Here is a 72,089-nt window from a genome sequence, read left to right as displayed (position 1 = left end):
CTCCTTACTTCCCTGCTGTAAATATTTTTGTACCTATAGGTCCTTTCTGTTTTTTTTTTTTTTTTTTTTTTTTTTTTATTTTAAACCCTTAACTTCTGTGTATTGTCTCATAGGTGGAAGATTGGTAAGGGTAGGCAATGGGGGTCAAGTGACTTGCCCAGGGTCACACAGCTGGGAAATGTCTGAGGCCGGATTTGAACCTAGGACCTCCCGTCTCTAGGCCTGGCTCTCAATCCACTGAGGTACCCAGCTGCCCCCATCCTTTCCCTTTTTGAGTTTATCTCTTTGGGATACAAACCTAGTAATAGTATTGCTTGGTCAACAGATATGTACTGTTTTATAACTCTTTGGGCATAGGTCCAAATTGCTCTTCTGAATAACTCAATCAGTTCACAACTCCCCAACAGTGAATTCCTGTCCCAGATTTCCCATATGCCCTCCAAGTTTTGCCATTTTCCTTTTCTGTCATATTAACCAATCTGATAGATGTGGGGTGGTTCCTCAGAGTGATTTTAATTTAAATTTCTTAAAATAATAGTGACAGAGCATTATTTCCATGATTATAGAGAACTTTAATAACTTTGAGAACTACCTGTTTATATCCGTTGACCATTCATCATTTAGGGAATGACTTGTATTCTTACATATTAAATTCATTTTTGGGGTGAATTTTTAATTTAATTTTTTTTAGAAAAAAATTTTTCCATGGTTCCATGATCCATGTTCTTACTCTTTCTGCCCCTAACTAATGCCGCCCCTACCTTTAGCCGATGCACATTCCACTGGTTTCTTCATGTGTCATCGATCAAGATCTATTTCCATATTATCCATAGTTGCACTAGGTGGTTGTTTCGAGTCTATATATCAAATCATGTCCTCATCAACCCATGTGTTCAAGCAGTTGTTTTTCTTTTGTGTTTCCACTCCTGTAGTTCTTCCTCTGAATGTGGATAACTTTCTTTTCCATAAATCCCTCAAAATTGTCCTGGATCATTTCATTGTTTTTAGTACAGAAGTCCATTACATTCGATTTTACCACAGTGTATCAGTCTCTGTGGACAATGTTCTTCTGGCTCTGGTCCTTTCACTCTGCATCAATTCCAGGAGGTCATTCCAATTAACATGGAATTCCTCCAGTTTATTATTCCTTTCAGCACAATAGTATTCCATCACCAACAGATAGCACAATTTTTTCAGCCATTCCCCAATTGACAGGCATACCTTCATTTTCCAGTTTTTTGCCACCATAAAGAGCACGGCTATAAATATTTTTGTACATGTCTTTTCCCCTATGATCTCTTTGGGAAACAAACCCAGCAATGGTATGGCTGGATCAAAAGGGAGGCAATCTTTTAGTGCTCTTTGGGCTTAGTTGCTAATTGCCATCCAGAATGGTTGAATCAACTCACAACGCCACCAGCAATGCATTAATGTCCTAATTTTGCCACATCCCCTCCAACATTCATTATTCTCTCCTGCTGCCATTTTATCCAATCTGCTATGTGTGAGGTGATACTTAAGGGTTGTTTTGATTTGCATTTCTCTAATTATTAGAGATTTAGAACACTTTCTCACATGCCTATTGATAGTTTTGATTTCTTCATCTGAAAATTCCCTATACATGTCCCTTGCTAATTTATTGTTTGGGGAATGGCTTGATTTTTTGTACAATTGATTTAGTTCCTTGTATATTTGAGTAATTAGACCTTTATCTGAGTTTTTTGTTATAAAGACTTTTTCCCAGTTTGATGTTTCCCTTCTGATTTTGGTTGCATTGTTTTTTGTTTGTACAATAATTTTTTAATTTAATGTAATCGAAATTATTTATTTTTCATTTTGTAATTTTTTCTAACTCTTGCTTGGCTTTAAATTCTTTCCTTTCCCAGAGATCTGACAAGTATACTATTTTGTGTTCACCTAATTTTCTTATAGTTTCCTTCTTTATATTCAAGTCATTCATACATTCTGAATTTATCTTGGTGTAGGGTGTGAGATTGTTGATCTAAACCTAATCTCTCCCCATATTGTTTTCCAATTTTTCCAGCAGTTTTTGTCAAATAGTGGATTTTTGCCCCAAAAGTTGGGCTCTTTGGGTTTATCATAGACTGTCTTGCTGATGTCACTTACCCCAAGTCTATTCCACTGATCCTCCCTTCTGTCTCAGCCAGTACCATATTGTTTTGATGGCCACTGCTTTATAGTATAGTTTAATATCTGGTACTGCTAGGCCACCTTCCTTCATGTTTTTTTCACTATTTTCCATGATATTCTTGAATCTTTTGTTCTTCCAAATCAACTTTGGTATAGTTTTTTCTAATTCAGTAAAGAAGTTTCTTCATAGTTTGATAGGCATGGCAATAAATAAGTAAATTAATTTGGGTAGAATGATGATTTTTATTATGTTAGCTCATCCATGAGCAATCAATATTTTTCCAATTGCTTAGATCTAGATTTAATTGTTTGGAAAGTGTTTTGTAGTTGTGTTTGTATCATTCCTGTGTTTGTTTTGGTAGATAGATTCCTAAGTATTTTATATTGTCTAGGAAATTTGCACCATTATGACGACTGCGTATTACTTTTCATTCTATTCATCTCTATTTAGTTTCTGACTTCCATCTTCCCTAGTGTGCCCTTTTCTATCAGCTCCAAATCCCTTTCTTAATTCTCTTTCCCTCCGACTTTCTTGTAGGGTAAGAAAGCATTCTATTTCCAATTAATTGTGTATCTTCTTCCCTTACTGAGCCAATTTGGATGTGATTGGGTTCACACACTCTCCTCCCCAGTTCCTTCATCTTCCTCTCCATTGTGAACACTTTTTCCATGCCTCTTTTATGTGTAATAATTTACCCTACTCTATTTTTTCCTTTCTCCCTCCTCCTAATACATGCCTCTTTTCACCCTTTAATTGTATTTTTTAGATGTAATCCCATCATATTCAACTCACACCATCATCCTTTATCTATAGATATTCCTTCTAGATTCCCTAATAATGGGCTTCTGGGTTAAGATGGAGGCAGAGTAAACAGCAGCTACTTAACCTCTCCTAAGCTACACATATAGGACCTCCTCAAGAGGACATAAAAACAAATCCAGACGAATGAAGGGACCCCACAACAGGGCACAACATTGAAGGTATGTGGAATTGGGGCATTTCCCTGCTATAAGGGGGTGAAACAGCTCTCACTAAAATGTGAGCTGAGCAAACCTCTGCCCCCCACACCACCTACAGGGCCAAAGCCAGCACACAAGAGCCAGAGCAAGTTTGGGGCAACCATTAAGTCCTTGGCAGCTACATGGGATCACCAGGGCCTGTTCCTGAGAGCAGCAAGACTTAAGACCCCAAGAGGCTAAAGAACGTGCGGACTTTGAACACAGTCCCTGAGCACAGGCATGGTTGCAGCTGCAGGTGTGGATTCTGAGCTCAGGCGCTGACTGTGGGTGGGGACCCAGTGCAGAGGGGTGTATGACTATGGAAGCAGTGCCCTGAGACTGTTAAAGGAGCTTCAGGCAGAGGAACAAGCAACGGGACCACCAGGAGGTTTGATCCTGAGAACAACTAGACCTGAGACCTCAGGAGCCCAAAGAGCTCAGACAGACCCTGGGCGTGAGGATAAAGCTGAGAGGGCACTGGGCTAACAATGGCAGAGCCAGAAGAACATTGTACACAGAGACTGATGCACTGTGATAAAATAGAATGTAATGGACTTCTGTACTAGCAGCAATGCAATGATCCATAACAATTCTGAGGGACTTAAGGAAAAGAACCCTACCCACATTCAGAGGAAGAACTACAGGAGAGCAAAAACAGAAGAAAAGCAACTGCTCGAACACATGGGTTGAGGCAGACATGATTGGGGATGTAGACCCAAAACTACCACACCAATGCAACTATCAAAAATTTGGAAATAAGTCTTGATTGATAACACATGTTAAAACCAGGGGAAATGCACATTGGCTATGGAGGGGAGGAAGTTCGGGGGTGAAGGGGAAAGTAACAACATGAATCATGTAACCATGATAACTTTTCTAAAAAATAAAAATTATTGAAAATATATATAAAGGGGGCAGCTGGGTAGCTCAGTGGATTGAGAGTCAGGCCTAGAGACAGGAGATCCTAGGCTCAAATCTGGCCTCAGACACTTCCCAGCTGTGTGACCCTGGGCAAGTTACTTGACTCCCATTGCCCACCCTTACCAATCTTCCACCTATGAGACAATACACAGAAGTTAAGGGTTTAAAAAAAAATATATATATATATACATATATACATATGTATATATGTATATATAAATAATAAATTCCCTAATAATGACAAAGTAGTTTGACATTACAAGAATCATCCCCACCCCCCATGTAGGAACGTATATTGTATGACCTTATTGAACATCTGTTGATTTTTCTTTTGCTTACCTTTATATAATTCTTTTGAGTCTAGTGCTTGAGAGTGACATTTTCCATTCAGCTTCGGTCTTTTCATCAGAAATATTTGAAAGTCTTCTATTTCATTGAATAATCTTTTTGTTTTTGCTGGGAAGGATTATGCTCAGTTTTTCTGGGTAAATGATTCTTGCTTGAAGTCCTATCTCCTTTGCCTTCTGGAATATCATATTCCTGAACCTCTTATCCTTTAATGTCAAAGCTGCTAAATCCTGTGTTATCCTGACTGTGGCTGCATGATATTTGAATTGTTTCTCTTTAGCTGCTTATAATTCTTTCTCTTTGACTTGGGTATTTTGGAATTGGGTATAATATTCCTGGGAGTTATCCTCATGAGATCTCATTCAGGAGATTATTGGTAGATTCTTTCAATTTTGATTTTGTGCTCTGGTTTTAGAGTATCCGGGAAGTTTTCCTTAAAAATTTCTTGAAAGATGTTGTCTAAGTTATATTTTTAAATGATGGATCTCAGGTAGCTCAATAATTCTTGTTTTCTCTCCTGGATTTATTTTCTAGTTAAATTGTTTTTCCCATGAGATAATTTCAAATTTTCTGTTTTTTCTTTACTCTGATTATTTCTTTATGACTTGCGCAATTCTAATTTTTAAGGCATGATATTCTTTTTCTTTGTTTTTTGTCTTTTTTATTTTTTAAATGTTACTTAATAGATGAAGAAAAAATTTCCATGGTTACATAATTTATGTTCTTTCTCTCCCCTCCTCTCACTCCCCTCCCATAGCCAATGAGTAGTTCTACTGAATATTACATGTGTCACCAATCAAGGCCTATTTCAATATTATTGATATTTGCACTAGGGTGATTGCTTAGAGTCTACATCCCCAATCATATCCCCATTGACCCATGTGATCAAGCAGTTGTTTTTCTTCTGTATTTCTATTTCTATAGCTCTTTCTCTGGATGTGGATAGTTTTCTTTCTCATAAGTCCCTCAGAAATTTCTTCAGTCATTGCATTACTGCTAGTAGAGAAGTCCATTACGTTCAATTATGCCACAATGTATCAGTCTCTGTATGTAAGGTTTTCCTGGTTCTGCTCCTTTCACTCTGCATCAATTCCTGGAGGTCATTCCAGTTCACCTTGAATTCCTCAAGTTCATTATTTTTTTGAGCACAATAGTATTCCATCACCAACTGATACCACAATTTGTTTAGCCATTCTCCAGTTGAAGGGCATTCCCTCATTTTCCAAATTTTTGCCACCACAAAGAGTGTGGCTATAAATATTTTTGTACAAGTCTTTTTTCCTTATTATCTCTTTGGGGTATAAACCCAGCAGTGGTGTGGCTGGATCAAAGGGAAGGCAGTCTTTTAAAGCCCTTTGGGCATAGTTCCAAATTAAGGCATGATATTCTTGAGTGAGCTTTTGTAAACCTTTTTCTATTTGGTCAATTCTAATTTGGAAAGAATTCTTTTCCTCAGTGAATTTGTATACTTCTTTTTCTAAATGGCTAATTCTGTCTTTCAATAAATTTTTCTCTTCAGAGCATTTTTGTATATATTTTTCCATTTGGCCACTTTTGTTGTTTTAGGAAGCTCTTCTCTTTGGCTTTTTGTGTCTCTTTTACCAGTTAACCTATTCTGTTTTTTAAGATATTAATTTTTTCAATATTTTTTGTGCCTCCTTTATCAAATTGTAGACTTTTCTTTCATGATTTTCCTGTATCACTATCATTTCTTTTCCCAGTTTTTTCTAAGTCTCTTATTTGATCTTTATAATGCTTTTTGAGTTCTTCCACGAATTCTTTTTGGATTTGACAGTAATTAATATTTTTCTATGAGGTTTTTAATGCAATGATATTGACTTTATTGTCTTCTGAGTTTGAGTCTACCCTGTCACCAAAATAACTTTGTTGAGTTTCTTTTCTGTTGTTTGTTCACTTTCCTGTCTTTTTCCCCCCTTTTAATTAAAAAGATTAAACTATTTAAGTTGGACTTGAGGTCCTTTGTGTAGCTTTCTTTATAGCTGGCTCTGGGGATCTATCTGCTTTCAGTGCTTCCAAGGGGGTATGATGTAAGGAGAGGTATGTTTAATACTCTGTCCCTGTGCTCTGGTCTGTGAGTAACCCCAAGCACTCTTTTGCCCCTTTGGAACTGTGACCAGGATTACCTGCTTACTTGTGGCTGCAAGTGCTGGTGTATGCTGGTGATCCTCCTCACTCTGTTACTATGCCCCAGATATGTGACCTGGTTCTGTATATGGACAATGAGATAAGAGTCTAGTACTCAGAGCCAGAAAAGGGATCCCTGTAAATCTCCTTCTAAGCAGTTGTTTGACCCCACTCACTGCCTGTGGCTGAAACCTCTGGAAAATTTGATGCTCTTTCAGTGCTGAACTCCACTTCAGTGTATTAGATCCCTTTTAAGTTGTTGTGGGCTAAAAAATTATTTCACCTTGTCTTTTTGTGGGTTTTGATGCTCCAAAATTTGTTTTGAGTCATTTTCTTATTGCTTTTATGAGGGTAATTTGGTAGAAATCAGGTGGGTTTTGCTATGCCATCCATCTTCGCTCCACCCCCCCAAAAGCTTCAACACTTTTAAGAACCTAATATGTGTGTTCTATTAGGAACTTACAGAAATACCCTTTATCAGATAAATTACCTATAGCACATTATTCAGAAGTTTCCCAAACCATCCTGCTAGACCAGGAATACATTTTTATCCCATTACCCTGGATTTTTCCCTTTTAATGCATCTCAAAACATACTTTAATTGTCTCACTCCTCTCTCTGGCAAATCTTATCTATTTCTTTAGACTTACTTTCCTTCTATCTTTTTCCCCAGCAGCATTACTGTATATGCTCTTTCCCACGTTAGAATATTTTTTCTTTTTTTCTTCCCTCTCCCTTACCTCTTACAAATAATTGCACTTCACTGGCAATGTCTAACCCTCTAATCTATATTTTATTTTGCTTCCAGACTAATCTTTCTGATGCAGAAATAAAGTATATGTACCTCCCTCCTTAAAATCTCCAGTATTTTCTATTTCCCACAAAGTGAATTTCACAGTTTTTTCCTTTGGAATTTGAGGCCTTTTTTAATTTACTGGCTCACAATCACATCTAAACTTTTCATCTCCTCAGTACCTTGAGAATTTTCTGTACACAGTAGGTGATAGCAAATATTCATTCAGCTGAACTAAATAAAATAATAATTAAATATATCTAGTGCCAGATGCTAGCTTCAGCAGAGAGCTGGTGGGTCACAGAACTGGGGTGAGGAAAATGTTTCTGGATTTACAGGAAGGTTGAAACTGTCAGAGAGACATGCAGAACAATCTCTTTGAACAGTGATGAAGTTTAATGATTTGGGGTCCACAATTTATAGTAGTGATTCCTAAAGTGGGTGCTACCGCCCCCTGGTGGGTGCTGCAGTGATCCAGGGAGGCGGTGATGGCCACACATTTTTTGTATTACCTTCTATTCTGAGTTCAATAAATAGTTTCATAATTTCCAGGGATGCTAAGTCATATTTTTTTCTGGAAAGGGGGCGGTAGGCCAAAAAAGTTTGGGAACCATTGATTTATAGGATATATAATGTAGGTAAAGGGATTAGGTAAACTTCCTACAGAGACAATGATAAACAATGATTCACAAGATAAAGATAATGGATATAATTTACATCAGTGATTCTGAACAGGAGTTTCCTATAGGTAATATACCAATATGCCAGTGGGTGAGTCCCTAGCTGAGTTTCTCATGGAATTCTTATACTAGTAATTTCCTGGTAGGACATCTGGTATCTTGGAGTAGAGATTGGATTAGAGGTTCTCATGATGGGGGTGGGGAAGCTATGTGTCTTACTGCTTGTAAGTTAATGGCTGCCCAGAGGCCTTGCATTATGGGGTACACTGGGCTTATTTCCACAGCTTTGATGAATGGAAAGCCCCTGACTTCCTAACTACCCAGAAGTTTTATGTTCTGGGGTGCATTGGACATGGCAGCCCTTGATCTTCTTATGCTATTCCCGCAATCTAGTTTAAACTTAGACATTAGTCTCGTAAGGTACATTTGTTGTTAAGAAAACTTGCATTCACTCTTTTGTTGCTCTTTTTCCATTGCAATAGCTGAAATTCATTGAGATTAGATATTGTTTTATTTTTATTTATTATTATTTTCATTTTGCATTTATCACTTTTTTTTTGCCTATAGTAAGTCAATCAGCATTTATTAACCACTTATTTGGTAGCATTGATGGTGACCATGTACTGGTAAAACTAACTTGGTGGGGTGAAACTTGGTTCAAGGTAACCAACAGGCCTTAAACCTGTTGGTGAGTTAATGGGGTGACTACCCCATGCATGTAAGGACTTTCTCCATGGAAATGGATAGATGAGAACAAATTGTTCCAATGGCCATGAAGATGGCTGAAGCAAGACTGCAGAGTGCTTAGATCTTGGTAAGATATCAAAGATGCCAAAGGCATCCACCCCATTCTGGGTCATCACCATTACCCTGACTTTTGTGTTGCCACTGGACTTGAATGACTCTTGAAGAAAGAGTGATGTTGATGACTTTGTACAACTCTGACTCACTTAAATCCAATTAATGTACAAGTCAAGGCATTATCCTGTGATGTCACTAGACTTTTTTGGTAAAAGGACTTAACAACAAACTTTTTGTCTCCTACCACCAGAACACGTGCTAAGCACTGGAGATACAAATACAAGCACAAAGAAAGCTTGTCCCTGCCCTTAAGAATCTTACATTCTAACAGGAGAAGGCTCTATGTAAAAAGAAACTGAAAAGGGCATGAAGTACTTAACTTACTGGCATAGTATGTCAGAAAGAGTCTGTAGTACAACCTGGAGAAGAATGAATATATTCTTGGTCCGAGTGCCTTCATTAAATGGAAGTTCTAGGATTACCTATCATAAAGGGAAAATGTGATTCAAGTGATAGAGTGGGAGGAGCTACTTAATAAATACTTATTGAATTCCAAGTACACTTAAAAGCAATTAGCTTTTAGTTGAAGGGGATTGATATATGGTCTCCTTATGATCTTTTTTCATTACCTGTCTCTTTTCTCAGTGATTTTTCTCTCTATAACTTTATTTCTAAATGGAATACAAACCAATTCAAAATGGACCCTTCAGAAGATTTGAGTGTCATCCATAACTGTTGTTCTAAAAGAACAAAGCATCCTTCAGTATATTGAATATTTGTCTAAGAAAAGTCCAAGTGTTATGAAGGTGATTGATAACAGTTGCCTTATTTTTGTTGTGTAATGATATAAATTCTTTTCAGAAGCTCTGACATAAAGGTCTCATTTCTAGGAGGAAAAAAAAAACTTTTTAGGATTTATATTGACTAAAATATCTTCAACTATATTATTCACCCAATAATGTCAGGAACAAAAGCAAAATTGCTTAGAATCCTAATTTACTTTTAGTTATCATGAACTTTAGTCTAATCCTCTCTTTCTATAAATAGGTCAAGAAGAATTAAGTAATTACTCAGTGCTGCAAAAGGTGGTGCCAAAGATGGATCTTGTTTCCCTTTGTTGATCTCAGTCATACATGTTCTTAAGAGTTCTAGGCCCTGGGCTTTTCCCATTATTTCACTCTTCATATATATATTGTAGTATACAGTGTATATATATATATCTGTCTTTGTCTCTGTCTCTGTCTCTGTCTCTGTCTAGATTCATAGTTCTATATAAATGTATATCTATATATTCATAGATAGATGTATATGTATACATAGGTATATGTATATATATATATATATATATATATATATACACATATGTATTATATATTTATATATTTTCAGCATATAATTTATTTTTAAAAATTCAGTTTTTCTTTTAGTTTGCAAAAAAATTAGTGCAAAAATTGCACTAATAAGACTGATGAAATAGTAAACTGATTTTTGGATAGTACTAGCACAGGTTTAGAAATATTTAGATAGTTTAGGATTTTTTGTGACAGAAACATAGCCGGGTCTACACAATAGGTGATTAATAGGCAATGGTCCTGACTAAGAGAAAGGGATAATTGAACTTTGTATTCTTTTCATTTTTTTCCCTTTTATATGTGACTCAGTAGAATAGTTTAAGAAGTCTGTATACATACACACACACCTACACTCTGCTTATGATTTTTACTCACAAGATTTCAGCTATAATTTTGTCAAGTAACTGAAAATACAGACACAACAATCAATTATCCAGTAAGAGAAGACAGATTGAACAGAGATACAGAAATAATTTCATTTTGCAGTCAAGTATTACCAAGGCCTCAGAAATGTAAATTGTTCTTTTGTAGATGAGCCTGAAAAGATAAATGACCCTAAAATACAGTTATTATGTCATTTCTCATAGTCTTCTTAAAACATAATAATGTAAGTTATTTACTGTACTATGTTTTCCACATTATGACCATCTGGAAAACATCTAAATCTCAATAAACTGATTCATGGGCAGTCTTGAGGGCAAAGGCAAAGCTTGGTAATGCCATAATAACATTAATTATGATACTGTCCAATTTCTAAGAAATAGACCTATTTAATATTCATTCTATTTATTTCCTTGGGTGTAAGATCAGACCTTGGAGACCTGAAAACTCAAGAAATGTGGGATTTGGGAGACTCTCCTTTAATCCCTCTCTCACCATAATTCTTAACCTAATTTGCATATTCCCCCTGATTTAGAAGAAATTTCTCAATCAAATCTGAAGCCTACATATTAAGGCTTCTTTCCTGCTTTCGTACTGCCATGACACCAGGTAATTATAGTGTGTTTAAATATCACTAGAGAGACTTATGTAAAAGTAGAAGCCTACATTCTACTATCTTAAATGTCCTGGGGAAGAACTCTTAAGATTTCCTTTTGTCTGCCAGAGATCATTCCGTGCATGAAGATCTCTTTTAAAACACAAATACTGAAGAGGGAGATAACACCATAGCTGAAACATCTTCCCAAGTATTAGTTTACCAGTCACTCTTTACTTAGACAGGAGCAGGGCTTCTTCCCTTTAAGTCAACAGATCCCCAAAGAATCCAGGGAAAAATTTCAAGGAGACTGTGAATTTGAGTGGGCAAAAATACAGATATTTTCATTAACCTTTGTCTTCCTTTGCAATCCTGTATGTTTTATTTTATGTACCTAAGAATGTTATTATCCATAGACTTTACCAGACAGACCAAAAGGCTAAGAATTCCTGAACTAGTAGGACTTGAACATCTGAAGCATACTAAGTGCTGCAAGGGAGGAGGAATATAGAAACCATCTGACAAACTTTGCCTTCTCCACCCATTTTAGGTGACTTTGCTTGTATGCATATTTCTGAGACACAGGGAGGTAACAGGTATTAATATTCTAAATTTTTAACAAGCTGCAGAAGGTGAGATGAAAAAGAGGTAAAGAAGATACAAAAATACAAAATACCCTGTCCTTCTCTTCACAGAATTCAACATCTAGTTGAAAAACTTACTGTTTAGGTGAATATCAGTTTTAAAGATCATTCAATGTGCAGGAGAAATCCTGGAAGTGGTTATAGATCAGGATGCACAGAATAGCAATTAGGAATTCTCACATGAGTTGTCAGTAGTTCTAGTAGTGGCTGTATCCATCCCCTGAATACCCATCATAGTCATCTTTGCTATTGCCACAGCCATTACAGACCTGCCTCAAAAGCAAACAAACCAAAACCCCAGTTTGCATCACCTATATTGTCACTTTCAAATGGTTCAGCATCATAAATGGCCTTATCACAAGAAATGAAATTAAAGAAAATGTTTTACCAATTTAGATTTAGAGAAAAATCTAAAATTTTTCTCATGTGAACTCCTTGAAAAAAGGGGCTGTTCTATGTTTATTTCTAATGTTTAGTACAGTGGTTGGCACATAGTAGGCATATAAATTCCTTTTCACTTATTCATTCTATGCTGATGCTTTATAGGTGTTTTAAGGATTATTTGTTTTGTTTTGCATGACCCATATACAAATTACAAGGTAGAATAATAGTGAATAATATGTACATTTGAGAAACAAAGTCAAATGATGGATTATGTCCAAATGAGGAAATGTGTTACCAAGGGTGGGGGACACTCCATGGTAATGATAACATATGAGATGGGTTTTAATAACTGGGTAGGAATCAGCTAAAAGGAGAAGAGGACATTCAAGATTTAAGTCATAGTATAAGAAATGACATGGAGGTACTGGTTAAAAGACAGAAGGGAGGATCAATGGAATAGATTTGGGGTAAATGCCCTTAGCAAGATAGTATACAATAAACCTAAAGATCCAGGCTTTTGGGACAAGAACCCACTGTTTGACAAAAACTGCTGGGAAAATTGGAAAATAATATTGGATAGATTAGGTCTAGATCAACTTTTCATACCCTATACTAAGATAAATTTAGAATGGGTAAACGACTTAAATATAAAGAAGGAAATATACATAAATTAGGTGAACATATAATAGTATACCTGACAGATCTATGGGAAAGGAAATAATTTAAGACCAAGCAAGAAATAGAGAATATTAGAAAATGGAAAATGAATAATTTTGATTACATTAAATTAAAAAGGTTTTGTACAAACAAAACCAATGCAACCAAAGTTAGAAGGGAAGCAACAAATTTTGAAAAAAAAATTATAAAAAAACCTCTTCCTGGCAGCTGGGTAGCTTAGTGGATTGAGAGCCAGGCCTAGAGACAGGAGGTTCTAGGTTCAAATATGGCCTCAGCCACTTCCCAGCTGTGTGACCCTGGGCAAGTCGCTTAATCCCCATTGCCTAGCCCTTACCACTCTTCTGCCTTGGAACCAATGCACAGTATTGACTCCAAGACAGAAGGTAAGGGTTTTAAAAACCAAACCAAAACCAAAACCAAAACCACAAAAGCTCTGAAAAAGGTCTAATTTCTCAAATTTATAAGGAACTAAATAAATTGTACAAAAAAAAATCAAGCCATTTCCCAATTGATAAATGGGCAAGGAACATGAATAGGCAGTTTTCAGATAAAGAAATAAAAACTATCAATAAGCACATGAAAAAGTATTCTAAATCTCCTATAATTAGAGAAATGCAGATCAAAACAACTCTGAGGTACCACCTCACACCTAGCAGATTGGCTAATATGACAGCAAAGGAAAGTAATACATGTTGGAGAGGATGTGGCAAAATTGGGACATAATTCATTGTTGGTGGAGTTGTGAATTGATCTAATCATTCTTGAAGGCAATTTGGAACTATACCCAATGGGCTTTAAATGACTGCCTGCCGTTTGATCCAGCTATACAATTGCTGGGTTTGTACCTCAAAGAGATAATAAAGAAAAATATATTCGCAGAAATATTTATAGCTGTGCTCTTTGTTGTAGCAAAAAATTGGAAAATGAGGGGATGCCCTTCATTTGGGGAATGGCTAAACAAATTGTGGTATCTGTTGGTGATGGAATACTATTGTGTTAAAAGGAATAACGAACTGGAGGAATTCCATGTGAACTGGAATGACCTCCAGGAATTGGCGCAGAGTAAAAGGAGCAGAACCAGGGGAACCTTATATACAGAGACTGATATACTGTGGTACAATCGAACGTAATGGACTTCTCTACTTGCAGCAATGCAGTGTTCTAGGACAATTCTAAGGGACTTATGAGAAAGAGCACTATCCACATCCAGAGGAAGAACTGTGGGAGAAGAAAGACATTTCCTTGATCAAATGTTTTGATGTGGATATGACTGGGAATGTAGACTCTAAATGATCACTCTATTGCAAATATTAATAATATGGAAATAGGTCTTGATCAATGGTTCTTGTAAAACCCAGTGGTACTGTTCATTGGCTATGGGAGGGTAGAGGGAGGATGGGAGGGAAAGAACATAAATCATGTAATCATGAAAAAATATTCTAAATTAATTAATTAAATAAAAAATGAAATAAAAAAGAAATGACATGGAAAAAAGATATTTTTTTCTTCCACTCTGATTCCTGCACCATGCAGTTTTACCCAGTGAAGCAAATATTTAGAAGTTTTGGGCCAAAACTCATAGCTAGACCATAATTATTTGTAGAGAAGTGTTTTGTAATAATCCCACAAAACTATGATGATTCCCAAATGTGGAGAGCTTTGAATGTCAGGCAAAGAACCTTAAGTTTAGGAAGCAATGGGGAACCAATGGAGTTACTTCTTTTTCAAATGCTTGCATTTAGAAAATTAATTGGTCAGGAGTTCAAATATTGGATTGCAGAGAGGTTACAGAGTAGAGGTGGGAAGTATAGTAAAAACTATTTTATAGAGGGAAATGGTAATAACAATGAAGGTCTGTTGCAGGATGGTGGCACTGGTAAGAAAGAAAAGGGAACAAATGTAAAAAAAAAAACATTTCAGAAGTAGAATGTCAACCATTTAACACCTTCAAATTCATGTCACATTCCCCTGAATTTCTTCCTGCTTCCCTAATTTCCTTTTATACCAGTCTTTACTGGACACATTTTTTTCCTTTTTATATACTTTTCTCATATTGGTTTAGCATATTTTCATTACATTATTCTATTTCATGAATATATAACAATTTAATCATTTGTAAATTATTATAAATTATTTTTTCTTCTGGTTATTTGAAATCACATAAAGTGTTGCTATAAAAGTCCTTAAGCAAATGCCTCTTTTGCCTGTGTTTTAGAAAACATTTTCAGGTTATATTTCTAATACTTGAATTATTTGATCGAATTACATGATCATTCTTATTACTTTTACTTCTTATATTCACAGTGATTTCCAAAAATAATCTAATATTTTTCATGTTCACTAGTAATGAGTAAAGTTACTTGTTTCTCTAAAACCCCAGCATTATTCAGCTTTTTTTTCCCCCCATAATGTGTTTGTGTGTGGATATGTGTGTTTTTTGGTGTGAATTTCATGGTTCTTACTTGATACCTTAGTGCCCCAGTTTCTGACTGAACCTTGTTTTTGAACAGTACCTTGTTTCAATTTACATCTTTTTAATTACAAATAAGATTTAACTTAGACGATTACTAACAATTTATGTTTACTGTTTTCAAAATTGCCTTTTCATATCTTTTGATAATTTACCCTTTGTAGAAGACAATTTGCTTTTAAAAGTTTTTTTCTTTCATAATTTTTGGCATTTTTTAGATGCCAAATCAGCCATCTTTGCTATAAATATTTTCTTTCTAACATCCTTTTTTAATTGCAAGTTTTGCTTTTAAAGAATTAAAATTAACATAATCAAGTATATTTATTTTTTGTTAATAATTCAGTAAGTTAATAAATGCCTCTTAAATGCCAACTATATGTCAGGTAAGTGTTGGAGAAACAAAGAAGAGCAAAACTCGCTACCATTAAGAAACTCCCAGTCAAATGTTGGAGTGAATATGCAAATAATTATGTTCAAATAACATGTAGAGAAAGTATATTTGAGGGTCAACAGAAAAAAGGAGCCAAATGAGATAATTATTTCTATATGTTTAATATAAAGATGATAGAAATAAATACATTATTCCATTTTCTCCCATCATTTTTGTTAAAAAAATATTTGAATCTATCATCCAAATGGAATACAATGAGTTATATGCTACTTTATAATGAGAAAGTCACAACTTCTCAAATTCAGTTTCCAATAAATGAAATTTCACGATCCCATAAAGTGAAAATCATGATTGTGCCTGCCTCATAGGATTGTTATGAGAACATAGAAGACAATATGTGTAACATGTATTGAAATTTTGAATGCTATATCATATTTATTTCATTTACTTATGAAAAATCAATAAAGTCCTTGATATCCTGACTTTTAGCACATATATATTGTTATGATTTTTGTATAGTTCTGTGAATAAATTCCTTTGTATTGGGTTTAGTATTATAGAAAAAAGGTAAAAACATGAGGATTCTATCATTTTTAGAATATCAGTTGGGCCCACCTAAGACTATTAAATATCCCTTTAAAGTTAGATCTTCCTTTATTTCATTTATTACAATTTTGGAGTTGTCCTTAAAAAGGTGTATTTCTTGATATATTCATTTCCAAGTATTTGTCAATTTGTAAAAGTTATTAAAATGGAATTTTATACTGCTTTCTTGATATTCATCGTTTAAGAATACTAATGATTATGTGGTCTAGTTATATATCCAGTGACCTTGCTGATCTCATTTACTTGTCTATATAATTTTGTTGGTTGATACAGTTTAATTTTCTAGATAAAATATCATAATTAATGATATTTTAACTTTGCTATTTCACAATTAATCCCTTTATTATTTTTATTGTCATTACATTTACTAGGATTTCTAGTAGTATCAGGCCAAATAAAAGAGGGAGCATTCTCTATTGCAAAGTGAATATAATGCTAGATTTGGAATCAAAAAGTCCCGATTATTTACTACTTGTATGATAATGGGTAAGTTTCTTAACTTCGAGATACTTTTTAGACTATGTCAACACAGACAATTTGCACCAATAACATCCCTGTGTATGTTTGCTATATCCACTGATATTATGTATTTCTGGGGGACTATATTTCCAATAAAAAAGGACAATTATTTTTGTAATGGCAGGGGTCCCAGGCAAACAGTGTTCATTTTTAGAGAAGTCTAATTTCTCAGGATGAAGGGCAATGAGGAGGCACAATGGATAGTGCCCAGGCCTGAGTTCAGGAAGACATGATTCAAATCCAGTCTCAAACCCTTATTGGTTGTGTGACTCTGGGAAAGTCACTTAATGTTATTTGCCTCAGTTTCCTCATATGTAAAATGAAATTGAAAAAGAAATAGCAAACTACTATCCTCTATTTGACAAGAAAATCCCAAATGGAGTCATGGAGTTGGATACAACTGAATAACAATCTCTAAAGATGAAGGTAAGCTCTTTTTCTCCCACTCTCTGGTTCTTTATCCTTCCACCTTACAGCCTAAGGAAGATAATCACTAAAACTTAAATAGAACTCATTATTAGGGATTCCAGAGAGAGAGAGAGAGAGACAGAGACAAAGAGAGAGTCAGAATCAGAGACAGAAACAGACAAAGAGACAGAGATCAACAGAATTATTTTGGAGAGGTACACAATATATGATTTTAAGCAGGTATTATGAAGATATTTCTTTCTTCTGCTACAAAAGAAGTGCTTAAAAGACACAATCCTAATTAGCATGCATTTACAAGGCCTTAAGACTTTAAGTAACATTAAAACATCACTTGGGACCATTGGACACGTATTTTATGTTGCTCTCAACCGCCTTTATTTTTGCAAGTCAGGTAAAGGATTGAATTAATCTTACTTTGTCTGGTTATTTCTTATATTTGCAGTAGCTGAACAGAGACTTTTTGTTATCGGTTAAATGAACCTCTTAATGGCTTTAGGTTTCTCAAGGCCTCAAAGTAGATCACAAAGGTAGAATGGACCTCAGGTTCATTGATTAGTCATCTATACTCCAGGGAATAAACAATTCAGAATAGGAAATTAGGACTTTGAAAAACCTTCTCAGGCTCACTTAATTTAACATTTGTGTGGGAGCAGTGAGGTGGCTCAATAGATAGAGCTGGAGATAGGATGTTCTGGTTGCAGATCTGGCCTCACATACTTCCTAGTGTGTGGCTCCAGGCAAGTCAGTTAAACTAGTTGCCTATCCCTCACCACTCTTCTGCTTTGGAGCTAATATACAGTATTGATTCTAAGATGGAAGTTAAGGGTTTAAATAAATTAGAATCTTGTGTTCCCTATCAAATGTGGGAAGATAAAATTACTGCTAGGGTGGGGAAGAAGAAATGCATTTAATTGGTAATAGGGAATCAGTGAATGAAGTTTCTTGGACAAAAAATAAAATCATAATACGAAATATGTATATTGTTTGGGAGATCTGGTTGGCCATACATCCATATTAAAGGGAGAAATTCAGTCCAGCCAGGGAGAGTGCAATGGGAGTAGGGTCAATGACATCGTTCCCTTAGCTTTTTTGATTGCACAGATAGATTTATATGGCAAAGCCCCAATGATTTGAGCTGAAGGGGAGGGAAAGAGATGATTTTTCATGGACACAACTCAGTTCGTAGAGCCAAGAGTGGACATGAGCCTCGGTTTAGGCATGAATCTGGGAATAGTATTCGTATCAGCTCGAAAGCAAGGGGAGGGGGACCCTAATCTCCCTTCCACTCCCCAATGCTCCTGACGATGTTAATTCAAACATAGTTATTACTTTGAAAATCCCAGCTTTAACCCTTACTTTATGCTTGGTGTCTTGTACAGAGGGAAACAAACACTTTGGGGTATTACACTAGAATTTCTGATTTCATGTCCTGAATAAGTGCAGGTCTCATTAGCAATCCTATACTGGAAAGTGACTAGAGCAAGTGTTTTGCTTTTTAAAAATCATGCTCTTTTTATGAAAAAGGATATTAAGCACTATCTCTTACAGAAATGCCTTTCTGTGATAATTCTGGCTGCTTTGCCCTTGCCTCCTAATTCTTTTGTGTTTAGAGGTGATATACTATAATGGATAGTGAGTTGGTCTTGGAGGCAGAAAAATCTAAGATACAATCTGAGCCCTTACTGGGTCAGCATTCTAGGTACTTTCCTAAGAATTTCCTATAAATTACAGAGAAGAGGCCAGTCTGTATGGGTAGAGAATATTTTGTCATCTGAATGTTCCCTCTATCAAGGAAAACACAGGTTAAGGGCAAGGAGTATTTCAGTTTTGTCTTGGTATCTCTGCTACTTAGGATAGTTTCTGGTACGTAGTCGATAATTGATAAATTCTTGTTGAAAGGAAGAGTCTAGTTACAACTACAGCTGAGCAATCCTAAACATTTCTAGTACATCCATTGCTATAGCATTTGAAAAGCAAGGCATTCTGGTAACAAAGCATATAAGAGATTAGAAGAATAATCAGTATCCTTTTAAATGGTTTCTTTTCTTCTGCCATAGGAGCACTGTCAATATTGTCCCTGTTGCATAGTTAATATAGTGATCATTGATTAATATACCCATTTATTTGTATGATTCATTTGGGAGGTTGACAATATCTTGTGACTCTACTTTGGCAATTAGATTATTTCCTCTGGAGTATGAAGTTCCTGATAATTAAGTGAAGGATAATAACATACCTTTTGTTGACATGGCCAAAATACCTACTAAAGAAATATATTCACATGTGAATCCACATAAAGATTTGAATTTAGTTATATTTTGATTTTTGACCACAGACATGAGAAAGAAAATAGTCAAATAACTTAAATTGCAATGCTTCATAGACTCCAGAACCACTGCTGTAATCTTATTCACAGGCTAGAATGAGCTTTTCTACAGTCATTTAATTAAATCTATTCAGTTGAAATATTCTAAATGTAACATCTGAAATCAGGCAGGCTAATTGACTGATAAGCTTTCTGACTTTTCCTCATTAACAACTCTGGTTTTTGAATTATGCTCTAGGAATGCTCAGGGTTTAGTGTAGGTAGTTTCAAAAAACACTTTTTCCCCTCAATTTTATTCCTTATGAAGAAAAATGTATTTGGAAAATATTTCCAAGAAACTTGCAATAAAATATTAGTGGTATCTGATGCAGAAGAAAACACATTATCTGTTTCTTAGGAATAAAGAGGCAAATCAGTAGCCTTACTAATAGCTGTTAAAAATCTAGGGGAATAAATGTCCATACATATTAATTTGTTCTGTCCTTCAGTTTCTTAGTCTTTGGGGTACCATCATCACTCAAAGTCTGGTAGATTCGATTGCAGTTGGTGTTTGTATCGAGTGTGGGAGGAAGCCTATAGACCAGGCAATCTATTAATGTCAAGGAACAAAAGAAAAATACGTACCACATAGAAAGGATTTTGTGAAAGGCAATCCAGATCATAAGCAATCTGGGTGAAGTTTTAAAAATTTTCAAAGGCTCATGTGACTTGCCGTGGGCAAACCTCAACATCAATCACTAAATAGGAAGAGAAGCTTCAGTTCTAGTAATGTCAAAAATAATGTCTCCCTTCTTAGAAGAGGCTGAAGAGCTGGATACATAGCAACAGAATAACATTGACCCAGGACATTAATGCTGCAAAAAGAATCATGGTAGTATGTCCATTTGAGAACACAGTCATTTTTATGATCCATCAGAGTCATGACTAGCATGCAGTCACAGGAGCTTGGCTCCTTAGCATTGACAATGATGAAAGATTTGCTTCCTGGTGGAGGGTTTCCTTTTCTGGTTTTTCTTCATTTTGAACACCATTCCTGTACCTTACCTCCAGGTGCTCTGCAGCATGAGCACCACTGAGGCTGCTTTTTCCTGGGTCCTTTCACTGTGTTATTTTCTACCTAGAGTTCATATTCTTTCCTAATCAATAGTGTGGGCTCAGCCTTTAATCTCTGGGTCATGGGCAAACCCTTCTTTAAGGGCCCACACCCTAGCAGTTGGACAGGCTGTTTTGCCTTCACAAACTCTATCAAACCCAACTTGCTAGGATTCCTAGGAATCCTATAAAACTAATGGCAAAGGAATAAGATCAGAACTCATCTATATAAACCTTGCTAATTGGTGAGACCTTGGCCTAGATTTTTAATACTCTTTGATATCTTTTTTTTAAAGAACACTTTAATAATTTTTATTTTTTAGAAAAGTTATCATGGTTACATGATTCATGTTCTTACTTTCCCCTTCAGCCCACAATTTCCACCACCCCCCACCAGCAGATGTGTATTTCCCCTGGTTTTAACATGTGTCATCTATCAAGACTTATTTCCAAATTGTTGATAGTTGCATTGGTGTGGTAGTTTCGAGTCTATATCCCCAATCATGTCTGCCTCAACCCATGTGTTCAAGCAGTTGCTTTTCTTCTGTGTTTGCTCTCCTGTAGTTCTTCCTCTGAATGTGGTAGCATTCCTTTTCCATAAGTCCCTCAGAATTGTTATGGATCATTGCATTGCTGCTAGTACAGAAGTCCATTACATTTGATTTTACCACAGTGTATTAGTCTCTGTGTACAATGTTCTTTTGGCTCAGCTCCTTTCACTCTGCATCAATTCCTGGAGGTCTTTCCAGTTCACATGGATTTCCTCCAGTTTATTATTCCTTTTAGCACAATACTATTCCATCACCAGCATATACCACAGTTTGTTCAGCCGTTTCCCAATTGAAGGGCATACCCTCGTTTTCCAGTTTTTTGACACCACATAAATCACGGCTATAAATATTTTCATACAAGTCTGTTTATCTATGATCTCTTTGGGGTACAGACCCAACAATGGTATGGCTGGCAGTCTTTTATAGCTCTTTGAGAGTAGTTCCAAATTGCCATCCAGAATGGTTGGATCAGTTCACAAATCCACCAGGAATTCATTAATGTCCCAATTTGGCCACATCCCCTCCAACATTCATTACTCTCCCCTACTATCATTTTAGCCAATCTGCTAGGTGTGAGGTGATACCTCAGAGTTGTTTTGATTTGCATTTCTCTAATTATTAGAGATTTAGAGCACTTTCTCATGTGCTTATTGATAGTTTTGATTTCTTTATCTGAAAAATGCCTATTCATGTCCCTTGCCCATTTATCAATTGGGGAATGGCTTGATTTTTTTATACATTTGATTTAACTCCTTGTATATTTGAGTAATTAGACCCCTGTCAGAGTTATAAAGATTTTTCCCCAATTTGTTGTTTCCCTTCTAATTTTGGTTGCATTGTTTTGGTTTATACAAAAGCTTTTTAATTTAGTATAATCAATCATCCCATTCACATTCAGAGTTATAATTATTAGTGGTATATTCACCAACATTTTGGTATCCTCTCTTAGTTCTACCCCATCTTCTTAGGCTATTTCCTTTTAAACCAGTGATTTGTTTTAAACCAGTAACCCTTGTCCCCTCCCTTGATTTACTGCCCTTTCTACCCCCTCCCTTGTTATTCCCCTCTTTTTATTTTTAAGGCGTAATGAATTCCCTCTTCCTTCTCCTCCCCTCCTTTTTTTGTCCTCCCCACTCCTCTGCTCCCCTTGGTTTATCCCTTCTGACTTTCTCAGTAGGGTTAGATAGAGTTCTATATCTCAATGGATATAGCTACTCTTCCCTCTCAGGGTTAATACCACTGAGAGTAAGGTTTAAATATTACCTCTTAATGCTCTCTTCCTCTCCTTCTTATAATAGTATTCATCCCCTCCCCTTCCCATGCCCTCTTTGTGTGTAAGAGAATATCCTATTTTTCTTATTCATTCAAGTTTCTCTTGGTATCCTCTACTATTCACCACCCTCTTTCCCACCCACCCCTTATCATCTTAGACCACTTAGTACTCCAACCTCTCCCTGTGAATAATTCTTCTAATTACTATAATAGTGGATACTATAATAGTGAATAGAGTTCACTACAGATAATTACACATAACATACTCCATATAGGAATACAAATAATTAGATCTTATTGAAACCCTTAAAGAGGCAAATTTAAAAATAAGAGTTTTCTTTCTTTCCCCTCTGTTTCATATTTACCTTTTCATGTTTCTCTAGGTTTTTGTGGTTGGATATCAAACTTTCCATTTAGTCCTGGTCTTTTCTGTGCAAATACTTGGAAATCTTCTATCTTGTTGAATGCCCATACTTTCCCCTGGAACTATAGAGTCAGTTTGGATGGGTAGGTGATCCTTGGTTGTAGACCCCAGTTCTCTTGGCTGTCTGAATATCATATTCCAACTCTTGCGGTCTTTTAGTGTGGAGGCTGCCAGGTCCTGTGTGATCCTGATTGGTGCTCTCTGATATCTGAATTGTCTCTTTCTGCCTTCTTGTAAATTTTTTCTTTTACTTGGAAGCTCTTGAATTTGGCTATTATATTCCTGGGAGTTGTCTTTTTAGGTTTTAATGTAGAGGGTGATCTATGGATCCTTTCAACGTCTATATTACTCTCTTGTTATAGAACTTCAGGGCAATTTTGCTGAATAATTTCCTTTAGTATGGAGTCCAAATTTCTATTAATTTCTGCTTTTTCAAGAAGACCAATGATTCTCAAATTATCTGTTCTAGACCTGTTTTCTTGATCTGTCAATTTCTCAGTGAGATATTTCATGTTTCATTCTATTTTATCAGTCTTTTGACTTTGCTTTATTTGTTCTTGTTGTCTTGAGATCATTGGCTTCTACTTGCCCAATTCTTGTCTTTAGAGACTGGTTTTCTGCTATATTCTTTTGATTTTCCTTTTTGATTTGGTCTATCCTGTTTTCCAGCTGTTTGATTTTGGTCTCCAATTTTCTCATCAATTCTTTTGATTTGGGGGCATCTTTTTCTAATTGCCCAATTCTAGCCTTTAAAGACTGGTTTTCGGCTATAATCTTTTGATTTTCCTTTTGAGTGTGGTCTTTTTGGTTATTCAAGGCTTCCATCTTGTCATTTCTTGTCTTCAATTTGCTTATCAATTCATTTGATTTCTGAGCCTCACTTTCTAATTGTGAAATTCTGCCTTTTACACTGTTTTCTTGCCAGATCCCTTCCATCTTTCTCATCATCTCAGATTTGAACTCTTCAAGAGCTTGTGACCACTTTTCTTTATTTTGGGAAGGTATGGATATGATTACTTGTTTATTCTCCTTTGCCGTTTGCTCTGTTGTCTGGATCTTTTCTGTTTAAAAGTTGTTGAGTGTTAATGATTTCTTCTTGATCTTTTTCTTCTGAGGTTATTGTCTCTAGCTTTCCATTGTTATCCCAGAGCCCTCTCAGGTTTATCCTCATGCCCAGCATCTGTCTGAGCTCTTTGGGCTCCTGAGGTCTCAGGTCTAGTTGTTCTCAGGGTTAAGCCTCCTGGTGGTCCCCTTGCTTGTTCCTCTGCCTGAAGCTCCTTTAACAATCTCAGGGAGCTGCTTCCACAGTCGTGCACCCCTCTACACTGGGTCCCCACCCACAGTCCACCCCTGAGCTCAGAATCCACGTCTGCAGCTGCGACTGAGCCTGCGCTCAGTGTCTGTGTTCAAAGTCCATGTGTTCTTTAGCCTCTTGGGGTCTTAAGTCTTGCTGCTCTCCGGAGCAGGCCCTGGTGACTCCAGGTAGCTGTCAAGGACTTAATGGATGCCCCAAATTTGCTCTAAGTCTTGTGAGCTGGCTTTGGCCCTGGAGGTGGTGGTGGTGGTTGGGCAGGGTTTCTCAGCTCACGTTTAGTGAGAGCTGTTTCACCCTCTTATACCATGGAAATGCCCTGATCCTATATACCTTCAATGTTGCACCCTGTTGTGTTTTGTTTTTATGTCTGGATTTGTTTTAATGTCCCCTTGAGGAGTCCTATATGTTTTGGTTAGGAGAGGTTAAGCAGCTGCTTTTTACTCTGCTGCCATCTTAATCTGGAACTCCTATCTCAATTTGTACTCTTTGATATCTTACAGAGAACAGCAGACACAAAATGACCATGGGAATTCATGAATTGTGTCAAAACAGAGCTCTCATAATTCCTGAAGATTCGGTATTTTATTAAACTTAGCACAGCTTTTGAAGATATTGAAATTTCTCTTTAAAGCTGGTCACAACTGGTGAAATTTAATGAAATGATGATAGCATTATTTTATCAAAGAATGACAGGTTGACTAGTAGCAATGATACTTTTTCCATTTCAACTATGGACAAGAGAGGATATTTAACATGGGTAGGTTTTTTAAACTTCCATTTATGTGGCTATGAATTAAGAAGGGAGAGGAACCTGTAATTAATTGGTAAAATACATTTTTGCTTGACTGAGGGTTTTTTCATCTTCAAGGGGATTTGAGCTCCCACATAAATTCTTCTGAAAATAGTATTAAAAACCTGATAATATCACTTACCATTTTAAGTTTTATTCTATGGGTATAAGCAATTAAGCCATCTTTTCTACCAATTAACTTTCATTCTAATGCATGAGAAAACAGTGTATAAATACATACAGGGTATATACAAAATCTTAGTGTAGTTTCCATCTTTAATGGTAGTAAGATTTTGAGGATACCCTGTATATAGTAAAACTATAATGTTAACAAATTAAAATATATACACAGTAATTAAACATGAGAGAGTTTGGGAGGGAAGGCATTAGTGTTCAAAAGAGTTGATACCTTTATATAAAAGACAGTGCTTAATCTGCATCATAAAGGAAGGGATTTTTTGGTGCAGAAATTGTAAGAGGGAGATTTTAAGTATTTTATAGATATATATATATATTTAAGGTGTGGCCGCCAGGAATCAACAATTCAGATTGATTCCATAATTAAAATAGCCCCAAGTCAGGATCAGATTTAAGGTAGTTTATTTACAATTAGGCAGGTAAAAGGTAGGGAAATAGAGAGAGGGAAAGGCTAGTCCAGGTCTGCAGAGGTCTGGATGGAGAGAGAAGGTTAAAAGGCTAATTAAACTAAACTACAAGCCACAAGACCATAGCAATCAGAGAGGCTATAAGCCTACTTAAGGCAGAACTCGGAAAATGCCAAGGTAGGCCAAGGAAGTCAGCCTAACTTACCCACGTGACAATTCAGAGTGGAAGCATTCTGACATCTCAGCCGAGAACCTTCAGCACCAAGTTCAAAGCTAGAACTGCCTCAACAGGAAGTAACCAACAGACTTGAAGAGATAGTGTCTCTCGTCACTTCCTGTGGGTCCACCTCTAATTCAAGTGGACAAATGGCAGCCTCAATACTGGTTTTGGACTGCCCAAAGGGCAGTCCCTTGTTCTTGATTTGTTACTTATTGTCACATGTGGGTAACTCATCTTCCCTCCCATTAAGGGAGGTGGGGATGATATCATCTCAGGTAAGTAGAGTTTTGACTATGAATGGGCTAGAGCTAATTCCATTTACACAAAATAAAGGGCATGGCATTCCAAGCATGAGGGATGATTATTGCAAAGGTACAGAGACAGGAACTGGAAGATTATTTGTTAGGAAAAGAAAGAAAGGTAAGTGGCAATGTACTGGAAAAATAGATTGGGATCAGATAATATAGCACTTTAAAAGTTAAAAAGAAGGGTTTATTGCCAATCATTGAGGCATTAGGATACTGCTGGAGTTGATTGTTTTATGGAGTCAAATTGACATATTTATCCTTGAGGAAAAGTAGTTTATGCAAGATGAAAGAGAGTGGAAAGAGACTTGAAGCAAGGACATAAATTGGGAGGCTAACATAATAATCTAGTTGAGAGGTAATAATGACCTGAACTAAGGTGGTAGTTATTAGAGGGGTGGTAATTGTTCAGATAGAAATAAAGGGTTCATATTCGAGAGATATCATGAAGGTATAAATGGTAAGAGATAGCCATTGCTTGGGTATGAGGAGTCCTGCATAATTCCAAGATTACAAATCTGGAAGAAGGATGGTGCTTTTGACAGTTTTAGATGTATATTGGACAAACTAGGGAGAGACATGTGTATCTGCTAGTAATCTACAGAGATGATTATTAAACTCATGGATCACTAAGGAGAAGAGGAAAGAGGAAAAAGAGCAAAAGGTATATTGCAGATCCTTAAGGAACACATACAGTTAAAAAAGATGGGCTGTTGATTTTGAGTCAGCAAAGCAGCCTGAGAAAGAATGGTAAGACAATTTGAGGCAATCCAGGGTATTAAATTGTTATAAAAAGAACGGAAAGAGTATTCAGGAGGATAGGGTGGTCAATAGTATCAAATGGAGCAGAACAATAAAAACAAAACAAAACATAAGGATTGTATCACATTTAGCATTTAAGGGATTGGTAACTTTGGAAAGAGTAATTTTCAACTGAGTGATGAGGTCAGAAGCCAGTGAAAAAGGTTAAAGAATGAGAGCAGAAAAACTGGAAATAGTGATTATAGATAATTTTTCAAGGAGTTTGGCTAAAGAAATGGATACATAAAGTATGGATAGGATATGATGCTTGGTTGCAGTGATGGCCCCATTCACTTTAGATAAAATAAAGTTAGAATGTACTGCCTCAATTTAAAGTTTGTGATTTATTCTATCTTTGGTGAGAAGCTTGTGAGTAGAAACAAAAGAGGCAGATGGGGGTAGAAGTATTCCATGAATAGCTTCTGGCTAGAAGAGTAGCAATAGATAAATGGGTAAGGAATTAAAATGCAAAAATTGTATAATGTTGAACAGGCCAATTATTGGGTTAAGGTTGGAAAGAAGAAAGTGAAATCAGGGCAGAAGTAATGACCTGAGGAAGTACTGAAGAGTAGTAATTTTAGAATTCTCAATTAGGGTAAATAAGATATAACGGAAGAGTGGAGCATAGGGAGAGGAAGAATGAGGAGGTTAATGCCAATTAAAAAAATACTCTCTAGGCTCATGACTCCTCCTCAAGGTTTTAGAGAGCCTCTGAGGGGTTAAATTACCTTTATCATTGTTATTGACTTGAGCCCTCATTCCTCGGAAATTCCCTCCTTCTTGTTAACTGCTGGACTAGTGCCCCAGTTCTATTTAATTATTATTAATTAACTTTCCAGAGGAAGGTTCTAGGATAGGGTAGTAACAGAAGTACAAATATTTCTCCATGATAACTGGGGATGTGCTTTTTCCTATATTCCCCAAGTTCCTATCAAGAGTAGATTCTTTCTTAAAATATTTTCTACATAGCAATGGTTCCACTAACTTCACATCCAAACAGGGCATTACTACTAGATAAGTCCTTGTGTTAGTACTATTCAGTATTACTAGTTGATGAAGGTCACTCCTGAGGGCTTCGACTCTGAGGTACAATAGCTTATCTAGAGGATATGTCATTGAAAGCAGGGTAAAAAAATTGGCATAGCATTTATCAGTAGGCATTGAAAACAGGAGTTAAGAAAGATATAACGTTGGGCAGTAGATATGTTATTATTAGGGTAGCTATGTGGCCCCATGGATAAAATTCCAGGCTTAGACTCATCTTCAAATCTAACCTCAGACATTTATTAGTTGTATGACCCTAGGCAAGAAACTTATCTCTTTTGGCAAGCCAAGAACCTTTACCAAGAAAAAAGCCCAAATAGGGTCACAAAGAGTTAAGCGTGCCTGGAATGACTGAACAGCAACAGTGTTCTTGTTCCTATGGCAACATCACCAATGAGTTTCCACTTTTATATGACTGGCAAAAAACAAACAATTAAACAAACACAAATTTAGAATTTAGAGTCAGAAAATCTGGATTCAAGTCTCATCTCTGCCATATACAGGTTGAGTGATAAAGGTAAAGTCACTCCACATCTTTGGACCTCCATTTACTCATCTGTAAAATGAAAGAAGTTGGACAAGATGGCCTCTATGTAGTTCTCAGCACTGTGACTGCTTCCATTGTAGATTAATAAGTGATTCCTCTACTTAAAGGACTTTCAGAAGTAGGACCTCAAATATATCACAATACTATTTACCTTTAGTTCTATGTCTAATACATAATTATGTAGCCTGAGAAGTAAAGGACGAATCCTAATTTAATACAGGTGGAAAAATTGAATTTTGCCTTAAGTGCAAATATTTTTGTTCTTAGACCATGAAAATTTCATTCTAATATCTGTGCAGCATAATCTCCCACCCCTGACACTAAAGCTATGTGACTGGATATCATTTGACTTCTCTGACCATTATATAAATGCAAGTCATTGGTAAATGATTAATAATGCATTTATATTTGTTATTATTATTAAATTTAGCATAGTTATACTATGTGCCAGGCACCGTGCTAAGCTGTGGGGATATAAATACAGGAAATAAAACATACAATTATGAGAATGACAGGCAATGATGACAATAATTAGTAATTTTCATCATTGCAGCAATATTTAAAAAAAACTTCTTACCTTCTATCTTAGAATCAATGAAAAATATTGGTTCCAAATGCAGAAGAGTGGTAAGGACTAGGCAATTGGGGTTAAGTAATTTGCCCAGGATCATGTATGGAAGTGTTTGAAGTCAAATTTGAATCCAGGACCTCCTTTCTCTAGGCTTGGCTCTCTATCCCCTGAACCACATACCTGCCCCCCATAGTAGTGTTTTTGATAGCTGTGCCTGTGGTATCATGTATGAAACTAGAGATGGTCTGTAAGTCTGTCATCTAGAATCACCCAAGCTAAGTTCAAGCCCTTAGAACCATGGTGGAGAACCTATGGCACGTGTGCCAGAGCCCTTTTTGTGGGCACAGAGTTTGCCATAGTTCATTACTAGAAAGCCAGAGAGACATGGAGCCGGGCTGCTTCCCTCTCTGTCTCCACATATGCTTGAGGACATCACCTGGCCCTCTAAAAGGTTTGTCATGACTGTTTTAGAAGCTCCTTCCTCAAAGGTTGACTAGGAGATGATTTTTATTTTTTGGCTATACTGCTTCATAAAAGTTGTCTACAATGACAATGAAAGGTTTCCTCTGTGCCAGGGGAAATCTTCACCAAATCACACATTCTTAAGCTAATGAATAATGTATCCCACATCAACAAACTAAATTATTACTAGGTTAAAATTAAAATCAGAACTATATGGGAACATTTAAAAAACAAAACTTTCTAGTTTTAAAAAAATCTGGTTTGTGTGTGAAGCTTGTTTGCTGTATTTATAAATTTCATTATTTGGGTCTGAGGTAGTTTAACCATCCCCACAGCCACTGCTGAATAATTGATATTGGCACTAATATTTTTCTACTTACTTTATGATTTATGAGTGTTATTAAATTTTCTTTTTTCCCAGAAGTCTTATTTTCCCAATTTATGGAGCAATATATGAGTTACAATAAAATGTTGCTTTTACAAGACACTATTTTAATGGAAATATCTGCTCTTTTTAATGAATATGATGGGGGAAACATAGATGATCTAGTCTCAGAATCTTTACCTTCCTTCAAGGTTTATCCATGATGTTCTCCTCTATGCTTTTCCAGATGCTTCTACTTGTTAAAGCTATCTCCCTTCTCAAATGATTCTGTCTATATTTATCTTGAACATATCGAATTCCTCCCCTTCACATCTCTGTAGCTGTAAAATGTAACCATCTTGGGTGTAGACACTGGTGTGTGTGTGTGTGTGTGAGGAAAGCAGATGATTCACAAATATTTGTTAAATTGAACTGAATTGAAATGTCTAGTTTTCTGTCAGCCAAAACACCTTTTATACATTGAAGCTTCAGGTGGTTACTTGTTGACTTTTCTGTTTAATAAGCTCACCAACTTCATCTTGTCTTCCTTTCCTCTTTTGTGTCAAATGTATAGGCAATATGTTAACTTTTCTTTCTCTTATCTTATCTTGCCATACTATCTCTGAGATTCCTGCTAGTAGTGCTATATTTTACCTCCTTGTTATTCAGACTTTGTTTACAGTGGAAATTGGAAATGCCTTGTGTTTTTTTCTTAGTTCTTTAAAAAAACAACTATCCAATCAGAAGATGAAAGATCATTTAGTCTAATCCCTGATTTTATAGGTGAGGAAACTGTGGCTAAGAGGTCAAGTATCTCTTCTGGAATCATATAAGTTGAAGCAACAGAAGTTGTAGTAAAATTGAACACTTTCAACTTTGCTATACTGTTTTCTGATTAGTTTTGAGACAGATTTAAATTTTGTTATACTTTTATGGAAAATATTAAAAATAATAAAATCACTCTGGTCCTACTCTACTTAATTATATAGTCACTGTTATCTATCTATCTATCTATCTATCTATCTATCTATCTATCTATCTATCTATCTATCTATCTATCTGTCTGTCTGTCTGTCTATCTCAACCACTAAGTAAATAATATAAAAATGGAATTTTGTTATATTTTAAAATCACCATAAGTCTAGGGCAATATCATTGTATTATATCAATTTTTTTATGCATAGGTTTGCACTTCTAGAACACATTAAGAAGCCTAACCTCTTTATTTTACAGACAAAGAAACTGAGGTGCAGAGGTTAAAAGATAAGTTCATAGTTGCATAGCTAGCTATTGGCATAGATAGAACAAAAGATCAGCTTGCCTGAATAGACAGACCTCTCCTCGGGTTCTAGAGCTTCTGCATTAACTATATATTTCAGTTATCCAATGTTGTTATTACTTCTCACAGATTTTTGCTCTCCCTAATCATGTATATATAGAAATATAGACATGTGGGATAAGTATAAGTTATTGAGACCAGCTTGCATCTAGTGTGTCACCTTTTAGGGGAAAAAATCATCAACTTGCTTTTGAAATTATTTTCAACAACATTACAGCAACATTTTATGAAAAAAAATTTCTAGATCAAAATCAGAAAACTCATTACAAAATGTAAACACTATTCCTGTGAGGGGTGTTCTGTTGCACAAAGATTGTTTGACTATAATTTCATTTCATATAACGCATCTGTCTCTTATCCAGCATTGAGGGATTTTTGATCTCTTGTTGACTATGAATATCATATTCCTTATGTGGAATGCTATTCTGTCACTTAAAAAATTATAAATTCATATTTCCTCTTCCAGATAACATTTTTACCAGTAGAGTGCAATGAAACCTATACAAAATAAGTACTTGTAGTGTGGTTTGGATTGTATCATCCCTACTGTACAAATATCTCCCTAAATCTGGCCTCTAGAAATATATTTTAATTATTTTAGGATATTGAAGAACGATTTGATATTTTGCAGCATTCATGTATTGATGGTGATGGTTAAATCAGTTAGATTGAAAAATGGATAGTCACTATCTATCTATCTATCTATCTATCTATCTATCTATCTATCTATCTATCTATCTATCTATCTATCTGTCTGTCTGTCTCCACCACTAATAAGTACAGAATATAAAAATGGAATTTTGCTATATTTTAAAATCTATCAAAGGAGGATCCAAGGGACACATGGGAAAAGTTCTTAAGTGGCCATGAGTGACTGGCTGAGAGCCAGGCATATTTCTGAAACAACTAACTAGATACTCTGGTCTCAGACTGTAGTTGAAAATGCCAGGAATGGAAAATAGAGACTGGTATAGTTGTACTTCCAGTGTATCCATAATGAGCCTTGACAATGTGATCAAGAAGGAGAGGGCTAGATCAACAAACCATCAGAGACACTAAGGATGGAACACTGGGAAGGAGTAAGGAGAGGTCAGAGGAAATAGGTGTTTATTCAGAAATGCTCATCTTTTTTGAGGAAATAGAAAACAATTCAGGAATCAAGGCCAGAAGCAGAAAACACTACCATTATTAGCAGACTCAGCATCTTTCTTTTATTCCTCTTTATCTTTCTCCTAAATAACAACAAAAATAATAAGAATTTATCAAGTACGTTCTATGTGTCAGGAATTGGGCTAGGGACTGGGAATACAAATAAAGGCAAAGACAGAGCCCGTTCTCAAGGAACTTCTGTTCCAAGGGACTGGAGTCCATCCAAAGTCAGTTGTTTGCCATTACCTGTAGTAGCAGCTGTAGTTCAATAGAGTGGAAAGATTTAGCTGAAAAGGCTGGTTAGTCCAAAGACCTTCAGCCCAGGAGAACAATGTGCAGCAGGGAGGGAGGCCTAGCACCAGCTCCAGAGATGTTGAACCTATCCATCCCTGACCTCTGATATTAATCTTTTCGAATAACTTTGTTACTGTACATAGACTATGATTTATTTCGAATTCTTCTTGGACATTTGTTCCTTGCTTTATGATTAGATTCTAAGCTGTAAAATCTAATTGGTGAATTTTTCTCTCTTCCAGGATATTGTTTCATCTCAGGTTATTTTGACTCATGGCCTCACTCCTTTTCTATTATGAAAAGGCTCCTTACCCTCTCCTTCCCTCATAGAACCTGAGGCTAATCCTGGGATGAAGTACAGTTGGGTTTCCTGGTAGGCATGAGAACTTAGTGGATTGAGAACAAGGTTTAGAGTCAGGAAACCCAAATTCATATCTAGCCTCAAACATTTATTAGCTTTGTGACTCAGGGCCTGCCATTAACCTCTCTCTGCCTCAATTTCCCTAAAATATAGACATACCTCACAGGTTTGTTGTGAGAATCAAGCAGAACATTTCTAAAGCGTTTAGCCCAGTGGTTCCCAAACTTTTTTGGCCCACCACCCCCTTTCCAGAAAAAAATATTACTTACCCTGTCACATAATATCACCTCACCCCCGCTTACAGTTATTCACCGCCCCCAAATGCACCTGTGGCCATCAACGGTTCCCTGGATCGCTGCAACACCCACCAGGGGGCGGTGGTACCCACTTTGGGAATCACTGGTTTAGCCCATTGACTATAATACTTAATAAATACTTGTCTTGGGGCAGCTGGGTAGCTCAGTGGATTGAGAGTCATGCCTAGAGACAGGAGGTCCTAGGTTAAATCCAGCCTCAGCTATGTGACCATGGGCAAGTCACTTGACCCCCATTGCCCACCCTTACCACTCTTCCACCTAAGAGCCAATACACAGAAGGGTTGAAAAATGTAAAACAAATAAATAAATAAATAAACAAATAAACAAACAAATAATTAAATAAATAAATAAATAAATACTTGTCTTCTCCTACTCTTCTTCCTGTAGTAAGGCCAGCTGCTCCAAGTGCCAATATTAGAGCAAAGCAATATTAATATGTTAGTCAATCTAGAGATAGAAGAAATCTCTGAAGTTACTGATCTATCTCTCACCACTCTTTCATTTTTATATATGAAGACCCTGAGGTCAAAGGAAGTGATATGACTTGTTCAAGGTCACTTAAGAAGTAAGCATTAAAGTTGGACCTGAGGTCCTCTTGCTCCAGAGGACCTCGTTTTTAATGGACAGAGCAGAATATAGTGGCCTGCTAATTCCTTTAGTGAGGGAATTTTTACCTCATTCTGAAGCAGTGGCCTCCATCTGCCAGATATTTTCCTTTGCTAGGAGAGCTGTGTGGAGCCTGATAAACTTCGCTATTGGAGAAATAACTATTTAAAGCACTGATGGTAGGCCACTTGAGTCATTTTCAAACATGTTTTATATGAAATAATAAAACTAGAGCCATCACTAGCATTTCCCATTGGACAAAATAGCATGGAAGCTAGAAGGAGAAATAGAATATGAGTAAAGAAGAGCCTCCCCCTGCCTAAAGTGATATCCTCAGATTATTGCCTCTCTGTTTCTTTGTGGTTTCTTTCTGCTCTTAGTACCCTTCAGAAGCATCCAAAGTCAAACAATTCTGTTGCTGAGATATGAGGCAAATTATACAGTTGTCCTGGAAACACAGCAAAGTTCATTTAATGACTCAACAACCCAAGGTCACTTCAACCAGAATTTCTTGGCCTCCTGGCATGCTGTTCATTTTGCTTTTGATTTACACAATGCACTGCCTTTCACTAGTAAGTGCAATTAAAATTTCAAGTTGAGCAGCCAGCCAATTCTTATAGGCTTTTTCCTTTCTAATGGCCTCAGAGCTCTCCCCCCCCTCCCACCCCATATATATGTGCTGAATCTGAACATTGACTCTTTGGCCTTCAATTCTATGGCTACAAAATCAAGGAGTAAAAGTGCTCCCTCAAATTCTCATCATTATGGAAACCAAAGAGCTTTCACTTTGAAGTATTTTTTAAAAAGAGTTCCATCCCTTATGTTATCAATGCAAGTTAATACATTCAAAATTCAAGGAGCATCTTGCAGGCTAATATTATAAATTAAGAAATGAAGGGATCTTTAGAGCCATCAAGTTCAAACTCACGTAGAGAGAATAAGTGACTATGTCAAGCATTGGGAAAATAAAATCAAAAATCAATATATAAACATGTATTAGATATTTACCCTCTACCAGACACTGTGCTAAGCATTGGGGATACAAAGAAAAACAAAAGATAAGACTTATTGTTAAGGACTATACAGTCTAACTGGAGAGACAACATGCCAACAACTATGTTCAAACAAGTTATATACAGGACAAATTGAAATAACAAATAGAAGGAAGGCACTAGAATTAAAGGAGATTTGGAAGGTTTCCTATGGAAGATGAGATTATTCCTGGCACCTGACAGAAACTAGGGAAGTCAGGAGACAGCAATAATGAGGAAGAGCAACCCAGGAGTAAAGAACAGCCAGAAACAGTATGGAATAAATAGATCCTTCTTGAGATCTCTTTATCATCTCTGATAATCTTATAAGGACAGTTTAGTTGATAAGGAAATAAGGACAGAACAAGGGAGTTGTCTTTTACCTCATGCTTCCAGCTCTGGCTCCAGGAGCATGGAGTTTATTATATATATTTCAAGACTCATTTCACACAAAAGAACCCCCCCCCCAAACTTTGCAGATGCGCAGAAGTTACAAATTATGTCACATCAAAACACAAAACATTGGCTTCAGAATAGACCAAGGCCAAGGCTGAATTTTGACTGGCTTCTTATCAGGAAGCCAAGTTGGGGAGTATTCCTCTCAGGGTCGAATTGCCCCCACTAAGATTTGGGCCTTGGCTATACCAGGCAGCAGCATTCCTGGTCAAAGGGGAACAGTGTTAACCCTTTATATTCAGGTTTGCTTGGAATGTAAAGATTTTCAATAAGGCCACAATACTTTTCAACAAGAAATCACAAGGATCACAAAAGGGGTCAAAAGAGGAGTCTCAGATTTTTATCGATTCTCTTATTGGCTTCCCACAGATCCTGTTTGTCAAGGAAGTTATAATTTCAATAAGGCAAGAAATACTTGTGTATCTATAGCAACATTAGAAATGCTAAGAGTACCTTGAAGAGGGAGCTGGAAAGGACATTGGAGGCTTCATAAAGAAGACAGCAACTGAGTTTGGTCCTGAAGAAAGAAAGAGGTTTCACTATATCGAGAATATAGGTAAGGGCAGGAGGGAAGTCTGTTCTAAGTAAGAGGGTCAGAGTGAACAAAAACATCTCATCCCCAGACTAGTTAGCTCAGCTTTGGATTCTCAGCATCTTTCCAAGTCCCTCAGTCTCCTCTCCTTTCTCATTGCATTGTTGAAGTATGGAGAACTAAAGTCTTCTCAAAGCCTTACTTTATAGATAGAAGGTAGAATTAGGTCTTTTCAGATCAGTCTCCCCTGGTCACATGCAGCTCTTGTTGGTCTGCCCCCCACAGACCGAGTTTTTCTTATCTCTCCACTGCCTTTCCAGCTTTCCTTTGTGTAGTGTTCTACCTTTAAATCATAAGCTCTTTGGGGAAGAAATTATGTTTCTTTTTAAAATTTGTATCCCTAGTACTTAGCACAGTGCCTTACACAGAGTAGATACTTAATAAATGCTTGTTGAATTGAAGATCATAATGATAAGTACTTCAAATAGAAACCAGTTTCAAAGATTTAAGAAGCTTATTTGGATTATGAAATTTTTTTCCAAGAAGACTAACTGTAAAAATGTTTTCATGGACTTGCTCTGCTGGATGAGGATTCTCAAAGATTTTAAGCTCATGGCTTCTAGCCAAGCATCTCTTTTGTGTGTACAAAGAAGGAAGGAAAAGGTAACTAAAAACAAAAAAGAAACAAATATTTCAAACTAATCAATATTTGTCACTGTACATGGAAAAGACTCCATGGATATATGATGATGTATGAATTTAAGCACTGAGAAGACTGGTTCTGATTTCCATCACTTCTTGTTGGTGCAGTAGATTAAGTACTGGATTGGGAAACTCATAGATCTCAATTCTGGCTTCAGATGTTTATTTATTTGTTTGTTTGTTTGTTTATCTACCTATTTATCCATCTATTTATTTATTTATTTTAATTTTATATAATTGATCAATTAATGAAAATTTTCCATGGTTACATGATTCACGTTTTTTCTCTCCCTCCTCTCATATCCAACGCACAATTCCACTGGGTTTTATATGTGTACATTGATCAAGATCTATTTCAATATGATTGATATTTGCACTAGGGTGATTGTTTAGAGTCAATATCCCCAATCATATCCCCATTGACCCGTGCGATCAGGTAGTTGTTTTTCTTCTGTGTTTCTACTCCCACATTTCTTCCTCTGAATGTGGATCGTGTTCTTTCTCATAAATCCCTCAGAAATGTCTTGGATCATTGCATTGCTGCTAGTAGAGAAGTCCATACATTCAGTTGTGCCACAGTGTATCTTGGCTTCAAATATTTAACTAGCTGTTGGATCCTGGGCAATTCTATGTTTGTATCAGTCTCCTCTTCTGTAAAATGAGGATATAGCACCTACCTCCTAAATTTGTGAGAATAAGATGAAATATTCATAAAGCATTGAGCAAACAAAAAAGAACTATTATCACAGTATTTATGCTAATTGAATATTACTTTATTTAAAATATTTTTTCAATTACATGTAATAATTATTCAACATACTTTTCCCCCCTGAAATTATAAGACCCAAATTTTCTCCCTCTTTCCCTTCCCCCCACCTTCTCAGAGATGGTAAGCAAGTTGATCTGCATTATCAGAATATTCATTTCTTGAAAATGGAGTTTTTCTTTCTCTCTGTCTTTACCTGTTGCCCAGCAGAGTAATTAACACAAAGAAGAATTTAATAAATTTTTGTCAAAGTAAATTGACAATCCATATACCCTCCTTTCCTCCTTAGTTTTTACTTGTTTAATTAGGAATTTAAAAAACTGAATAAGTTCTTTCATGGCATTTTCTAAATATGATCTTTGATTTAGGCAGCATTGGCAACAGTTTCTAAAAATTATCTGGTCTGTTAATCAACCATCCTCATTTTTTTCTTCTCCTCTCTTTGTCACTAAGTAGGCTAAGAGAATTTATACCTCTAGTGGTAGTAGGACTCCTTATATATGCATAGATTCCCATAGAAACTTATATTAAGTGGAAATAGAAAATAAAAAGAAACATAAAATAATAATAATAACTAGAAGGTGCTACATTACATTTGGGCCTTTTGTCTGATTTACTAATATGTGCCTAGTGTCCACTCTGAATAAGAAATATTCATTAAATTGGTTGGAGAAATTTCTTCTGACTTATTGTCTGTTTTCAAGCATAGCTTTCTTATTTGTAAGGCTCCTTTAAGGTTTTCATCAAATATCGAACAAAGTAAAATTTCATTGTCACCTATAAAAGGAGCACTAGAAAGTTGAAATTAGTAATATGGAATTCAAATTCTACCATTTACACTGATTCTATGAGTAAGGGCAAATTTCATCACCTTTCTGGATCTCCAATTCCTCATTTATCAAGCAGGAATCATAGAGTCATATTCGAAGTTGGATTGAATTTTTGAAGTCATCTTGTCCAGTCCTTTCATCTCAAAACTTGAGGTCTAGAGAGATGAGACTTGTCAAGAGTCACACAGATTGGCAAAATGAATTTGGAGAAAGATTCGCTGACTATAAGTCCAATATTTTTTCCCATGTAGCACTCTTCCCAATATTTATACTCAAAGGGCTTGTTGTGGGGAAAATTCTTTTAAAGTTGAAAGTACTCTGTAAATGTGAACAATCATTGTTGATAATTCAATCAAATATTTCCCAATACTTTTCGTCTGGACTGGTTACTCTATTGGATAAGGAGTTTCCAATGAGAAAATTGTCACGAACTCAGACAATCTCTGTTCAGTTTATAAATTTAAAGAAAGGCCTGCATCCACATAGACAATACATGTCCTAATTTGAATTTAGTTCCTTCTGATTCTGTGATTGATCTTTCAACTTCATAATGATGCCTCTTATTTCCCCCATAATATTACTAATCATCTATTATATTAACACTATTCTTAGTATAGATAGACAAATGAGATCATTCATAAAAAAGTCTTTTATTTACAAATTATAATGCTAACTGCTCATGCTAACCCTAGATAATTATTAAGTTTTTTTTACTTTATTCTGAATTGTGTAGACAGTACTGGAAAGAGATTTTGCTTTGCTAGGGTCTTTGGGAATTGATTGGCATTTAATGATACTAAATTCAAAGACTATTGCTTAACTAGAACACTGACTCTGCCTAATTGGAATACCTTAAAATGAATGAATGGTACCTGGGCCCTAATGATTTTGGCATTTTCTTGTTCCTTAGTTGACTCCTGTGAACAACAGCCCATCATTCTGAATATGCCCCGTGCAACAGTCCTCTATAGTTTTGTAACATGATTTTACCCCTGTGTATTCTTCTGCCAGTGTCTATAAAGAATGACTCCTATGCTCAAGTGTCCTAAATCAGTTAGGGCTCATCATCACTAAGATTCTTCTGGGTGAAATAATTGAATCATACTATCTCCAGTTTGGTCAGCAATTCTGTATCACTTGAGTTCCATCATGTAATGATTAAAATTGATAAAGGCTGATATTATGAGGAAAACTAATATTTTATTTAGGCCCATGTTGATAGAATAAAATTGGACCATGTGCCTGGCTAAGCTCTATAACTGCCTGCCAGTCCATACCTTCCATTTCTTTTGGCTGCTTCATAAGAAAAGGAGGCAGAGCCCAAACTCCACCCCTAATTTAAGTTATGCTCTACATTGGTACCCGTTGTTTGACATCATTGGATCACAGAAAATGTAGTCTCAAAGTCCACAGGAAGTTTGTCATATATCTACATATCTTAAGGCTCAAATGAGTCCCAATAATTCTAAATGGAACCCCAGAAATTCTAAATAACACAATCATAGTGACACTTTTTGAAATGTTTTTCTTTTGTCGTAGTTTTTTACTTAGCCTCCTCTGCCTTCAAGAAAATAGGACATATAACAAGATGGTGACTGCCACAATTATGGATGTTATGACAATGTCGCATTATAAGTGAAAAAAATGACAAAAATATGTATATGCATTTGCTCTTTCCTGATCAATGATTTCAACTGGTAGCATGGTGTAGATAGAAGGCTATATTTGGAATCAGGAAGGCTGGGATCTGGGTCCAAATCCCATCTCAGATATTATGTGACACTGGGCAAATCATTTAAACCTTCTGGGGCTCAGTTTTCTCTGTAAAATAAGGTAGTTGGGCTTGGTGGCCACAAAGTTCCATCCAATTCTAAATCTATGATCCTAAGTTATTCAACTTCTCTGAGTCTCAGATTCTTCCTCTTCAAAATGAAGTTAATACCTGTAGTCCATCTCTCCAGGGCAACTCTAAAGCTTGCATGGCATCATAGGAATGAAGCACTTTATTCCATTATATTTTTGAGAGAGTACATGACTTCAAATTCTGTTATTATCCTTCTACTTCTTATATTAAGCTCTAACTTTATTTCTAATTTCATTTTTAATCTGTTTCATTTCTTCTAGTCACCAGAGGCAAAATAAAATATAACAAATGATGTAAAGAAATGGTGAAGGAGCTGGTCTCCTTCACTATTGTAAAAACAACAACTGCTGAACTTGGAGAAAAGACTCTTGTAGATTTGTCTATATTATTCTCAAGGTTGATTTTTTTTTAATCAAATAGGATCCTTTAATACTATTTTTACTATAACAAAGTAAAAGTATTTGGTTATCTCTTCCCATTTCCTGTCCTTGAACATGGGATACTTTTGTATTTTTATAACATATGTTGCCAGGTGCCAGAGCATGTTCCTTTGGAAACCTCCCTTTTATTTTGGCTGATTCCCCTTTCTCCACCCCTATCTCCAGAAAAGGTGTTATTTTTCTATTCCAAAGTGTAACAGAATATTGCAGAATGGCTATGTACCCTGGGTTGGAATGAAAAATTACAAACATCCAATCTGTACCCTAAGAAACAGGCAATGTTACAATCCAGAGAAATTTTCCTTAGTAAGCCAATAATTTTTTTTTCTTTTCAGTTTTGCTACTTGTGTTATTGGACCCCTAAACAGTGGATCCATCTGGTGGAGGAAATCCTCCAAGATCTTTTAGGAATCAAGGTTAAGAAAATCATCAGCCTTTCTTTGGGAATCCTTGTGGCCAAATTATTCTTATATCTGAGTCTTTACTTAGGCATCTAGGTGATACAATGGCTAAAGTGCTGGCCTGAAGTTGAGTACTTGAATTAAAATTTGATTTGATACTATCTGTGCCACCATAGTAACTTAGGCAAGTCACTTAACCTCTGTTTGCCTTAGCATCTTCAATTATAAAACAGGGATAAAAATTATACCTACCTCCAAAGTTTGTTTTGACAATCACACGAGTTAATATTTGTAAAGTGCTTAGGAGAGTGTCTGGCATCTGGTAGGTACTTTAAAAAGTTATCTTTATGGAGGCAGCTAAGTGGCTCAGTGGATTGAGAGCCAAGCCTACACATAGGAGGTCCTGGGCTTCAAATCTGATTTCAAACATTTCCTAGCCATGTGACCTTGTACAAGTCACTTAACCCTCATTGCCTAGTTCTTACCATTCTTTTTCTTTAGAACCAACGAACAGTATCAATTCTAAGATGGTAGGTTTAAAATAAGTTATCATTACTATAAAAATTATATTATTATAATATAATTATATATTTAAAAATATATAAATATAATAATATTACTATAATAATAAGAATAAGAATTATTCTCTTATTTTGAGTTTACCTCAAAGCCTTGTCTTACCTCATAGTATTTCTCCACTGTTTTTTGCATATCCTTCTGTTTATCATGTTTCTAGTTTCTGCTTCTGAATTGAAATGTTAAAATAGGGCCAGACCCTTATGCCTTCTGTACACTTGAATGAGGTGGGCAGGGTCTGCTGTGTTCTATTCACTCTCTAATTTAGATGCTGCTGTGATTATATATACATATATAAGAAGGTAATGGTATATATAACTTTACCTTCTGACTTGGAACCAATACTATATATTGGTTCCAAGGCAGAAGAGTGGTAAGGGCTAGGGGGTTAAGTGACTTGCCCAGGGTCACACAGTTGGGAAGTGTCTGAGGCCAGATTTGAACCCAGGACTTCCTCTCTCTAGGCCTGGCTCTTAATCCACTGAGCTACCCAGCTGCCCCCTGTGATCATATTTTAGAATCATGGGACTAGGACTAAGTTTTGCCTTCTGCCCAATCTCCTGGTTTCTGGGACCCTCTCCTGGTGGCCAGGATAGTTTTGTCCTTTACTTTTCTCTATTTTCTTCTCTTTGTATAACCGCTGCCAGGAGTTAGTTCCATCTCCTGCAGTCATCCTGGCAGGTACCAACAGGATGCTGGAAACTGTACTAACTCTAGCTTGATGTTATTGCTGCCTAGTGACTATTCTGGCCCTGGCTTTGCTCTATCTGACCTGGCCTTCCCAGATTCTTTGTCTCTAAGTGTTGACTTCAGACCTCTTCATGGGCATCTGGGATGGCTCAGTGACTACTTCTATGTTTCTGGTCCTTTTTCCTGCTATACCATCTACAGAAAGCCTTTTCTAATCTCTCTTGTCTCTAGTGCCTTCCCTCTATGGATTATTACTACTGAATCAAAGAGTATGTGACACAGAATAAAGAGTAAAAGAGTCTGGGAAGGTGGTGGTGGTGGGGGCAGGTTATGAAGGGCTTTGAACACCAAATAGAGAATTTTGTGTTTGATCCTAGAGGTGGAAGGGACCCATTGGAATTCACTGTTTAAGGGAATATGATGCGGTCATACCTATGCTTTAGAAAAATCAATTTGGCAGCTGAGAGGAGGATGGATTTGGATTCAGAAGAGACGAGTCAGGTAGACCTACCAGCAGGTGACTGCAATTGCTCAAGCATGAAATGATGAAAACCTATGCCAGAGTGGTGGCAGCATCGGAAAAAGAAGGAGCATATTGGAGAGATGGTGCCAAATTGAAATCAATAGGCCTTGGCAATAGATTGAATGGCAGAGGTACTAAAAAACAATGAGATTTTGAGAATGATGCCTAGATTGTAAACTGGAGGAACTGGGAAGATAATATTGTCCTCTCTGGTAATAGAGAACCTAGAAAGAAAATGGGGTTTAGGAGGAAAATATGAGTTCAGTCTTCAATAGGTACAGTTTTAAAATCTACTGTACATATAATATAGTAAATACAAAATATTAAACAAACTCATTAACCCAAGGCAAACAGAAATCTGAGAAGCTATATTGATCATAATATACCATACAATTTAAAGAGTCAGGAAAATCTCATGAGAGATATAGAAACAGACAGAAAAACAGTTAAACAGACAGAGGAGAAGAGAGAAAGCAGGAGAGGATCAGAGAGAGTCCCCAAACTTACCCAAAGAGAAATTCTCCAGTCTCTAGGGGAGCAAAATGTCCATTGTTACTCTTTCCCATTAGGGGCATCTCCATGAAAAGAATCTTGAATCAGGTATATATTCTACACAAAATGAAGATAAAAATGCCCTTTTCTCTCCCAAAACGTGACCAACTCTCTCCTTTGTATAGTCTCAGAGCATGGAGTAATCATCCTCCCCACCAATGAGGAGAATCATGAGGAGAGTTAAATCCTGCTTACATTCATTTTATAGTTTATATGTACTTTTTGATTCTTCATTTAGAAAGTTAGCTTCTTGATAGTTGAGATTATTTCATTCTTTTTATTTGTATCCTCAGCACCTGGTACAGTGTTTGTAATATAATAGGTACTTAATAAATGTTTATTAATAATCATTACTTAACCTTTGCCATTAGGGCAGACTGAAATCTTAGAGTATGGCGCTGAGGCCACACACATAAGTAACAATTGAGGGAACTATCTCATAATACGCTATTTTCATGTATCTGTTGTCTGGTCAAGGCTCCATCTGCTCCATCTGCATGCAGTAATTCTCCTGCTTGTTGTACCTACTTGTTTTGTTTTGTTTCTTTCAGCTTGCCTAATGGTAATCCTAAGAGAACTCAGGAATTCTTCCTGCATATTCCCAGTTAAGGACATATCACAGCCTGAGTCAATTCAAGGACGTCTGTGGGAATAATGAGCCCAATTAAGAGTTAATCTTGATTCAGTTTGTGAATATTGACAGATTTGTAGTCATACTTTCAAATGTGATGGTGACAGGTGAAACAATTGCAAAAAAATAGGCTCATAGTCTGAGGAAGACCACAATTGAGATGACAGCAGATTTGTTCCATTGAAATTTGATTGGTAAATGATGTTTCAGTTATTTGTCACCAGAAAGATTATTCAGTGTCAACATTAGATAAAAAACTTTAATATCCCCTTTAAAATCTTTTTAAAAGACTAAAAGCTTCTTTGTAGCTCAAAGATTACTGTAATATTTTATATTATTTAAAACTTAAATTCACTTTATGGAAAAGATTGAATGCAACAAGTACATATTAAATACCTACTATGTCTAAAGCACTGAGTTGTGTGTTGGGGAGATAAAGACAAAATAAAATTAGTCTTTGCACTCAAGGAGCTTAAGTTTATATAAGATCTTCCATTGCCAAGTTTCTTACCTTTTGTGTGTACGTCGGTCTTGCATGTCTTTGGCAAGCTAGTAAAGCCTATGGATCCCTTCACAGAATAATACTTTTAAGTGAATAAAATCAAATACATTGGATTACAAAGAAAAACAATTATATTAAAATACAGTTATATGTGATGGAATGAGCCATTATGAGCAAAGCAAGTTTCTAAGATAAAATGGAAACCATTGGAGCCAAAGAAGGAACTGTTGGAGTCTGATTGAAGATCAAACAAAGCCTTCTTCCACTTTATTTCCTTCATGATTTTTTTACTGTATGTGTGATGTGCCTTCTATCACAACATGGTTAATATGGAAATATATATGTCACAAGAGCACTGTATAGCCTATTTGTAATTCTTATCACTTGGGGAGGAGAAGATAGTGAGAGAGAAAATCTGAATCCTAAAATGTCAGAAAGCAACTGTCAAAGATTATTTCTATATGTAACCAAAAAATAAATAAACAAATAAAAATTAAAAAAAGAAATACAATTATTAAAGTTTTTTTCTTCTTGTTGTTTTTAAGTTGTGCTATAATTTACAGAGCCACTAAATATATCCATGGACCTTAGGAGGAGAACTTTTGCTCTGTCATAGTGATGTCAAACATGTGGCCTAGATATGCCACAAGATAATTAAAGATTATGATAAAACAAGGATTAATGTTAATTTGTGGTTTTCAAAGTGAATATGGATGGGACGATGCATTTCTATTTGAATTTGACAGCATTGCTCTAGTGAAAGGGAAGTAGGTAATATTTTTTTAATAATTTGAGTTCTAAATTTTAAAGGCTCATAGATTTTAGAGCTGGAAGGGACACCAAAAGTCATCTAGTTCAATCCCTTCATTTTACAGATGACTAAACTGAGTCTTAGAAACTCAAAATGAATGGTTCTACAAATACTAAAATGCCAGATTTTGGACTTAAGCCTAAATACACTTATTCAAAGTCCATTATTTTTTGTCATTACCATGATTGTTGGATCAAAATATAGAGCAATAAGGGGCCTCAGATGCCATCATCAATTACCTCCTCATTCTACCCAGGAAAGCTCGGGATTTCAAATGTCTTACCCGAGGTCATACAGATATTGTCCATTGCTGTTTACCTCTACTTGCTTCCATTGCTTCATACACCTTGTAAGTGTCTGAGGCCAAATTAAAACTCAAATTCACCAGATCACCTATTATAACAATACCTAGCCTACCTGCAAGCAGGGAGTTATACTAAATAATTACTTCAGGTTCTTTATATAACATATATGATTCCTCAGTTGGATATGAAAAACCACTCCAGTATCTTTGCCAGGAAAATCCCAAATGGGGTAAAAAGTCTGAAATGACTGAATAACAACAAACATTTGGTAAATGCAACAATTGAAGCCTTGTGAGCTTATTAATAATATTAAAACATATAAGGGACCTATAATTCAATCAGTCTGGAGAACTTGTTCCACCAAAGCAGATAACTAACTCTTTGACTTAGCAACTAAGTGCTTGGGACTTTTCCGAGACTCATAGAGTTTAAGTTACTTACCAATGATCACCCACAAATCCCAACACTCTCTTCACTGTCACACCAACCTCTAGTATGATTTATTAATGAATTTATTATGATGATGATAGTGATTCAGAGCTACACAGTACTTAATGTATTAATTGCTTTTCTCACAAACTATTTGCAAAGTAGGTAGGGAGATAGGGATTAAAGCTGTTCATTTATTGATCTAGGAAATTCAGCTCTGAAGTCGGGAAGACTCATCTTCATTTTTTTTAAAGGTAAAGTTGCATATACATTTTATATATGCGTTTGCTTCTTACAGATGGGCACTTCTGAGGAACCCGATGAAATGCCATTGTCAGATTCTGAAAGTGCGCATGTCATCCTTGGAAGTGTTTTGCTCTGGAGGATAGCCTCAAGGTCTCCCAATTCTGCCCAGGTTAAACCATGATTTCTGATTACTCTCCAAACCCTTCATTTCACAGAAAAAAAACACAAAACAAAACATGAATGTTCAGGGAAGTTTAAGTGACTTTCCCTTCCAAGGGTCAAACAGGCAGGTTCTGAACCGAGATCTCCTGGTCTCCCAAGTCTAAGGTCGTAGCCACCTTCCCTCACTGCCTTTTGGATTCTTTGATATGGAAGCCTTCCTAGGGGAATTTGCACTGCCTAGATTAGACAATAAATGATTCTCCAAAAGCAACATTTCACCCACTGTGGCATCTAGGTAGAAAAGGTGCCTTGGGGCTGGCAATAAAAGTTGGGAGCACTTTCCCAGTGCTTCCTGCACCTGCCAGTGGAAAGGAAAGGCCAGCTCTAGTTTGTCAAGTGTAGCAACCGAGCCTGTATGAACACTCTGCTACCATAAAGGTAAAGAGTGATTTCTGCTAAAGAAGATTTTTTTACCTGATTATTATCTAAATACTCTGCGAGGGCAGCAAAATAGTGATGGAATACTGGATTTGGAGTTAGACCTGAGATACATCCTTGCTGTTGGACCCTGACCAGGGACTTCAACATCTCTGAACCTCATTTTCCTCAAATATAAAATGGAAATAACCCCTTCTTACAAGATAGTAATGTGGGTCATATGAAAATAATGTGGCCCCATGGAAAGAGTGCTACATGTGGAGTTGGGAAGGCCTAGCCTCAGACATTTACTATCTGTGTGACTGGACAAGTCACCTAACTTCTTTTTAAAATTTAATTTATTTAAAATATTTTTCCATAGTTACATGGTTCATTTTCTTTCCCTCCCCTCTCCCCCCGACAAGCAATTCTACTGGTTTATCAATGTGTTATCACTTTATACCTATTTCTATATTTTTCATTTTTGCAATAATTTTTTGAAAACCAAAACTCCAAATCTTAAAACCATATAAATAAATGATAAATAAAATGTTTTCCTTCAGTATTTCTTTTCTCACAGTTATTTCTCTGGATCTGGATAGCGTTTTTTCTCATAAGTTCCTCAGTGTTGTCCTGGATCATTGCATTGCTATTAGTAGCAAAATTGATTACATTTGATTGTCCCACAATATTTCAGTTTCTGTGTACAATGTTCTCTTGGTTCTACTCATTTCATTCCACATTAGTTCATGGAGGTCTTTCCAGTTCATATAGAAAACAAGCAGTTTGTCATTTCTTATAGCACAATAGTATTCCATCTACATCATATACCACAATCTGTTCAGCCATTCCCCAATTGAGAGACATCCTCTCATTTTCCATTTTTTTTGACAACATAAAGAGTGTGGTTATGAATAATTTTGTACAAACATTTTTCATGATTTTTTTCATGTCTCTTTGAGGTACAAACCCAGTAGCAGTATTGCTGAATCAAGAAGCATGCATTCTTTTAAAACCTTTCAGACATAATTTCAAATTGCATTCCAGAATGGTTGAATTAGTTCACACCTCCACCAGCAATGTACTAATGTCCCAATTTTGCCATATCCCCTCCAACATTTATTACTCTCCCCTGCTATCATTTTAGCCAAATTGCTAGGTGTGAGATGGTACCTCAGAGTTGTTTTGATTTGCATTTCTCTAATTATCAGAGATTTAGAATACTTCCTCATGTGCTTATTGATAGTTTCGATTTCTTTATCTGAATATTGCCTATTCATGTCCCTTGCCCATTTATCAATTGGGGAAAGGCTTGATTGTTTTATACAATTGATTTAGTTCTTTCTATATTTGAGTAATTAGACATCTGTCAGAGTTTTTTGTTATAAAATTTTTTTCTCAGTTTGTTGTTTCCCTTCTGATTTTGGTTGCATTGCTTTTGTTTGTACAAAACCTTTTCAATTTAATATAATCAAAATTTATTTATTTCATATTTTGTAATTTTTTCTAACTCTTCCTTGGCTTTAAATTTTTTCCTTCTCCAGAGATCTGACAAGTATACTATTTTGTGTTCACTTAATATACTTACAGTTTCCTTCTTTATATTCAAGTCATTCACCCATTCTGAATTTATGTTGGTGTAGGGTGCGAGATGTTGATTTAGATCTAATCTCTCCCATATTGTTTTCTAATTTTCCCAGCAGTTTTTGTCAAGTAGTGGATTTTTGTCCCCAAACTGGGGATTTCTGGGTTTATCATAGATGTCTTGCCGATGTCACTTACCCCAAGTCTATTCCACTGATCCTCCCTTCTGTCCCTTAGCCAGTACCATATTGCTTTGATGACCACTGTTTCATAATACAGTTTAATAGCTGGTACTTCTAGGCCACTTTCCTTCATGATTTTTCATTATTTCCACTGATATTCTTGATCTGTTGTTCTTCCAAATGAACTTTGTTAAACTTCTTTCTAATTCTATAAAAAAGTTTTTGGTAGTTTAATAGGTATGGCACTAAATAAGTAAATTAATTTGGGTAGAATGGTAATGTTTATTATGTTAGCTCATCCTACTCATGAGCAATCAATGTTTTTCCAATTGTTTAGATCTAGTTTTAATTGCTTGCAAAGTGTTTTGTAGTTGTGTTTGTATAATTCCTGTGTTTGTTTTGGCAGATAGATTCCCAAGTATTTTATATTGTCTAGGGTAATTTTAAATGGTGTTTTTCTTTCTAACTCTTGCTAATGTTATGTGTTGGAAATATATAGAAATGCTGATGATTTACGTGCATTTATTTTGTATCCTACAACTTTGCTAAAGTTGTTAATTATTTCTACTAGCTCTACTTAAATCAAATTTACTTGATTCTCTAGGGTTTTTTAAGTAGACCATCACATCATCTTCAAAAAGTGATAGCTTGGGGGGCTGGGGATGGTAACGGCTCGGGGGAGGAGGGGGAGGTGGGGGCGGGGGAGAAGGGAGGCCGCTGCCGCTCGTGCTGGTTCCGCGCCGCCACCGTGGCCATGATGATCCACGGCTTCCAGAGCAGCCCCCAGGACTTCTCCTTCGGGCCCTGGAAGCTGACGGCGGCCAAGACGCACATCATGAAGTCGGCCGATGTGGAGAAATTAGCTGATGAGCTCCATATGCCATCTCTTCCTGAAATGATGTTTGGAGACAATGTTTTAAGAATCCAACATGTTTCTGGCTTTGGAATTGAGTTCAATGCAACTGATGCTTTAAAGTGTGTAAACAACTACCAAGGAGTACTCAAGGTGGCATGTGCTGAAGAATGGCAAGAGAGCAGGACGGAGGGTGAGCACTCCAAAGAGATTATTAGACCATATGACTGGACCTATACAACAGATTACAAAGGAACATTACTTGGCGAAGCTCTTAAGTTAAAGGTTGTGCCTACGACAGATCATATAGACACAGAGAAATTGAAAGCCAGGGAACAGATTAAATTTTTTGAAGAAGTTCTGTTGTTTGAAGATGAACTTCATGATCATGGAGTTTCAAGCTTAAGTGTGAAAATTAGAGTGATGCCTTCTAGCTTTTTCCTGTTACTGAGATTTTTCTTAAGAATTGATGGCGTGCTCATCAGGATGAATGACACAAGGCTCTACCATGAGGCTGACAAGACTTACATGTTAAGAGAATACACTTCAAGGGAGAGCAAAATAGCCAATTTAATGCATGTTCCACCAGCCCTCTTTACAGAGCCCAATGAAATATCACAATACCTACCTGTAAAGGAGGCAGTATGTGAGAAGCTGGAGTTTCCAGAAAGAATGGATCTTAACCTTGCAGCTACACAGGAAAATACATGCATGGAATCTAAATAAAATGTCATACAATATGAACTCTCTGTGGAACCCTCACTGGAGATCACTACTTTTGGGGGGTGGGGGGAAGATTAGGGGAGGGCTATCTAATAAGACAATGAGCTGCCTTTCCTTGTGTCGAGATTTTCTGTAGCCTTAAAAGAAGGGATGAAAAGCTTGATGTAGGCAGGTTCTACACAGCCTGCTATTCATACCACCTGCCCATATCTATCCATATCTAAAATTAATGGGAGACTGAATTGAACCAAGGTTTTGAGTTGTTACAGAATGGGATCTTAGCAGCAGATATTTATATGTCCTAAAGAGCAATCAGAGGCAGTGGGCATGGAATTACCACAAATATTGTTTTGCATGAAGAGTTTAATTAAGTTAACCAAATCTAGTAGTTCTTTTAAAATTTTCAAAAGATTCCTGGGAAGTGAAAGATTGTGCATTTTGATAGCTTTTCAGTTTTAGTTTTGCAGAAAAATACTGACAAAAAGCTCTGCTAGAAAGAAGTGACTTGAGTTCACAAGTTAATCTCATGTTTTATATTAACAGAGTAAGTTTATGTTTTCCCTTGAAAAACCATTGTGTTAAATGGGATTTTGAGGCAAAATGTTCATAATTAGAACCAAAAAAATTATTTCTAGAATTTCAAGCTAGTTCATCTATTGAAAGAGTAATTAATAATGTTTCTCTCTCAGCTATAGTCCCTCACTGGCAGGTGTGCTGGTGTTACAACTAGTTTTTGGCTGTCATCTTATAAAGGCAGGTGCCTTAATTTTGGTTCTGTTGATGTTTTTTGTGCTTCTACCTTATATGACACCTTAATGTGAATAAATATGCTGAAGTTAGTACCAGTACTGAGAAGTTTTAGATATCTATCTTATCTATCTCTTGGATCTGGTATTAAGGAGAAATATTTTATGGATTAAGTCCTCAGCTAGATTTTTTTTTTCATAAGATATTGGGGGTTGGCATGGGGTATACGAAAATGAGGAGAAAATATTTTTAAAATAAAACATAGTTTTTATATTTAAATTTTCAGATTTCTAATATGACAGGGGAGAGAAGTTGGTAAAAGGGAATAAACTTAGGACCCGTGGAAAAAAGACTGGATAACTTTACGAAATTTAAAAAAATATGGTCTTTAAACTTTTATAAGTGTTTTTTGCCTGTCTACATAGTGCATGTAAAGCAGAAAATGATTACTATAGCATTGAGTAAGAGATTTATTAAAATAAGTGGGTTCAAAAAACTTTGTTTTAGTTGAGTTGTTGAGTTTTACCTTCCTCATTTTAAAATATAATATGCAGCTCTTCTGCTTTTGCCCTTTGGCAAGGTTTTAGAGTTGGTAGGGTATTAAGTTTGGGAAGATCTTAGTTGAAAGGATCTGCCAAAGAGTATACTTCCTAAAAAATTGTATTTAAACCTGGACCCTCTTAGACGTTTATAATTTCACAGAATGGTGCTGTTGTGAACCACCCAGAAAGTGAACTTTATTAGCAAATTTAATCAAACTTTTAAGGAAATCATCTACCTTTAACTCTATCACCTCAAAGCAGACATATGAAAGCAAAATTTAATCTGCTCTGAGAGAATGCATTGCATGTTTACTGGGAAGCCATCTATTCCTCTATTAAAGTGTATGCTTTCTCTTTAGACAGGAAAGTGTGTATACTGTATGTGACTATCTGAATAAATGTCTACTTTGTTTGCCATGTTATTTTGAATGGAAAAGACTGCTTAAGACAAGTTGTAAAATATTAAACTTTAACAACTGAAAAGGATTATCCATCAAAAAAAAAGTGATAGCTTGGTCTCCTCATTGCCTATTTTAATACCTTCAATTTCCTTTTCTTCTCTAATTGCTACTGCTAGTGTTTCTAGTACAATGTTAATAGAGGTGATAATGGACATCCTTGTTTCATGCTTGGTCTTATTTGGAAGGCTTCTAATATTTCCCCATTGCATATGATGCTTGTTGATGGTTTTAGATGTATACTGTTTATTATTTTTAGAAAAGGTCCTTCTATTCCTATACTTTCTATTGTTTTCATAGGAATGGGTGGTGTTTTTTGTCAAAGGCTATTTTTAGCATCTATTGAGATACTCATGTGATTTTTGTTTGTTAGCTTGTTGATATAGTCAATTATGTGGATGGTTTTCCTAATGTTGAACCATCTTTGCATTCCTGGTATAAATCCCACTTGATCATGATGGATAACCCTCTTGATCACTTGCTGGAATCTTTTTGCTAGTATTCTATTTGATATTTTTTCATCTATGCTCTCATTAGGTTAGATTGGTCTATAGTTTTCTTTCTCTGTTTTTGATCTACCTGCCTTTGGAATCAGTACCATATTTGAATCATTAAAGGAATTTGGTAGGACTCTTTCTTTGCTTAATATTTCAAATAATTTGTATAGTATGGGGGATTAGTTGTTATTTGAATGTATGATAGAATTCACTTGTGAATCCATCAGACTCTGGCAATTTTTTCTTAGGGAGTTCTTTGATGGCTTGTTCAATTTCTTTTTCTAATATGGGATTATTTAAGTATTCTAATCTAGGCAATTTATATTTTTGTAAATATTCATCTATATCACCTAGATTGCTATATTTATTGCCATATAATTGGGCAAAATAGTTTTTAATGATTAGAGGTGAGGTCTCCCTTTTTGTCTTTGATACCATTAAATTTGTTTTCTTCTTTCCTTTTTTTATTGGATTTACCAGTACTTTGTCTATTTTATCTGTTTTTTCAAAATATCAGCTTCTAATCTTTTTGATGAATTCAATAGTTCTTTGTTTTCTTTTTTTTAAAAAACCTTAACTTCTGTGTATTGGCTCCTAGGTGGAAGAGTAGTAAGGGTGGGCAATGGGGGTCAAGTGACTTGCCCAGGATCACACAGCTGGGAAATGGCTAAGGCCGGATTTGAAGTTCTTTTACTTTTGATTTTATTAATTTCTCCTTTGTTTTTTAGTTTTTCTAATTTGGTTTTCATCTGGGGATTTTTAATTCATTCATTTTCTAGTTAAGTTGCATGCCCAATTCATTAATCTCTTCCCTCCCTAATTTGTTAATATATGCACTCCGTGATATAAATTTTCCCCTTAGAACTGCTTTGGTTGCATCCCATAGGTTTTGGTAAGAAATTTCATCATTATCATTGTCTTCAATGAAATTATTAATTGTTTCTGTGACTTGTTCTTTCTTTAACTTATTTTGGAGAATCATATTATTTAATTTAGAATTAGTTTTGGGTTTGCCTCTCCATGTATTCTTATTAATAACTATTTTATTGCATTATGATCTGATAAGGTTTCATTTATTATTTCTGCTTTTATGCATTTGTTTGCCATGTTTCTGTGCCCTAGTATATGGTCTATCTTTGTGAGTGTTTCATGTGCTGCTGAAAAGAAGGTGTATTCCTTTTTGTCCCTATTTATTTTCTCCATATATCTATTGTTAAAAATAAAGGGGTACAAGAGAGATATAGAGATATAATGATGGTGATGATATGTATCTGTTTATGATCTCCTCAGTTGCAGTTGGTGGGAGGAACACCTACTCCTATCACCCTGTTAGGGATTCTTTAACAGCAGCCCAAGTAGGGACCCCTGAGAGATTAGATAGATGGGTAACCTTTTCAGGCCCAACCTGGGGTTGGATAAATTGTTATTGGGCAATTTGCCCAATCTGCCTTGGATGACATTCAGCATCTGACTGTGTTTGACTCCTTTCCCAAGGGATGTGATAGAAAGAACACTGAGGAAGGTACTTGTTGTTGAACACTCTTTTTTCTATAAATAGGGAAAGGATAACAAGGTCAAAGATTGGGGATTGGAAACCCTATTGATCTATTATCTATAAACTAATTAACAATCAAGATTAGAGGAATAGATCAGTTGAAGGCTTGAGATTTCACCCTCACCCTTTATCTCTGGCCAGACTTGGCCACAGCCAAGACAGAGAATAGGGAAGGCTATTGCTGTAGATGTATTGATGGTCTTTATTCTCTTAGCTCTCTCACTACCAGTATTGGTGATTCACTAGCTCTCACAGTCTATCAGGAAATAGATTCAGGCTTATTCCTACCTTCTTCTTCTTAAATCATCCTTTTCCACCCTTCAAACTACCCTTCTAGCCACCCACTGCCCAGATTGAACCACAAAGTTTGGCAGAGATCTGGGATCTCCAGTTCTCAGCCTCTGAATCTATAGACTTCCCTCAAAGTGGCTGTGAGGGGTATTTATACAGTCGGGCCAACCAATGTTTGCCCCTGGCTCATGGCACCTGGGAACATTTGGAGTCTCTCAACTGCCATCCCTGTCACTCAAGATGGCATCCATCTCTTTCCAGATTATTGAATATAACACTATTTACAATAATTTTTCTAGTAATTAATTCACCTCTCTTATCTCTTTCTTATTTATTTTTTGGTTTGATTTATCTAGATCTGATAGGGGAAGGTTGAGGTCATCCACTAGTATAGTTTTGCTATCTATTTCATCCTTGAGCCCCACTAGTTTCTCCTTTAGAAATATGGATGCAATACCATTTGGTGCATACATGTTGAGTACTGATATTTCTTCATTGTTAGGATGTTATTACCTTCCCTATCTCTTTTAACCAGATCTATTTTTACTTTGGCTCTGTCAGAAATCATGATTGCAACTCATGCCTTATTTTTCTCAGTTGAAGCTCAATAAATTTTGCTCAATCTTTTTGTTTTTACTCTATATATGTCTGCCTGTCTTATGTGTGTTTCTTGTAGGCAACATAAGGTAAGATTTTGGTTTCTAATCCACTCTGCTATTTGCTTCCGTTTTATGGGTGAGTTCATCCCATTCACATTCAGAGTTATAATGATCAACTATGTATTCCCAGATATTTTGATTCTCTCTCCTTGTCCTGCCCTTTCTTCTTTCACTATTTCTTTCTATACCAGCGTTTTGTTTTTAATCATTTGCCCTAATCCCCTCCCTTATTGTACTTCCCTTTCTTCCCTCTCCCTTCTTGTTCCTCTCTTATTCTTCTTTAGGGTCTTTTTAAGGTTCCCCCCACCCCAGCCTCTCCCTTCCTAGTGTTGTTTCCCTTCCCAACAGTCCTTTTGTTACCCTTCTTCTTCTCTATAGGGCATGAATCAATTCTCTGCCCCAATGGATCTAATTGTTCTCCCCACTTTAAGTTAATTTCAATGCACTTAAGTATTGAGTATTTCCTCTTTCCAACCACTTTACCCTTCTAGTATATTGTTATTTTCCCCTGTTGGCTCCATGCGCTTTTTTATGCAATATAAATTTACTCCATTTTGTTTGTTTTCCCATTTTTCTTAATATTACCTTCTTTCCCCCCTAGTTTTGTATATATTTGTACATACATACATACATACATACATACATATATATACATATATATATATATATGCATATCTATATATCTATCTTGACATTTCTTCCTATAAATTTTGTCACTGTTCCCTCTATGTAAACTTCTAGGGAAACAAATCAATTGAACTTATTGGGTCCTATAAAGAAAAGATCTCACTTCCCCCTCTGGCAACCCCCCTCCCCCACTCTCTTAATTACCTTATGGTGATTCTCTTGAGTTCTGTGTTTGGGCAGCAAACTCTCTGTTTAAGTCTGGTTTTTTCTTTATGAATACTTGGGAGTCCTCAATTTTATTGAATGACCATGCTTTCCCGTTCAAAAAAACAGTCAGTTTTTCTGGATAGTTGATTCTTGGTTGTAGACTCAGTTCTCTTGCTTTCTGGAATATTATATCATATGCCATCCTGTCCTTCAATGTAGATCCAGTCAGATCCTGTGTTATCCTACCTGTGATTCCCTGATATCTGAATGACTCCTTTTTATCAGCTTGTAATATTTTTTTCCTTGGTCTGGTAGTTTTTGAATTTGAGTATAATATTCATGGAAGTTGTCAGTTGTGGATTAAATGTAGGAGTAGATTTGTGGATTCTTTCAATTTCCACTTTTCCCTCTTGTTGAAGAATGTCAGGGCAGTTGTCTCTGATAATTTATTGTAAAATGATGTCTAGACTTTTTCTTTTGTCATGATTTTCTGGTAATTCTTAAATCATTTCTTCTAGCTCTGTTCTTCTAGATCTTTGATTGAATCAATGAGGTGTTTCATATTTTCCTCAAATTTTTCATTTTTTTAAATGTTGTTTTATATATTCTTGCTGCCTTTTGAAGTCATTTGCTTCTACTTGTTGAGTTCCATTCTTTTTTTAAAACATTTATTAATATTTATTTTTTTGAAAAGTTAACATGGTTACATAATTCATGCTCTTACTTTTCCCTTTACCCCCCCCCAACTTCCCCCATCCCCCCATGGCAGATGTGTATTTCCACTGGTTTTAACATGTGTCATTGATCAAGACCTATTTCCAAATTGTTGGTAGTTGCATAGGTGTGGTAGTTTTGAGTCTACATCTCCAATTATGTCCGCCTCAACCCATGTATTCAAGCAGTTGTTTTTCTTCGCTTTCCACTCCTGTAGTTCTTCCTCTGAATGTGGGTAGTGTTCTTTTCCACAAATCCCTCAGAATTTTCCTGGGTCATTGCATTGCTGCTAGTACAGAAGTCCATTATATTCTATTTTACCACAGTGTATTGGTCTCTGTGTACAATGTTCTTTTAGCTCTGCTCCTTTGAGTTCCATTCTTTAAAGACTGAATTTCATCCCTGGCTTTTTGGTCATCCTTCTCCTTCTGGTCTGATTTTCTTTGCAGATCATCTTTTGCCTTCTTTGCTTCATTTTCAAACTGGCCAATTCTGGCCTTTAAGACTTTATATTCTTATTTTAGTTCATATATTTCATTTTTTCAAATTATCTTCAGCCTCTCTTGATTGCTTTTTGAGTTACTGAAGTTCTTGAGTTAATTGAATTTTGAGATCTTCCAAAGCTTGTGTCCAATTTGCTGGAACTTCTTCCTCTCCTTCTATTTCTATTTCATTTGTTCTCTTTTCACTTCCTTGAAAGAAGCTGTCAATTGTCATTTCTTTTCTCTTTTTCTGTTGTTTACTCATATTTTTTCTTTTTCTGTTCTGCTAGTTTAAGCAGATGGATTTAATGAGCTTTGATGAAAGATCTTCCCTCATCTGGCAGTGGAGGTTTGTAGTTACTTTCCCTGCATTCTCTGCAGTGGGAGGGGATTTGGAGTTTCCTTGCCCTCTGAACACTTCTTTTCAGTCCAACTCATGGGATTAAGCCTGTATTGGTTGGATTAGTCTGTATTTCTTAATGTGCCCTGAGGCTAAAATCTCGAAAGGAAAAAAAAAGTCAGGGGGAGAAGATGGAGTGTTTTCGCTGGGCTGTCCAGGAGTAGAGTCACCCTGCTCTATACTTGTATTTTATCTGGTTTTCTTTCCTCCTGAAGCCCTTTGTTTTCTATCTTGGTATGATGAAACCAGGCAGTCTGAGGTTTAGCTCCATCTAAGCTGCCATCTTCTGAGCATTTTTTGCTGTGTTTCTCTGGCTTTTTCCTCCAGTCACCTCCCTGGTGCCTGTGCTCAACTCTAGGAGTCTGGCACCAGCAAGGCCCTCACTCCAGGCCAGTATGTCTGCCTGCCCTGAGATTTATGGGGCCACTGGAGACTCCACACAGAGAGTGTGGGAGGAGTCCTGGGATTCCCCTTCTATACCCTCAGACTTGACAGTTCAAGAATTCAAGCCTTTTTCTTGGGTACCTCTTTAGCTGTCCAGAAGTAGGATTCCCCCTGGTCTGTCCTGTTGTTAGATTTGGTCCTCTTTCTTCTTGAAGAGCATTGTTTTCTATCTTGCTGTGGAAGGGTGCAGTGGTTTTAACATTTGCTCCATCTAAGCCACCATCTTCCCAGAATCCCCATCACAATAGATTCAAGGTCTCAGGGTTCCAGGTCCAGCGTTCCTCCACATCCAACCAAGAACAAGAAGTGATTATTTTTTTTGAAAAAAATTATTTAATATATTTAGAATATTTTTCCATGGTTACATGATTCATGTTCTTTCCCTCTTCTCCTCCCCCCCCCCAGCCTCCCCTTAGCCAATGGGTTTTACATATTTCATTGATCAAGACCTATTTCCATATTATTAATATTTGCATTAGGGTGATTGCTTAGAGCCTACATTCCCAATCATGTCCCCATCGACCCATGTGATCAAGCAGTTAATTTTCTTCTGTGTTTTTACTCTGAATGTGTTCTTCCTCTGAATGTGAATAGTGTTCTTTCTCATAAGTCCCTCAGAATTGTCCTAGATCATTGCATTGTTGCCAGTAGAGAAATCTATTACATTTAATTTTTCCACAGTGCATCCATCTCTGTGTATATTGTTCTCCTGCTTCTGCTCCTTTCACTTTGTATCAATTCCTAGAGTTCATTCCAGTTCACGTTTCATGTGATTATTAATAGTTTTGATTTCTTCATCTGGAAACTGCTTATTCATGTCACCTGACCACTGTCAATTGGGGAATGGCTTGATTTCTTGTATATTTGACTTAGTTCCTTATAAATTTGAGAAATTAGACCTTTGTCAGGGAATTTCGTTATAAAATTTTTGCCCCAGTTTGTTGCTTTCCTCCTAATTTTGATTTCATTGGTCTTGTTTGTACAAAACCTTTTTAATTTAATATAATCAAAATTATTTATTTGATATTTTGTAATATTCCCTATCTCTTGCTTGGTCTTAAATTCTTTCCTTTCCCATAGATTTGGCAGTTATACTATTCTATGTTCACCTAATTTACTTATAATTCCCTCTTTATATTTTAAGTCATTTACCCACTTAGAATTTTTCTGGGTTTAGGGCGTAAGATGTTGATCTAAACCCAATTTTTCCCATATTGTTTTCCAAATTTCCCTGCAGTTTTTGTCAAATAGTGGGTTCTTGTCCCAAAAGCTGGGATCTTTGGGTTTATCGAACACTAGCTTTCTGAATCATTTACCCCAAGTTTATGCCATTGATCTACCCTACTGACTCTTAGCCAGTATGATATTGTTTTGATGATCATTGCTTTGTACTACAGTTTAAGATCTGGTATTGCTGGGCCCCCATCCTTATCTTTTTGTTTTTCATTAGTTCCCTTGACCTTTTGTTCTTCCAGATGAACTTTGTTATAACTTTTTCCTAATTCAATAAAAAAGTTTTTTGGTAGTTTGATAGGTATGACACTGAATAAGTAAATTAGTTTAGGTAGAATTGCTGAGTAAGCCCAGTGCTAGAAAGCTTTGGATCTCAGTGCCAGAGCCTGGAGCCTCCAGGGTTGGTATGCAGTGTTTTTTTTCTTTAGTGTAGCCCACCTCATGGAATTTGGGGGTTGCCAAGGACCTGACTTTGCCTCTGGCATGGTAGGTAGAGGGGGAGTGGTCCACCCATGTTTTTCCTTGTGCAATTTTGCCCTATAATAACATTTCTCTGCCTTTCATGCTGTAGTCTGTGGGAGAGCTCCTTTGCTCATCATGCTTTGATTTCTGTACTTTTGAAATGCTTTTTATAGATCAGTTTGGAAAGATATTCAGAGCATCTTTAGGATTTCCCTGCTAGTATGCTGCCATCTTGGCTGCACCCCAAGACTCATCTTCTTGAGTTCAAATCCAATCTCAGACACTCACTAGTTCTGTGAACCTTTGTGAGTTATGCCATTTCATTTGTCTCAATTTCTCACTTGTAAAGTGAGCTGGAAAAGGAAATGGAAAACCACTACAGCATATTTGCCAAGAAAACTCTAAATGGGGTCATGAAGCATCAGACACTATTGAAAAGGAAAATCAAAAGAGAAAATTCCCTCTATTGCTGAAAGTTTTTTCAAGTTTCAGTCTTAGATTGCTACTTATATCTCGAGAGATTAAATACATTCTCCAGAGTCACACAGCCAGCTACATCACAGGTAGGATTTGAATCCAAATTTTCATGGAATCAGAGCCACTCCTTAAAATACCATTTAGCATCCCTTTTTGATACATAATTTGAGTTCTGTATCTGATAGTATTGTAGGACAGAAACATGCATCACATTTTTGAAGAAGGGATTAGGCATTTTTGGCTTGTTACATGTTTTTAAAAGTTTACATATAGTATATGGGCATGAAATTCACTGCTTTCCATCTCGTTTGAATTCTATTATATTTGGGAGGATAGAAAGGGCACAATCTGGGCACAAGCATATGCTTAGAATGTTGACAGCTGATGTATCAGTTATTATTTTGTATGTCAAGAAGCTCAATAGTGGCATTTTGTTATGTTCATGCCTTGCAAAGTCCTATTAGTATCTTAGTATTGTATATTTAGTAATGTTGGGGCAGTTAGGTGATGCAATGGATTTAGTGCTAGGCCTGGAATCAGGAAGATATCTTCATGGATTCAAATCTAGCCTCAAATACTAGCTCTGTGATTCTGGTCAAGTCATTTGCCCCTATTCCCCTCAATTTATTCATGCATAGAATTAAATGGAGAAAGAAATGGCAAACTTTGCCAAGAAATAGGGTCACATGAACAAATAGGGTCAGAAAGAGTCATACATAAATGAAATCACTGAATAATAATGAATGTTTTGCTCTTTTTGAGTTCCAATCACTACATGAGGTAAAGAAGTCAAGATTGTTCTTTTGAAGTAGAGGCTTATTTAGTTTTCAGATGAAGAATTCAAAGTTATCAATAATTGTATGAAAAAATATTCTGTGATTCTCTCTTGATTATAGAAATGTAAATGAAAACAATGAGGCATTACCTCACATCTATCCAACTGGCCAATGTGTCAGTAAAGGAAAGTGATAAATAATGGGAAGGGAATGGCAAAATTGGGACACTAATGCATTGTCAGTGGAGTTGTGAACCGATCCAACAATTTTTGGGGGCAATTTGGAATTGTGCCCAAAAGACTATAAGACTGTACATGCCTTTTGATCCAGTTAGACTGCCACTAGGTCTATATTGCAAAGAGATTTTTTTAAATGGGGAAAGGATGTACATGTACAAAAATACTTATAACAGCCTCTTTTCTGTGGTGGCAAAGAATTGGAAACAAGGGTGTCTGGCAATTGGAGAAATAAGATGTGATATGTGATTGTAATGGAAAATTGTTGTGCCATAAGCAGTGATGAACAGGATTAGTTTAAAAAAAAAACAACCTAAAAACCTTCATGAACTGATTTAGAGTGAAATAAACATTTTACATAGTAACAGTGATTTTGTGAGGTGATCAGCTGTGAAAGACTTTGCTCAGCAATACAATGATCCAGGAAAATTCTGAAGGAATTATGACAAAGAATGTCATTCGTCTCCAGAGAAAGAATTGTTGGAACTGGAATGAATATTTATTTGCTATTTATTGAACACATGTACAACTGAAAGAATGATAAAAGAAGTCAGATTTCTTCCTTGCCTATACATCTCTAAGTCAAAGACACTTTGGAGGATCAAAGGAGGTGAATAGTTTGTGTATAAGAAATGACTGTATAAGAAGTAATTTGTGCATCTATTTAGGGACTGAATTTATGCTCTATTGCTAGGTAGATTTTTGGTGTATTATAGATTGTGAAAGGAAAGAGTTTTACAATTATGGAAATTCTCTTTTCAAAAAGTATTTTTAAACTTTTAAAATAAAAGGATGACTATTATAAAGTAATATCTTTCTTCTGTACACACTACTTAAGTGAGCATCTAAAACAATTTAGATGACCAGAAGAAAAAGGCATGTGCAATAGTATACTTGCAATTACTTCCAAAACTATTTAATGATTAATCATGCTTAAAATGTTTCCATTAAATGAACATAATTGATTGAATATGATTCAATTTTTATTTTAAAATTTTAATTTTTCCTAAATTACATTTTGATGCAATTTTTAATATCCATTGTATGTCATTTTGCAACCCATATTTTCTTATTTTCTCCCACTCCTACCTATCCCCAAGAAGGTAGGTAATATGATATAGGTCATACACATATTATCACATAATACATATTTCCCTGTTCATTATGTTGTAAAACAAAACACATAGTACTTACACAAGAGGAAAGTTTATGGTGGAAATAAAATGCAGAATGGTATATTTAAATCTGCATTCAGATTCCATCTGTTATGATTATTGTGATGGAGTTGTCTGGGATCATAGCTTTTTTAATAATAGTTAAATCATTCACTGTTGATCATCATATATTATTGTTGTTACTCTGTACAGTATTTTCTGGTTCTGTTTACTTTACTTTGCATCACTTCATATAAGTCTTTCAAGGTTTTTTCTGTTATCTTTTTCATTTCTTATGGCACAGTAGCATTTCATTACAATCAAATATTACAACTTGTTTAGCCATTCCACAATCGATGGATATCATTTCAGTTTCCAGTTCTTTGCCAACTCAAAAAGTGTTGCTATCAATATTTTTGTGCAGATTATTTCCTCCTATCTTTATTCTCTTTGGGAAATAGACCTAATAGTATTTTTGGATTAAAGAGTATGCATAGTTTTATGGTCTTTTTGGCAGGTTCCAGGCTGCTCTTCAAAATGTTCCCCAGCTATGAATTCATTTTTCCATTTTTTGTTATGTAAAACATTCTGATAGGTATTAGGTAGTACCTCAGAGTTGTTTTAATTTGTATTTCTCTAATTCATAGTGATTTGAAGCATTCCTTCATATATAAGAATAAAGGAGAGCCAGCACCCAAATGTTAGGGATGGAGGGGAGATAAAGAGAGTCTATGAGGTGAATTTCCCGGAATTCCCTCTGATCTTAACTGTCAATAACTGTCACCAATGACCTTCTTCTGGCTTTTTTTTGTCCCATTCCCCATCCTTACACATACGACTAAAAATAGTTTTAATTTCTTCATCTGAGCATGCCTCTTCATTTGTCAATTGGGTAATGTTTCATATCTTTACAAAGTTGACTCAGTTCTCTATATATTTAAGAAAGGAAACCTTTAACAGAGAAATTTATAAAGATTTTCCCCCAGTTTTTGTTCACCTTTTTATCTTGGATGAATTGATTTTCTGTGTGCATTAATTTAATGAAATCAAAGTTATCTATTTTACATCACATAATATTTTCTATGAATTCTTTTGACCTAACTTCTTCCCTTCTCCATAGGCCTGAGAGATAAATTATTTTGTGCTCTTCAAATTTATTTGTGGCATTATCTTTGATTTCTAAATCTTGTATACATTATAAATTTATCTTGGTACATAATGTGATGGTTGGTCTATATCTAATTTCCACTATATTATTTTCCAGTTTTCCCAGTAGTTTTTGTCAAATAATGAGTTCTTCCAAAATTTTAGATCTTTAGGTTTGTGAAACATCAGTCAACATTTACCTTAATGTAATGAGTGTCTAGTCTACTCCATTGCTCTTCTACTCTATTTCTGAGCCAGAATCAGAGTGTTTTGATTGTTTCTGCCTTTAAAATATAGTTTGACCTCCAATAGAGATAAATGACTTTCCTTCAAAAAATTTTTATATTAGTTCCCTTAATACTCTAGGTCTTTTGATCTTACAGATGAATTTTATTATCATTTTTCCTAGTTTAATGAAATAATTTTTGGGTAGTTGGCCTGGTGTGGCCCTGAATATGTAAATTAATATATGAAGAAATGTAATTTTTTTATACTGGTTCTGCCTACTCATGAGTAATTGATGTTTTCCCAAATGTTTAGATCTTATTTGATTTGTATGAAAAGTGCTTTGTCATTGAGATCATATAGTTCCTGGGTTTGTCTTGGCAGGTAGGCTCTTAGGCATCTACATCATCTACACTTATTTTCAAAGGGATTTATTTTTCTGTTTCCTGTTTTTTGGATTTATTTGTAGTATAGAGAAATGCTCATTATTTATGTGGGTTTATTTTATATCCTGCAACTTTTCTAAGTTTTCAATTGTTGCAATAAATTTTTGGTTGAGTCTCTAGGATTCTCTAGGTATAACATCATGTCATCTTCAAAGAATGATAGTTTTAGTTCCTCCTTGCCTAGTTCCTTTAATTTCTTCTTCTTCATTTATTGCTATAGCTAGGATTTCTAGTCCAATATGAACAGTAGTGGGACTAATGAGCATCCTTCTTTCACTCCTGATCCTTTTGAGAAGGCTTCTCACTCATCCTCATTACAGATAATATTTGCTGATAGTTTTAGATAGCTATTGCTTATCATTTTAAAGGATGTTCCATTCATTCCAATGTTTTCTAGCATCTTTAATAGGAAAAGGTATTGCATTTTGTCATTTTGCCAAAAGCTTTTCCTGCATCTATTAAAATATTCATATAGTTTCTGTTGGTTTTGTTACTACTGATATGGTCAATTATGCTGATGGTTTTCATAATATTGAACTATTTCTGAATTCCTAGTATAAAACCCACCTGGTTACAGTGTATAATATTAGTGTCATATTGCTGTAATCTCCTTGCTAGTTTTTATTTTAAAAAATTTGCATTAGCATTTATTAAGAGTTTTGATCTATGGTTTTCTATTTCTGTTTTTGTTCTTCCTGGTTTATGTATCAACATCATATTTTTGTTACAAAAGAAATTTGGTAGAGTTCCTTAGCTATTTTTTCAAATGGTAAATGTTTCAATTCTTGACATCAATTTATTTATTCACTCCTTACATGGGATTTGAGTACATCTTTGGAATTATAATTCAGCTTCAAGCACCATTTATATTCATTGGAAACCTGCATGGTGACAGAGAGGTTTCTGTGTGTGATGCAAGTGTGCTGGAATGAGATGTGAACAGAATGGTGAAGTGCCTCTACTTCCAATTTCATTTAAAGGCAGAAGTGTTATATAGAGATTCTATAACCTAGAATATTTAGTCTCCAAATGAAAATGACATGAGGCATAGCCAGGAAAAAGTGTGAGTAGATAGCTATGGCTCAGTTGTTATGATCTATTCCTTCAGCTGTTAAACCAATGACCACTCCAAATGGACTGGTGCTTTTATTGTTGTTGAATAATAGAAATTTATAGATGAGCACCATGTTCTAGATGTAGTAAAACCTCATAAACTAAGATTCTGTTAATTCAGAAAAATTAGTACCTTACGTTTTTATGTTGGTTTTCACTTTTGCAAGGCATATCCATTAATTCCTTTGATTTTCCGAACAAACCTGTAAAATAGATGAAGCAGATTTAATTATATTCATTTTACAGTAAAAAAAAACCATTTCTTGTAAGATTAAGAGTTTGTCACTTGTCCTAAGTCATTTTAATAGGACCTAATTAAATAAACTAATTAAATAAAAATCATATACATTAATTAAATAAATATAAATAATATAAACTAATTAAAAGAAAAATTATACAACTTTTAGTAGAACAATTTGCTAGAAATTCATTTTTAACGTTTGCAGGTTATAAGACTAGACATTAGATAGAGAGGTTTCTAAAGGAGGAGATAAACATTGTCCTCATGGAATTTGCATTATTATTTGTAGAGAAAAGAGCATGCAGACATAAAGCCTGTGGCCTAGGAGATACTTTCCTTCCCATGAAAGGGCTTTGATTTTAGTCTCAGATGGACAACATTCAGTTTTGGGAAAGTTTGACTACAAAATGAAGCTCTCTAGCTCATCATGTTCTTTCCCCTTTACCCAACTTAAGATTAGATTGGTTTTGCTTATGGTTATGATGTCCTAAACATGGATTAATAGGATTCCATCTAGATCAAAGATACTTAATATACAACAGAGTACATATGAGGGATAGGAAAACCTCGAAAGACTCTTTTAAAGCACAAAAACTCAAACATTGACAGAACCATATACTATAAAATGGATGAGCACAAAAAAGGACTCACATGATCCCTTAAATAGACAGAAAATATATGCAACACTCAAAAGACCTATAGAAATCCATTATTATTTAACTCCTGGAAGATTTGTAAATCTAGTGAACATATTTCATTTTCACTTTTGACCAATTTTATCTTGAACAACCTTCATTTCTCTATCTCCTCGAAAGCCAAGGCTTGCATTAGGTTTCGTACTTCTCTCAACTAGAGTATCCTTGCAGTGTGTCTTCTCTTCACCTCTAAGAAGTTGTTACAGAGATCAACTCTGCTGGTACTTGATACTATGGAACTCATGAGGTATCCCCAAGTCAATGTCCATCTTGTAATGGGGATAATTTGAGGAAAGGTGTTTGGGATAAGGGAAATGAAAGGAGGATGTTTGAGACTTGCTAAGTGGGTAATCTCGGTTACAGATAGGCTGGGATTAAAGGAGATTCAGGGTATAATAGGACTGAAGTCAGGAGTATAACACAGAAGGGAAACAGATCTTCAGGGAGAAGAGAAATTAAACTAAACAGACAAATACAGCAGGCTTACAGACTGTGACTTAGACTCAAACACAAGCTGAGGGAAATAGACTAGACTGAAATTAACAAACAGGCTTTAGTTAATTTCACAGGAAGGGACCTGTTTTGAAGTAACACCTTCCTTCAAGATGGATGCCCCAGCTTCCCTCTAAGCCCAGAGTATGTTGTCTCTTTCCCTCTTCTTCCCTCTTGATAACTAACAGACAAATTACACTAATAGAGCTGTTGAAACACAAAAGGGTTTATTTTGTTTGAAGGATGTTTGTTAGGAAGGTGGATCAAAGGAAAGCCCTATCAGTTGTCTCAGGAACCTCAGGTGGGGGAAGGGAAGTAAAGATGGAGTCTGAGTAAGGACCTGCCTTTAAACTCAGCTTTACAAAGTGCTATTGCTATCTAAAGGGAATAAATGATGACTGACTAATATAACTAATGCTGTCAATTAAGTAACTCTTCACAGATTTAACTCCTCTATAATTACTCTCCTTATTAACTCCACAGACATATAAGGTAAGGGAGGGAAGGCAGGGATGGTATTAGGAAAGGAAGATATAAAGGGTTTATCTAAAATAATAATTTCTTAAGTAAATATATCAAAGCTTGGCTAAATTTCAATATTAAAGCTAGGTAATCAAAGCAGCTCGGCTGACTGACAACCTCCCTCTACGGAAGATCCAGCCAACTGCCTTTTCCTCAAGATTCCAAACCTCTAACAGCTTTTGGAACTCAGCCAAAGCTAGAAAAAACTATATCATCCCAATTCTGTATACTACAATCTCAAGGTCCTTGTTAACTCAGGGAAGTAGAGGCAGCCAGGAATTTGAGATCCAGTCTCAACTTTGACTAGCCAAGCACATATAACTTTACTGAAGGGTGGAAAAAGAAAGAAATCCTTCCTTCTTAATTGAAATCTGAGGTAGGAGCTGCCAAAATTCCAAGTGGCAGACTCCTTAGAGTTGAAGAAAGAAAAAAAAAATATACACACTATGCTTTTAAAGTACAATGTGGGTGGGCTGCTCTTCCTGACTCAATGGACAATCATTTTTGATGCAACTCCTGACCATTCTGGCATAAAGAGTTCAGCTAGGACCCTGTGGTCAATTAAATCTTTTAGCAAAGCACCCGGGCACAGACTCATCCCTGTTAATTGTGTTCTTTTCTTTATTCCATACTATCTCAGAGTTAACAACCCACAAAAGGCAAATTGGAATTATTATTATTTCCCCCAGATTAGATGTAGATACAATTTTAATAATTTTTCTGACATTTTGTGATCCATGTTCTTTCCTTCTGTCCCACCCCTAACCCTCCCTGAGACAGCCAGTAATATGATATGTTATACATATGTTATTATGCAATACATACTTTTATTTTTGTAATGTGAAAGAAGATACTGCTTACCCTAGAGAAAAATACATGAAGGAAATAAAATGAACAATGTTATGCAAGACAATATAGGATTGTTGGACACTCTCATAGGTAAGCATTATCATGGGCATTAGGGACAAATTCTAGTTATGGCAGAATGCATAAAAACATAGATATAATAGAAACAACCATAATGACTAACATTTACATAACATTTTGTGGATTGCAAAGCACTTTCCATGTCCTATCTCAACTTGATCTTTACAAAGACTCTGTGAGGCAGATACTATTATTATCTCCACATCCCTGTTTTATAGGATGAGAAAAGTAAGCAATTTTCCCAAGGGGACAAAGTTAGTATTTGAGGCAAAATTCAAGCTCAATTCTTTCAGACTTCAGGTATAGAACTCTATCCATAAGGCCACTCAGATGCCTAAGACTCTGAGTTCTGATAACCCAGGGTACTTCTACTTCTTGAATTCTCAGTTTAAAAGAATTAAAACAAAAATCCTTTACAGTCTCCAGTGAATTTTGAGGAATCTTGAATTTATTTTTTGTAAAATGATTCCAGATTCATTTCACTGAATCACCAAATTTAAAATCTAATTCTACACTTCCCTCAAGAAAATAACCTCTCCTTAATTATTTTTAACCAGTTTTTGCAGGCTGGGGTATCAATTCTTATTTTTGTTGCTATTCTTGTTTCGTGGTTTTTTTTAATAACTGTATTTTCATTGTTATATAGAGAACTCCTTTCCAGTGAGTAAACATTTCTTCTACTAGTGTAGATCAGAATGAATTCTGCAACTTATAAAAAGTTAGGATGGGTCACTGGGAGGTTAATTGACTTGCTGTGTTATATATCCTGTGTTTATATATCAGAGGCCAGTCTTTAACTCAGGTTCTCTTGATTCTAAGGGCATCTTTCTACCCCTATGAATTCCCCTTTCCATCTTTTGTTATTTGGTGATTATTGTTGCTTTTGTTATACATAGATTTGATGCTTTGCCTCAGACAAAAAACAAAACAAAACAAAAAACTTCCGTGCCCAAACTTAAGTCTTACATGGGTAGTTTTGCAGAGTGGAAATCAGATTAAAATGAAATTAAAGTTCAGTCATAAGGAGAAAATAAGTCACAAAAAGGCAACATTGGCCCTATGAAGTAAAGGATAAAAGAAGGAAAAGGAATCTATGATGAGTTATGGGATTGATTATATGTATATAAGCTTCAGGTCAATTTTTGCATTATCTGATGAGCTACTCCATTCTCTCCCAATGTCTAGCTATTTAAAACATTTCCCACTCTCAGAATCATAATATTGTCCCAAATCGATTCTCCTTGACTGCTTAATAAATCCAGCAACATGGAACCTGAGATGATTATTTCCTTCTTCTATGACTTAGGGATTGTTCTACTCATTCATTCTTAAACATTTATTAAGAACCCATATGCTAGGCATGGGGATAGGTGCTGAGGATATGAAGATAAGACCAAAACTGAATAGTTTCTGTCCTCAAGGAATTTGTGCTTTATGGGAAGATATGGTGGAACATTATATGTGGAAAAAATAATTATATATGTTATATATATATTTATATAAGCATATATGTGGGTGTATATGTATATATTTATGCACCATTAAGAGGAGAATCAGGAAACTGAGGACTAGGACAGGCACTTAAGCTAAGCTTTGAAGGAAGCTAAAGATTCTACAAGGCAGAAGTAAGGAATAGATGTATTCCAGATATGAGACAACTTATAGAAAGGCAGAGGTGAGAGATGGAATGTCATGCGTGGTCAAGGGTATTATAAGGCTGAAATAAGATAATGGGTTGTAAAACATTTTTAAAATTTTGAAGTTTTATGCAAATGCAAGAGATTATCTTCATTATATATATATTATATATGTATATATACATATATACATATATATGTAATATCAATCATTGTAAAATAGTAATCCTATGGTCACTGGGCCTTTTCTCTGGTGATGGATCCACCCAATCAACTTTCAACTGTATTCCTACTAAACTCAACCAATGTTTACAGAGCAATATAGGGATGTGCTGGCAAATGTTTAACAGCTGGGCACTCTGAGAGAAAAAAAGTTTGCCCATACATTTTATTTTTTTAACCCTTAACTTCTGTGTATTGGCTCCTTGATGGAAGAGTGGTAAAGGTGGGCAATGGGGGTCAAGTGACTTGTCCAGGGTCACACAGCTGGGAAGTGTCTGAGGCCGGATTTGAATCTAGGACCTCCCGTCTCTAGGCCTGACTCTCAATCCACTGACCTATCCAGCTGCCCCTGCCTATACATTTTAAAGTTTAATTTCCATCATCAATGTTTCCTTACACCTAGATGACCCACAAAACAACACATCAGCCTTGATTTATAGTGATTGCTGATTTCTGAGGTATAATTGATTACACTAAAAGTTTAACAATTGCCTCTTCAGCTCCCGTGCCCCCTCCATGTAGAGAAGAGCTAGTAGGCTAGTTCACTTGAAAGGAGAAGTTTATGAAGGAGACTCATGTGTAATAATAAGTCTGAAAAAATATACTAGATGCACAATGTGATAGAAAAGACTTCAAATGACAAATATAGAAATTTTAAACTTCCTTATTGTGTCATGTTTTTAACAGACTTGGTTAATTTAACTTTTATTACCTTGGACAATTCTAGTTACATCACAATTTGTTCTCCCAGAAAAATAATGAATTTGGAGCCACTGTGATGTCTCAACCCATTGCTTAAGGTTCTAACAGTCCAAGGTACAGAGGGGTCACTTAAATAATTGCATGTGTGTTAAATAGTCTTCGTACTTTTCTTTAGCAAAAATTATTATTTATATTCAATAGCTTAAAGGCCCAAATTCATCATTCAGGGATGTTGTTGCCAATGGATTGTTATTAGGCTACTTAGTGACTACATGGGGCTGATCAGTCATATATTCCTAGTCATATTTGGTTTATCTCTGCTTGCTCTTCAGCTTCCCTTAGAGTTGAAGCTTTGACCTTCATACATTTTACATTCCAATCTCTAAAAGGCATTGTGTTTATGCTTCCCCACCTTCCTGGTTCATATCTCAACCTTTCTTTTTCTTTTCTTCTTTTTTATTCAAATCCTTATCTTCCATCTTAGAATCAATAGTATGTATTGGTTCCAAGGCAAAAGAGGAGTAAGGGCCAGGCAATGGGGGTTGAGTGACTTGTTCAGCATTACATAACTAGGAAGTGTCTAAAACCAGATTTGAACCCAGAAACTCCCATGTCTAGGCCTGGGTCTAAATCCACTGAGCCATGTAGCTGCCCTATTAAATACAAATTACACAACTTGTTTTGTATCATTTATTGGTTTGGATGGAGTTGAATGGGAATGTGGTGAATTGTTTTATTTTCACTCCTTCCCATTCTAAATAGTTAGATGCTAATATGCTATCATTTGAAATTGTAATATTGCTGAAAACAGCTAGATGGGATCCTAATTTGTCTAAATGAATGAGACACAGGAGAAACAAAGAAATCCAAAGAAGAGAGAAATGTGACTAGAATAGTTAGGCGAAGATATTCTGGAGTAGATGGGGCTTGAATCAGACTTTGAATGGTAACTATTAATGGAAAGTCCTAGTAGGGCCAAGTCCATCTGGCTCTTATCAAAGAGCTTTCCAATATTATATATAGCCTTCTTGAAGAGTTAGACTTCAGTCCTTTCTAGGTTGGAAGAGATAAAGGGGAGAAAGAGGAAAAGAAAAAGAGGGGAAGGAAGAGGGAAGATGAAAAAAAATTCAGCTATGGAAATGAACTCAGAGTTTTCATAGGAGATTGAAGAGAATATCCTGGATGGAGCAAATTTGCTTTGCAGTTAAGTAGGAAATACTAGTATCCAACTATGATTTCTATTCATTAAAACTGGTGTGCTAAAGATTTCTGAGAATCTTACCAGTTTCACTCTGTATCTATCTCTAATCTACCTAAATCTCTTTTCTATATTCATTTCTATGTCATATACATCTACATCTCTCTAAATATACATACATATATATGTTGATGTTCATCTGTCATCTATCTATAGAAAGGTTCAAACATGTATGTTTTAGAAAGAAAAAAAAACACCTCTGTATTTCTTTAAAACAATACTGTACTACCAATTCAGATGGGTCTTTTCTTT

General features: G+C 35.8%; 1 protein-coding gene across 1 annotated transcript; it reads left to right on the top strand.

The window, feature by feature from the left end:
* The first annotated feature begins 49,428 nt into the window (after window positions 1-49,428).
* LOC123246206 (TIP41-like protein) lies at window positions 49,429-50,259 on the top strand. The gene has a single exon (XM_044675144.1). It carries the CDS (start codon window positions 49,429-49,431, stop codon window positions 50,251-50,253), a length of 825 nt encoding a protein of 274 aa, XP_044531079.1. The 3' UTR covers window positions 50,254-50,259.
* Window positions 50,260-72,089: the final 21,830 nt, after the last annotated feature.

This window comes from Gracilinanus agilis, chromosome 4 (assembly GCF_016433145.1).
Source record: "Gracilinanus agilis isolate LMUSP501 chromosome 4, AgileGrace, whole genome shotgun sequence".
In the NCBI taxonomy this organism is placed as follows: Eukaryota; Metazoa; Chordata; class Mammalia; order Didelphimorphia; family Didelphidae; genus Gracilinanus; species Gracilinanus agilis.
The sequence above is the reverse complement of the archived record's forward strand: the minus strand, read 5'-3'. Positions and strand labels throughout refer to the sequence as shown.

Excerpts from the sequence above, each read along its gene's own strand:
- LOC123246206 (XM_044675144.1), top strand. The coding sequence starts at position 49,429 with ATGATGATCCACGGCTTCCAGAGCAGCCCCCAGGACTTCTCCTTCGGG.